This window comes from Oryctolagus cuniculus (genome assembly GCF_964237555.1).
Source record: "Oryctolagus cuniculus chromosome 16 unlocalized genomic scaffold, mOryCun1.1 SUPER_16_unloc_1, whole genome shotgun sequence".
NCBI classification, from domain to species: domain Eukaryota; kingdom Metazoa; phylum Chordata; class Mammalia; order Lagomorpha; family Leporidae; genus Oryctolagus; species Oryctolagus cuniculus.
Genome location: NW_027208201.1, coordinates 1127980 through 1200068, shown reverse-complemented (window position 1 = coordinate 1200068; position 72089 = coordinate 1127980). Strand labels below are relative to the sequence as shown.

The window sequence follows — 72089 nt, the reverse complement described above, 5'->3', positions numbered from 1 at the left end:
GTTAGAGAACTCTGCCTAATTTGGTTTCAGGCGCCGTGGTGGGTGGGGAGTTGAATCCCCAGTATTTATAAAAAAAAGCGGCTTCATCGTCATTACGAGCACTTTCGTTTTCAAGTATTTGCCTTCTAGTCTGTTTCTCCGGCCCAGACTCTAAAACTATGGGCCTCATCTCTCTGGAAGCATTGCCGGCAAAACAGCAACAGCGCATAGGATGATGGGGTGGTTCATAAGGAGGAGCGGAGGGCATTAAGGGCAACTCCGGGTATAGTGGAAGCGATCCCAGCATCTGCGGATGTTTCGCTTTTGGTCGGGCTCCTCCGCTTGCTTCCATACTTTGTTCCTCTATATTATCTCCTTTTTCGCTACTATCATGGGAGTGTTCGCTGAGCTCCTCCAGTAGTTCGGAGCCTTCATCTAAGAGTTCCCCAATCTGGTCATCCTCCGACCGTAAAGCAGTATCTATCAGATACCACAAGTGGATCACTCCCTCCTTGACTCCAGCGTTTCGCAATTCACGTCCCACCCGTCTCCACTGAACCTGTGATAAATCTCCTTCTTCAACAAACCAAGGACAAGTTTCATATAGTATCCTCGTAAAATTGCACACAGCTACACTCTTTACGTGCATCCCCGTTGCCTTTAAAAGGCGGCTAATCAATAGGTGCATTTTCGTGGTGGACTGTGTGTTCCCCATTGTACCGCGGTATTCCTAGGCTTTTTCCCCTAGACTCCCGTCTATAGACATTTTTTTTTTTTTCTTACCTTCTTTCCGCGTTACAGCAATCCGAGTCATGGCACCAGTTGCAGGCGTACACCTTCCGGATAGGTTAACGCTGGCGAGACCTCGGAGACACCAGACGCGTTTATCGGCTTTTCAGCTTCCACTTTATTTTTCAGCAGAATCGCGTTACATGTCGCGAACGCCCACCATCTTCGCCTCCTCCTACCCTCTTATATATCCCGCCCACCGTCCACCTGTTTATATATGATGCACGGAAAACATGTTACCAACTCAGCAAGAATAAGTGTGGGAAACATGCAATAACAGGATGCTTAAAGTCAAAACAGGATCTTGCAATTAGCAATGGGCAGGGTGGAAAAAAACCAGCACTAAACTTCTTGTGCTTGTACATGTCGGGAGGGGCACAGCTGGCCAGGCTGTCCCATTCCCCGACAAGTCAGGAGCTTCTTCTGGCTCACACTTGGTTGTAGGGTCCCAAACATTGGCCATCCCGCATTGCTTTCCCATGTGAAATAGCAGGGAGCTGAATTGGAAGTGGAGAAGCTGGACATGAATCAGCACTCATCTAGGATGTTGCACCACAGGTGCATTCTTAAGCTCCTGCACCACAGTACCTCTCCCAGAGCATGTTTTCAGGCAGCTCTGGGGTTGCCACCTCCCCACCATCACCGCGAGCTTGAGGAGGCCCTTGCCCAGACGGCCACTAGCCCCTAGCTTGAGATTTCAGCTGATTCAGGATCCTGTGCACCACTGGTTCAGTGAGGCTTTTCAGGAAACACAGAGGCAGGACCTTCACCTTGCATTGGAGCCCTCAGTGCTTTCTGTCAGGGAACGGGACAGCCTGGCCAGCTGTGCCCCTCCCGACATGTATAAGCACAAGAAGGTTAGTGCTGGTGTTTTTCCACCATGCCCGTTGCTAATTGCAAGATCCTGTTTTGACTTTAAGCATCCTGTTATTGCATGTTTCCCACACTTACTCTTGCTGAGTTGGTAACATGTTTTCCGTGAATCATATATAAACAGGTGGACGGTGGGCGGGATATATAAGAGGGTTGGAGGAGGCGAAGACGGCGGGCATTCGCGACATGTAATGCGATTCTGCTGAAAAATAAAGTGGAAGCTGAAAAGCCGATAAACACGTCTGGTGTCTCCGAGGTCTCGCCGGCATTAACCTATCCGGAAGGTGTACACCTGCACTGACTCCTGGCTCCTGGCTTCAGATCAGCCTAGCTCTGGTCTTATTGTCCATTTAGAGAGTGAAACTGTGGATGTAAGATCTCTCTCTCTCTCTCTCCCTCTCTCTCTCTCTCTTTCTGCCTCTCAAATAAGTAAATAAATATAATCTAATAAAAAAGAGGCCATAAGGTCTCCCTACATGGTATTTAGCACAGACCTGGGGAAAAATTCCAATCCATTGTCATATATGTGTGCACTCTTAGGGTCTGAGGGTGGCCCTGATCCCCTAAAGGAACCCAGACTTGTGCAGAAGAGCAAGAACAGACTCCCTAACCCCCACTATTGTTGGAAGGCAAAGACAACGTGAATGTGGTTCTGCAGCTCCAATGTTTGTCTAGTTTCAACGTAAGGGGTTCCAACTGACTCCAGAAGACCCAAGACAGAGATATTTGTGTAGAGCATACTCTGAAATAACAGTTAAATAATTATTGCCTCTGAGGAATGATTGTGCATGGCTATATATTTTTATTTCTAATTATTGATTTAATTTCTCATGTCTACATATTGTACAATAAAGGGATGAATGATGCTTCCACATGGAAAATAAATGCCTATGCATTTCTACATAAAATATGAGCAGTCCTAGTTTAAAACAAAATAAGGAATCAAGCCAAGGCAGAATAGAATACATTCTTCACAGAATGAATACACATATGTGTGACTCAATTATTACTTGCTCATTCTTCTACATTTCCCCTGATTCCTCTTTATTCCTCAACATATCTTCCTACTTTTCTTCTTCCTTTCTCTAAAGGTCTCCAAAGCTGTTGGAATTCAAGTGGAACTTGTAACAGGATCAACTTTATAATTCCAACTTTGACTCTAAAAGCAGTTGGTTATTCGTTATTTTAAATTTTGAAATTGTCAATTCTAATTGTTGAGAGCTATAAGTCAAAATAAATTGTTTTCACTTTAATATTGCTTTTTTTTTGAACAGTCATCAACTATATCATGATTCTCATGTGTTTGGACAGATTGGCTGTGAGCACCAGTGTATGATTTAAACCAGTGGAGAACTTGTACTCTTTATCTAGGATTGTCTCCTACAAAAAGAACTTCATGAGCTCTACTCCCCATGGTGTCAGGTTGGACCCAGTTGAGGAACTTCATTTTCTTTTCCATAACTCTGTTCATTTGTATTACCATATTCATTTACCTAAGGGAATCATTTTTTTCAGGGAGACTACTGGCTTCTGCCCAATGGTTTCCCCTCCATAATGTTCTAGTGCTTGCAATGTTACTACTTTGCTCTTGGGTTTTCTCTTCCTAAAAAGTAAGGAATTCAATCAAATTAACCAGCTGAGGATCTTCCTTAGTGGGGAAAATCCTTCAAGGACCTAGGTCACAGTTCCAACTCAGGACATCTCCCTTTTGGTTTCTGTCTTGGAATCTACATTTTTGAGTGTGAAGGAAATGGAATTTTAAATGCAATCAGCTTGTATTGACTTAAAGGAGAAAGAATAAGGGGAAGAAACTTCACACAGTGCCACAAGACCTGCACCACCTGAGAAATGCAGAAAGAGGAAGCAGCAGGGTTAGGCAGAGACACCTGTCACCACTACAAGGAGGTGCTGATCCTTGACCCCCACACATACCAACTGAGGCTGAAATCAGAGCATGTGCCCAGCAGTCCCAGGGTATTCAGAAGCCATACTGACTTTTCTAAAGCAGTATCAAATTGGAAGGCCTTGTTTAAGCAGAAGTCAGAGCATCAGTGAAACCAAAGCAAACACAAACACAGCCTCTGTCCAAACCATCTGTGCTCACATGGCCCTCAGAAAACATAAAATGCAAATGGCGGTAAAGCCACATCTCTAAATCTAATACCAGCAAGGTTCAAGTTGTATGATGAGACTCAGTATGAGCAAGATTCAAATTGCCAGATTATACCCAGGCAAACTGGCTTGGCAGAATAACAAGGGTAAAGTTAACTCTCATCTAATGTTGGGGTGCAGTGTGAAACAACGAGGCTGTATTCCCTAATGGAGGGTAGAGATGTGAGGTACTTTTCCAAGTCAGAGGAGACGAAAGAAAGAAGAAAGATTATTTTACATTCTAGGAAAACTGGGCTTTTCCACAGTGAGGTGCCGGCAGGCCTCACTGGGCCCAGGAACATCCCTGGAAGGTCCACATCTCACTACAGAACATGGCAGGGATTCTTGCATTCCCTGCGAGGAGGCACTGAGAGACAGCTATGAGGGGAATACAACGCCCTCCCTAAGGCTGGGACAACGCGACTCTTACCAAGGTCTCAGTGACCCAGCATAGGGACCAGAAGAGGCCACATTGGGCCATGAAGGGCACCTGTGTAGGATGCAGTTCTCACCTCTCTTCTCTCACGAAAAGCCTTAGGTGCCTCCCTTGGCTTCGGGCATCCACTTAAGACTCAAAGCAGGGGCTAGCGATGGCTGGTGTGTGGGTCTCTGCAAATTCCCAGAGTGGCAGGGAGGGGACAACCTGAGAGGCTAAATTTCAAAGAGCCCCTGGGGGGCAACTTCAGGTGCATTCAGGCAGTCTCTGGGCCAGGTTCCAACCCAGCACCATGGGTGCCCTCTGGGGGCAGCAGACGGCACTGACCCCGACAGAAAGGTAGAAAGGCAGGAACAGGCCTGACTTAGGTAGAGGTCAAAACTGCAGGAATGTCGCACTCCAACAGCACATTTGTCCCATTTCAATCAGATGACTCCACCACACCACTAAGGGTCCCTGACACAGACATGATTCTGAGCAGGACACGTCTGACAGAAGACTGTGGTGGGAGCTGCCTCAGCAGTAGGATTGTGGTGGTTTTCCTTTATAAATGCATCAAAACTGGATTTATTTGCCCTGTGCCTACTACTTGCACCTTAAAGGCGGGAATGTGACTTCCACATGGAAAATAAATTTCTGTGTTTCTTTTAAATATAGATACAGGCCTGTGGTAATAGAGAAAACGGATGGAAAGCAATGCATTCAAGAATATATTCTTCAGATAATGCACAAACACCATCAACCCAACTAATAATACTAAATAATATATCATACTAAATAATATATCATCAAGGAGATATCATTTTGACATATAAAGCCAGAACATTGTTTTTAAAGAGGTCGATGTGAAAGGTAAAGAATCTATTAGTGTGGCCGGCGCCACGGCTCACTAGGCTAATCCTCCGCCTAGCGGCGCCGGCACACCGGGTTCTAGTCCCGGTCGGGGCGCCGGATTCTGTCCCGGTTGCCCCTCTTCCAGGCCAGCCCTCTGCTGTGGCCAGGGAGTGCAGTGGAGGATGGCCCAGGTGCTTGGGCCCTGCACCCCATGGGAGACCAGGAAAAGCACCTGGCTCCTGGCTCCTGCCATCGGATCAGCGCGGTGCGCCGGCCGCAGCGCGCCGGCCGCGGCGGCCATTGGAGGGTGAACCAACGGCAAAAGGAAGACCTTTCTCTCTGTCTCTCTCTCTCACTGTCCACTCTGCCTGTCAAAAAAAAAAAATAAATAAATAAATAAAAATAAAAAAAAAAGAATCTATTAGTGTAATTCCAGACAATTCTTTGGACATTACAATTAAAAATCGTTGTCACATGCATTGCCGTATATGCACACATCATATTTCTCAGGATCTATCTCAGCTGCTCCACTTCTGATCCAGCTGTGCTAATGGCCTGGGAAAAGCAGTGAGGATGGCCCAAGGGTTTGAGTTCTGTACTCACATCTGAATGAGTCAGATGATGCTCATTCCTTCAGTCTGGTCCAGCTCTGGCCATTGCAGACAGGAGTCAACTAAAAGATAGTAGATCTCTCCTTCTTTGTCTCTCCCTCATTCTCCAAAACTCTTTCAAATAAATTCTACAAACTTGGATTAGCCAAGTGAGCCATGGTGCCAGGCCCATAGAACATCTTACTCCAACTGATTTAACTGTTGCCAGAATCTAACTATTACCAATCTGTTTCCAAGAAAACTGGAATGATACCAAGTATATGGTTAAAGTAACTACTCATCCATCACAAGCTAGAGCTGGAAAATCTTCCTGATATATGCGATGATCATATCTTACTGCTTAATGGAAAAATATGAGAAATTCTACATAGTTTTCAGGAGTAAAAATTCTCCATTATTCATTTCTGTTCATTTTTTACAACACATGTAATCCCACAGATCACTTGGTCAGAGTGCCAGTGACACTGAATCTTTCTTATGTTTTCTTGAGTACAAAATAATGTTTAGTGTAGTTGAAAATCTTTATCCTTCTGAAGATCATTATGTATTAAAATATGATAATTACTACCTGAAGGTAGGCAGAATTTTCTCATCAGTCACATTCCACTTCTTTTTTTCTGTCAAAGATGAAGACTTTTGAGACAGGTGTTAACTTCACCATGAAACAGGCACTGAATTACCTGTCTGATTGGAAATCTCATTTTCTGAACAAGGTGTGCAATCAAAACAACAGGTAGGCTTTCCCTCCAAAGCATTTTTACTGAGTCCAGGGCTACAACTCTCACTGCACTGAGCATGGCATCTGAGAAAACTCAGATGGATGTAGGTCATAGTTGGGACTGTTATCTAAACTTCAAGTAGGGTATTTAGTCCTGGAAAATCTATGCTCTTAAATTGTAAGTACCTGTTTCCAATACACTGATTGCATGCCATATTGACTCTGTGCCATGAAATAGACTCAAAACATATGGAAGAACAAGTGTCTTTGTTATCCTTCCTCAATGCCACAAACACAAGAAACATATATAGGTTGGAAGGGGAGTGGATTAATGTCTGTAAAGGTATTTTTATTAAGCCAAGTGACACAAAATACCATACCAACTGTGGGTAACAATGTGTAGTGTGAATCTTAAAATTAGGAACAGATTACGCCTTTAATTTCTGTGGCCCACTCTATTACATCCTCAAAGAGAGACAACTGTTGCTCATGGGGAAGAAACACTATTTTCACCTTACATCCAACAGCTTTTGGAAAATTACAGAAGTTCAGAATGTCATACTCAACATCCAATTTTCTCTTTTGATTCAAATTCACTAGGTCACCAGCAGGATTGGCAAATTGGAGGTGCTTGAGAAACAGGTGCAGCTAAAAAAATGTGCCATCCTCTCATGTGACTGCTCAAAAATTTGTACAACAAATTCAAGTTAGAGAAAGTATCTCTTGGTCTGTAATCACAGCTACACAAAGGAACAGTTTTGTAGCAACCCTATGAATTCAAAGAAACCAGATACAGAGCTATATCACAGTAAGTCAGATTTCAATCATTTTCATTAAGAAACATGAGGAAACAAAATCACTACGTGTGAGATTCAGACAAAAGCTACACATGCTCTATTGTTTTCTCCATGTATCTATGGCAACAAAGAGTAAAATGAAGTTACCCATATACAAATGTGTTCAAATTACATATCATCATTATCTCCAAATTGTAGATATTTCATATATATATATGCCACACAGACAACAGCGGGGAGACTTAGGACGCTCAGGGCTCCGAGTCCATACATCGGCGCTGGAAGGGGAGGTGAGCTCAATAACCCGAGACATTGGTGGAGAAACGGGGGTCAGAATCTAGAGGGGGGCCGGAAAGTGCAGCAAACTCACTACCGGAAAGAAGGAAAAAAAAAGCTTCTGCATTTCTCTTCCCCCTAACCTTGCAAAGGTTACAAGGCTGCAAGGCTTGAAGAATTCCCAAGAGACAAAGAGCAGGCCTCCTCTCTGGATTTACATATCAATGGGGGAGAGCTAAGGAACTGAGTCACTACAATTCAGTAGCCTAGGCAACCCAGTGGGAGTCCAGAGGAGCCAAAGACTGGAAGCTAAATACCATCCATTCTGCACAGCCATGCAGTGTTACTTACCCCCTGAATAAATAAAATACATAAATAAATAAAAAGAGAGAGATTTACCACGAATAACCTGAGGGTGTCACCTTTGCACACCCTTAACCAGGAAGAACCAGGCAGAGCTCTCAGGCCGCACCCATCTCAAGCCTCCAAGGCTCCTCCAACAGCAGGCAGTCCACTTAACACGGACACAGTATAAAAAAAAAAAAACGCACAGTGACACAAGAAGAATTAACTATGCCGAGTAACAAACACAGAAATAGAGGGAGCAAGATCAATGATGACACTATGATGCCTCCAAATAAGCGAAACACCCCAAGCCAAGAGTATGAAGATGATGAGATAGAAGAAATGCAAGATATGGATTTCAAAAAATTTATGATAAGAACATTTAGAAGTTTTCAAAAGCAAATCCTTGAACTACAGAAATCCTTAATGGACAAGATTGAAAATCTCTCTCGTGAAAATGAAATTTTAAGGAAGAGTCAAAATGAAACTCAGAAACTAGTAGAACAGGAAAGTGTTATAGTGAAGAGAAATCAAAATTAAATGAAGAGCTCAATAGATCAAATGACAAACACATTAGAAAGCCTTAAAAACAGAATGGGTGAAGCAGAAGAGAGAATATCAGACTTAGAAGATAGAGCACAGGAAAACATACAGTCAAACCAAAGAAAAGAAGAGGAAATTAGAAATCTAAAAAATATTGTTGGGAATCTATTAAAAAAACCAACATTCGAGTTCTAGGAGTTCCTGAAGGCATGGAGAGAGAGAAAGGATTAGAAGGCCTTTTTAGTGAGATACTAGCAGAGAACTTTCCAGGATTGGAGAAGGACAGAGATATCCTAGTACAGGAAGCTCATAGAACCCCCAATAAACATGACCAAAAGAGATCCTCACCATGACACGTGGTAATTAAACTTACCACAGTGAAACATAAAGAAAAGATCCTAAAATGTGCAAGAGAAAAACGTCAGATTACTCTCAGAGGATCTCCAATCAGATTCACAGCAGACTTCTCGTCAGAAACACTACAAGCTAGGAGGGAATGGCGAGACATAGCACAGGTGCTAAAAGAGAAAAATTGCCAGCCCAGAATAATATATCCTGCCAAGCTCTCATTTGTGAATGAAGGTGAAATAAAGACCTTTCATGGCAAACAGAAATTGAAAGACTTTGTGGCCACTCATCCGGCCCTGCAAAAGATACTTAAAGATGTGCTACACTCAGAAACACAGAAACACGGCCATCAATATGAAAGAAGGGAAAGGAAGAACACCTACCAGTAAAAGAGCATGGGAAGCTCAAAGCATATACTACAAAATATTTCCGGGAAAATGACAGGGCAAAGTCACTACGTATCAATAGTCACATTAAACATTAATGGTCTGAATTCTTCAGTTAAAAGACACCGTTTGGCTGACTGGCTCACAGAACACAACCCAACTATTTGTTGCCTATAAGAAACACATCTCTCTAACAAAGAGGCATGCAGACTGAAAGTGAAAGGTTGGAAAAAGATATTCCATGCCAACAGAAACCAAAAAAAAGCAGGTGTAGCCATATTAATATCAGACAAAATAAACTTTAATACAAAAACTGTTAAGAGAGACAAAGAGGGACACTATATAATGATTAAGGGTTCAATTCAACAGGAAGATGTAACTATTATAAATGTATATGCACCTAATTACAGGGCACCGGTCTATTTAAAAGATATGTTAAGGGACTTAAAGGGAGATTTAGATTCCAATACAATAGTACTGGGGGACTTCAATACTCCACTCTCAGAAATAGACAGATCATCTGGACAGAAGATCAACAAGGAAACAGCAGATTTAATTGACACGATTGCCCAAATGGATCTAACAGATATCTACAGAACTTTCAACCCTATATCTACAGACTTCACATTCTTCTCAGCAGTGCATGGAACCTTCTCTACGATTGATCGCATACTAGGCCATAAAGCAAGTCTCAGCAAATTTAAAAGAATTAGAATCATACCATGCAGCTTCTCAGACCACAGCAGAATGAAGCTGGAAATTAGCAACTCAGGAAACCCCAGAAAGTATGCAAACACATGGAGACTGAACAACATGCTCCTGAATGAACACTGGGTCATTCAAGAAATCAAAAGAGAAATCAAAAACTTTCTGGAAGTAAATGAAGACAACAACACAACATATCAAAACTTATGGGATACAGCAAAAGCAGTATTGAGAGGCAAATTTATAGCAATAGGTGCCTATATCAAGAAATTGGGAAGGTACCAAATAAATGAGCTTTCAGCACACCTCAAGGACCTAGAAAAACTGCAGCAAACCAAACCCAAATCTAGTAGGAGAAGAGAAATAATTAAAACCAGAGAAGAAATCAACAGGATTGAATCCAAAAAAAACATTACAAAAAATCAGCCAAACGAGAAGCTGGTTTTTTGAAAAAATAAACAAAATTGACACCCCATTGGCCCAACTAACTAAAAAAAGAAGAGAAAAGACCCAAATCAATAAAATCAAAGATGAAAAAGGAAACATAACAACAGACACCACAGAAATAAAAAGAATCATCAGAAATTACTACAAGGACCTGTATGCCAGCAAACAGGGAAACCTATCAGAAATGGATAGATTCCTGGACACATGCAATCTACCTAAATTGAACCATGAAGACATAGAAAACCTAAATAGACCCATAACTGAAACAGAAATTGAAACAGTAATAAAGGCCCTCCCAACAAAGAAAAGCCCAGGACCAGATGGATTCACTGCTGAATTCTACCACACATTTAAAAAAGAACTAATCCCATTTCTTCTCAAACTATTCAGAACAATCAAAAAAGAGGGAATCCTCCCAAATTCTTTCTATGAAGCCAGCATCACCTTAATCCCTAAGCCAGAGAAAGATGCAGCACTGAAAGAAAATTACAGACCAATATCCCTGATGAACATAGACGCAAAAATCCTCAATAAAATTCTGGCCAATAGAGTACAACAACACATCAGGAAAATCATCCACCCAGACCAAGTGGGATTCATCCCTGGTATGCAGGGATGGTTCAACATTCGCAAATCAATCAATGTGATTCACCACATTAACAGACTGCAGAAGAAAAACCATATGATTATCTCAATTGATGCAGAGAAAGCATTTGATAAAATTCAACACCCTTTCATGATGAAAACTCTAAGCAAATTGGGTATAGAAGGAACATTCCTCAATATAATCAAAGCAATTTATAAAAAACCCACAGCCAGCATCCTATTGAATGGGGAAAAGCTGGAAGCATTTCCACTGAAATCTGGCACCAGGCAGAGATGCCCACTCTCACCACTGCTATTTAACATAGTTCTGGAAGTTTTAGCCAGAGCCATCAGACAAGAAAAAGAAATCAAAGGAATACAAATCGAGAAGGAAGAAGTCAAACTATCCCTCTTTGCAGACGATATGATTCTGTACTTAGAGGATCCAAAGAACTCTACTAAGAGACTATTAGAACTCATAGAGGAGTTTGGCAAAGTGGCAGGATATAAAATCAATGCACAAAAATCAACAGCCTTTGTATACACAAGCAATGCCATGACTGAGAAAGAACTGCTAAGATCAATCGCATTCACAATAGCACAAAAACAATCAAATACCTTGGAATAAACTTAACCAAGGACGTTAAAGATCTCTACGATGAGAATTACAAAACCTTTTTTTTTTAATTTTTTATTTATTTTTTATTTATTTTTAACTTTTATATAATGAATATAAATTTCCAAAGTACGATTTATGGATTACAATGGCTTACCCCCCATACCGTCCCTCCCACCCACAACCCTCCCCTTTCCCACTCCCTCTCCCCTTCTTAAAGAAAGAAATAGAAGAGGATACCAAGAAATGGAAAAATCTTCCATGCTCATGGATTGGAAGAATCAATATCATCAAAATGTCCATTTGCCCAAAAGCAATTTATAGATTCAATGCAATACCAATCAAGATACCGAAGACCTTCTTCGCAGATCTAGAAAAAATGGTGCTTAAATTCATATGGAGGCAAAAGAGACCTCGAATAGCTAAAGCAATCTTGTACAACAAAAACAAAGCCGGAGGCATCACAATACCAGATTTCAGGACATACTACAGGGCAGTTGTAATCAAAACAGCATGGCACTGGTACAGAAACAGATGGATAGACCAATGGAACAGAATTGAAACACCAGAAATCAATCCAAACATCTACAGCCAACTTATATTTGATCAAGGATCCAAAACCAATCCCTGGAGCAAGGACAGTCTATTCAATAAATGGTGCTGGGAAAACTGGATTTCCACGTGCAGAAGCATGAAGCAAGACCCCTACCTTACACCTTACACAAAAATCCACTCAACGTGGATTAAAGACTTAAATCTACGTCCTGACACCATCAAGTTATTAGAGAACATTGGAGAAACCCTTCAAGATATTGGCACAGGCAAAGAATTTCTGGAAAAGACCCGGGAGGCACAGGCAGTCAAAGCCAAAATCAACTATTGGGATAGCATCAAACTGAGAAGTTTCTGTACTGCAAAAGAAACAGTCAGGAGAGTGAAGAGACAACCGACAGAATGGGAAAAAATATTTGCAAACTATGCAACAGATAAAGGGTTAATAACCAGAATCTACAAAGAAATCAAGAAACTCCACAAAAACAAAACCAACAACCCAATTAAGAGATGGGCCAAGGACCTCAATAGACATTTTTCAAAAGAGGAAATCCAAATGGCCAACAGGAACATGAAAAAATGTTCAAGGTCACCAGCAATCAGGGAAATGCAAATCAAAAGCACAATGAGGTTCCACCTCACCCCAGTTAGAATGGCTCACATACAGAAATCTACCAACAACAGATGCTGGCGAGGATGTGGGGAAAAAGGGACACTAACCCACTGTTGGTGGGGATGCAAACTGATCATGCCACTATTGAAGTCAGTCTGGAGATTCCTCAGAAACCTGAATATAACCCTACCGTTTGACCCAGCCATCCCACTCCTTGGAATTTACCCAAAGGAGTTTAAATTGACAAACAAAAAAGCGGTCTGCACCCTAATGTTTATTGCAGCACAATTCACAATAGCCAAGACCTGGAACCAACCTAAATGCCCATCAACGGTAGACTGGATAAAGAAATTATGGGATATGTACTCTTTAGAATACTATACCGCAGTAAGAAACAATGAAATCCAGTCATTTGCAACAAAATGGAGGAATCTGGAACACATCATGCTGAGTGAAGTAAGCCAGTCCCAAAGCGACAAATACCATATGTTCTCCCTGATCGGTGACAACTGACTGAACACCAAAAAGGAAACCTCCTGAATTGAAATGGACACTATGAGCAATGGTGACTTGATCAGCATAGCCCTGACTGTTAATGGACAACTTAATACATTATCCCTCTTAATATTTTTTTTCTCTGTTCTACTTAATATGACTGGTTTAATTATGTAATCATCACACAGTTATTCTTAAGTGTTGAAAATTAACTGAAATGTGATCCCTGTTAAACATAAGAGTGGGAATAAGAGAGGGAAGAGATGTATAATTTGGGGCATACTCAGGCTGACTTGCCCCAATTGGTAGAGTTGGAATCATACCAGGCGATTCCAATTAAATCCCATCAAGGTGGCATGTACCAATGCCATCTCACTAGTCCAAGTGATCAATTTCAGTTCACAATTGATCATAATGAAAGGACTAAAAGTCAAAGGGAGCACATAAACAAGTCTAGTACCTGCTAACACTAACCGATAGAATAAATAAAGGGGAGAGTGATCCAACATGGGAAGTGAGATACTCAGCAGACTCATAGAATGGCAGATGTCCTAAATAGCACTCTGGCCTCAGAATCAGCCCTAAAGGCACTCGGATCTGGCTGAAAAGCTCATGAGAGTATTTCAGGCATGGAAAGCCAAGACACTCTGGCAAAAAGATCTCTGTGAGTGAGATCCCAGTGGAAAGAACAGGTCTTCAAAGAAGGAGGTACCTTTCTCTGAAGGGAGGAGAGAACCTCCACTTTGACTATGACCTTGTCTAAACAAGATAAGAGTCGGAGAATTCAAGGGGCTCCCATAGCCTTGGAAACTCATGACTGGAGCATAGGGAGATTACTGATGCCATAAACAGGAGTGTCAATTTGTAAAGTCAACAACAGGAGTCACTGTGCACTTACTCCTCATGTAGGATCTTTGTCCTTAGTGTGCTGTACATTGAGATTTAATGCTATAACGAGTACTCAAACAGTATATTTCACTTTGTGTTTCTATGGGTGTGCAAACGATTGAAATCTTTACTTAATGTACACTAAACTGATCTTCTGTAAAAAAAAAAAAAGAAATTATCAATTCCCAACTTGACTCTCACTGGGATTAAACACGACAATAGGTCTGATCTGATTTCATCATCATTTAAAAAAAATCAAATCATCTATTATTTTTCATTTTATGTTTCTGTGTGGGAGCAAACTGTTGAAATCCTTCCTTAAGGTATACTAAGCTGATCTTCTGTATATTAAGATAATCGAAAATCAATCTTGATGTGAATGGAAGGGGAGAGGGAGTGGGAAGGGGGAGGGTTGTGGGTGGAAGGGACGGTATGGGGGGGGAGCCATTGTAACCCATGAGTCGTACTTTGGAAATTTATATTCATTAAATAAAACATTTAAAAAAATGCCCTGACACAATCTCCGTACTAAAAATGGTAGCTGCAAAAGTTGTTCCAGAGAACTAGGGAGCTTCTAAATAAAAGCTCCAGTATTGGGAATTGCTGATGACAGGATTCTATGGAACTTGGATTCCAGGATTGGATTCTGAACTTTTGTATGTAGCTTTAAAGAGGCCCTGATGCACTCTGTGCTGAAAAAGGTAACTACAAGAGTTATGGATTCCAAGATCTGGATTCTAAGCCTTGTGTTTGCTTAAAAACCTCTGAAACAGACACTGTGCTGGACAAGGGAGCAGCAAAGGTGTTCCAAGGAATCAAGGAGTTTTTAACAAACACTCCAACATTAGAAATTCCTGAGCAAGCCATTCATAAGAAGATCCTCTTCAGATCAGTTTCAGCTTAAATAAAAGGGAGCTGACCAGGTGCTAGTGAACATGGCTACTTCTGTGAAATTAGGACTAAAATTCTACCTCTTAAGCCTTCACAGGTGAATGCAAAAGACATTCCTGACTTTTCCTATAAGCCAGTCAGAAACCTTAGAACTCGACTTCTGGGAGTAACTGACTATGCAGGGACACAGACCTTGGGAATGATCAGGACTGCTCCAACCCACAAAGCAAATTTGTTAGACAGGATAGACAGAGACTTACAGACACTGCATATGCAGGACTTGCACTACACCCCTCATGAGCAGGAAGCAGTTACAGAAGAGATGATTCGATGGCCATCAACTCCCCTTAGGATTAAGGGGATGGAGTCTCTGAGGGGGGACTGAATTAGGCACGTGTGCTCTAGTAGGCCAGACCTATGAGATGAGACCCTGAAAAATCCAGATGCTGAATGGTTTACTGATGGCAGCAGCTATCTGAAGGAAGCAGTTAGAAAGGCAGATGATAGAAGCCCAAGCACTACCACACAATACTTTAGCCCAAAAGGCAGAGCTTATCGCATTGACTAGGGCTTTACAACTGAGAAAAGTTTAGCAAGTTAATATATATACAGATTACAGATATGCTTTCCTTGTGTTACATGCACACACAGCAATCTGGAAAGAGAGGGGCTTACTGACCAATGTTAAATATGAAAAAGAGATACTGGCTCTACTTCAGGCAGTACTGGAGCCTTTAGAAGTGGCCGTCATCCACTGCAAGGGATATCAGAAGGGAGATAATTATATTACCCAGGGAAATGCATTATCAGATAGAGCAGCTACACAAGAAAGTTTGGAAATGGCCCTTATACGTCAATCTGTGGAAGTAGCTAAGGAATCTCACTATACGGAGCCTGAGATTGAAGGGGCCCAACAGCGAGGTTATACTAAAAGCCGTGTAAGGCCACCTCCCCTGTTGACTCCTGTGCAGAGAAGGGGAACATAAACAGCTGAAGATTGGCAGGGTGATTTTACCAATATGCCCCCAACAAGCAATTATAGGTACCTTCTAGTCTATATTGTTACCTTTGCAGGATGGATAGAGGCCTTTTTGACCCAAACAGAGAAAGCACACGAGGTGCTTAGAGCCTTGTTGAAAGACATCGTGCCACGCTATGGACTCCCACGGTCACTACAGAGTGAAAATGGACCTTCATTTGTATCTAAAATAACCCATCAGAACCCAGAAGCTTCTGAGAATGGTGATGACCATGCAGGAGACACTGAGAATGCCAGTGACTGAAAGAGATCCAGCTCATGAAGTGAACTCATTAGAAGAGATAGGCAGAGACTTCCAGACTGAGAAAGGCAGGGTCTGCACCCCTAATCAGCAGGAAGTAGCTACAGAAGATGGTGACTGGACGCCCATCAATATCCCCTTAAGATTAAGGTCTGGAGTCTCTGAGGGGGGAATGAAGTAGGCAGGCATACAGGTTAAAATTTATCAGATTTGTGAACTGGAAGACCACGCCTTCACCACGCCCCTGTGTGGCCTCATTCCCCTACCTGGCCACACCTGGGTGCCCACCAGCCACTCAGGTTAATTAACCACTCCCCTTTGGAAGTGGGTTAAAAGCTGGGCCATGGTGTGGCCCAGCCTGCTCTTCTTCCCTGGCCTCTTGCCAGAACAGGGCTTGCTGTAGCCCTGCACCTCCAGGGCTCATGGCCTTTGGGCTGTGTGCTCTAGGCTTCCTAGCCTAGATGCTCATCCACATGGCTGGTTCCTGGTGCTTGGTATGAACCCCTATTCACTTCTCTCCCCTAAATAAAGCTCTCACTCTCCTATGCATCTTTCTCACTAAATAAAAACTTAAAATGTACCATGCTGCTTCATTTATCTGTGCCTGTATTTAGAATTCTTCTCCAAATATTAGGCAAGAACCCTTCTGGTCTTGTTAATATTGGGGATTTAGTAATAAGCCTGTGGTGAAATCGTAGGCACCCCAAATTCCAGTAGCACATGTGGCACCCCAAATAGCATTTCTAGGGAATTTTAAGGGGCCCCATTTCAGGGTAAAATTTAGGGGGTCTTGTCCAATTTCAACTGGCCATGCCCCGATCTACCAGGTGAGACATCAGAGTACACCCCAACAATCTCCCTGTTACAGTAAGTTTTCAAGATGATTCTGAGGCAAGATTTATTTGAAGACATTGATTTAGGAAAAACCCAGGATATTAACATACACAAAGAGTTCAGGCATTGTCTAAATAATTTCTCGTCAAGAGTCCTTCAAAAAATATAACATACAAACTACCTAAAAGGAAAACTAAATATCTCAATTTATTGGGATTAAGAAGATCATACCATACTTGATCAACTGGATTGTCAGAACAACGAGAGCAAACAAATTAACTTTCTCATCAAATGCTGGAGTCTCAGTGAGGTAAGACTTTCTATTCCAAAAAAAAAAAAAAAAAAAAAAAACAATTCTACAATGTATTGTTCAAGTAAGATACAAATTTCCAGCCCAAGGGAGAAAAGGTACATTAGAATTATTTTACATTTTGGGATTACTAGGTTTCACCAAAATGGTGGGGAAGAAGCCAGGAGGATGCTCCCTCCTTATGATTCTCCAGGGAACTGCCCCCACTACTGCCATATCATATGACTGCCAGATGTAGGTGCTCATCCTCTGACCTCCACAAACACTACTGAATGTGAAGGCAGAGAGTGCATCCACCAGCACTCCTACTGTTTCAATGTACCCTCCTGGCTAATTCTGATGCCAGGTAAGATCTGAAAGCAATGTTTAACAAAATATTAAGGTGATGAAGGCAATCAGTATAAAAACATCAGACAGTCATTGTCAAAATATTTTGTTTCTGTGCCACTCACAAAATGCAAAATAAAAACCACCATAGGCTGCAAATGAAATTTTAGTGCCAGCAAGATTAAAATGATCAAATTATACACAGATAAATTGGATAAGCAGAAAAAAGACAAAGGGAAAAGTGAATTAATTTCTCATCTAATGTTGGGGAGTGAATGAACAAGACTTGCTATTCTAAATTTTGTATATATACAAAATTAGAAATTCTCTAACATAGAGTACAAATAAGTGGAACTTTCCCAACTTAGTGGTTAAAAGTTAAGAAAAATTGTTAGGTAGGAAGTCAGATATGAGCTTATGTGTGTATGACATAAAGGCCTAAAGAGAAGATGTCTATGTCCAGCATACGCATCTGCATCTCAAAGTCATCCCAAAGCCCAGTGTTCATATCCTGCCCTGGCCCCTCCTACCAGACAACCTGCCAGGTGGAGGTCCCCCACTTCTGCCTGATAACCTTCCAGGTGCAGCCCAGTATCTGCACTTCAAATGCCCTTGCTGCCCTTCCTCTAGGGGGCCTGGCCCCAGCCAGACTTCCCCCTGTCTGATAACTTCAGGGAAAAAACTCAGAAGTTTTTCTATTTACACCCAAAAAGACCTTTGTTCCAAGAGGAGCAGAGGTGGGGAAGCAAGACCCATCTCCTTAACCGGGCCCCCCCCCCTCGCCCCGGCCTCAACTGGACTGCGCACTCAGCCCTCTGCCTCTCTGCTGAGCTGCCAGCCTGGCCTGGTCAGGAGTAATCTCTCTCTCCACTCAACCATGTAACCTCGCTCCTTCTCCCCTCCCCCATCAGAGTGACTGCTCTCTCAGGTCCTGTCTGGAGAGGTGCCCATCCATTCTTATGGATGTCCCTTCCCTAATAAACTTTGCTACTTTTTTTACTTTCCACTACTCTGTCTCACGCCTGAATTCTTTCTTGCATGAAGACATGAACCCTGCATTCTCTGGTAACAAAATGAGTTTACTTCATCTGTTTGCTCCCACACAGAAACATAATGTGAAAAATACTGTTTGAGTACTAGTTATAGCATTAAATCTTAATGTACAGCACACTAAGGACAGAGATCCTACATGAGGAGTAAGTGCACAGTGACTCCTGTTGTTGACTTAACAAATTGACACCCTTGTTTATGGCGTCAGTAATCACCCTAGGCTCTTGTCATGAGCTGCCAAGGCTATGGAAGCCTTTTGAGTTCACCAACTCTGATCATATTTAGACAAAGTCACAGTCAAAGTGGAAGTTCTCTCCTCCCTTCAGAGAAAGGTACCTCCTTCTTCGATGACCTGTTCTTTTCACTGGGATCTCACTCACAGAGATCTTTCATTTAGGTCATTTTTTTTTTGCCAGAGTGTTTTGGCTTTCCACGCCTGTAATACTCTCATGGGCTTTTCAGAATCTGCCATTCTATGGGTCTGCTGTGTATCTCGCTTCCCATGTTGGATCATTCTCTCCCTTTTTGATTCTATCAGCTAGTATTTGCAGACACCAGTCTTGTTTATGTGCTCCCTTTGTATTTTAGTCCTATCATCATGATCAATTGTGAACAGAAATTGATCACTGGGACTAGTGAGATGGCATTGGTACATGCCACCTTGATGGGATTGAATTGGAATCCCCTGGTATGTTTCTAACTCTACCGTTTCAGGTAAGTCAGCTTGAGTATGTCTCAAATTGCACATCTCTTCCCTCTCTTATTCCCACTCATAATTAACAGCAACCACTTTTCATTTAAGTTTCAACACTTGAGAATAATTGTATTGATTACAGTATTCAACCAAAAGTATTAAGTAGAACAAACAAAACAAAATACTAAGAGGGATAACATATTAAGTTGCTCATCAGCAGTCAGGGCAAGGGCTGTGTTTCTACTGGACTGGAGAGGGCATTTTTTATAGCTCATGATGAATGACTCAAATGTAGAACTTCAGTCTTATAGGGAAATATATAATTGCATAAAAGTATATAGAATCTGGGATCATATATTTCTGTCTAAATTGAATTTTACCAACACCCCCCTAAAAGTCGATAATATTTATCTGTTTAAGGATTTTTATAATTTCTATTGAAGTCCAATAACTTCTAGGTTACTCTAAAGTAATTTCCAAAAACAAAAACATGTGGTAGAGTTCGATGTGTACAGGTAACACACATAAGAACTTACACTCAGTCTGCATCAAGAACACTGTCTCCAACAGACTCTATCCTGGACTATTTTCTCATACTCAATACACTTCAAATCAAATGTAGAAATCACTCTAAGCACATTGTAAGATTAATGTCTTAGCAAGTAAAAAAAAATAGAAAATCTCCAACACAGAGGTGATCTAGCATGTCAGCACTCACTGTGTCAATTATCAGTAGCTCCAAATTAGTTATGCTGGTATGTAAAGTCTGCAATGGAACATTTCTCTTAACTGTTCTGCATTATGTCCCAACCAAGAAGCCCCACATCATCCAACTTCCAGCCATACTGAATCTTGTGTAGTGCCTCTGAATAGAACAGAGCATGAACTTTACTAGTTTTGCCACATATGGTAATCTACCAAAAATCTGTTTCTATCATTATCCATCAAACCCAGTAATGTTGATTACTGGGGAGAGTCCAAGATGACTGAATAGGAAAGGGCTTTCTGTTCTAGGCTAGGGGTAGACAGTCAAAGTAAAAGCGGAAGAAGTAAATTCTGATGGGACAGTTAGAAGGAAAACCACAGTGGGAATTCTATGGAAGAAAGAAGAATGCTGTGCATCAGTGTCAAAGGTGCGGATGTGCATTATGATCAATGACACAAGACACAATACCAACAGCCAAGATTCGAAGAAAGTAACAGCTTGGGGAGGGAGGAGAGATCAGAATATAGTGGCCTGGGCCACTGGTTGTGTAACTGGAAGGAGAGTTTTCAAGAGTCAAACAACTGATAGAAAATGGGACAATATGGTGTCATATTAAGTCTTTCTTAAATCTACGAAAGACTTAAATCTATGACCTGACACCATCAATTTACTAGAGAGCATTGGAAAAACCCTGCAAGATATAGGTACCGGCAATGACTTCTTGGAAAACACCCCAGAAGCACAGGCAGTCAAAGCCAAAACTAACATTTGGGATTGCATCAAATTGAGAAGTTTCTGTACTGCAAAAGAAACAGTCAGGAAAGTGAAGAGACAACCAACAGAATGGGAAAAAATATTTGCAAACTATGCAACTGATAAAGGGTTGATAACTAGAATCTACAAAGAAATCAAGAAACTCCACAAGATCAAAACAAACAACCCACTTAAGAGATGGGCCAAGGGCCTCAATAGACATTTTTCAAAAGAGGAAATCCAAATGTCCAACAGACACATGAAAAAATGTTCAAGATCACTAGCAATCAGGGAAATGCAAATCAAAACCACAATGAGGTTTCACCTCACCCCAGTTAGAATGGCTCACATACAGAAATCTACCAACAACAGATGCTGGCGAGGATGTGGGGAAAAAGGGACACGAACCCACTGTTGGTGGGAATGCAAACTGGTCAAGCCACTATGGAAGTCAGTCTGGAGATTCCTCAGAAACCTGAATATAACTCTACCATTCAACCCAGCCATCCCACTCCTTGGAATTTAACCAAAGGAAACAAAATTGGCAAAAAAATAAGCTGTCTGCACATTAATGTTTATTGCAGCTCAATTCACAATAGCCAAGACCTGGAACCAACCTAAATGCCCATCAACAGTAGACTGGATAAAGAAATTATGTGGCATGTACTCTATAGAATACTATACAGCAGTCAAAAAAAATGAAACCCGGTCATTTGCAACAAGATGGATGAATTTGGAAAACAACATGCTGAGTGAATTAAGCCAGTCCCAAAGGGACAAATATCATATGTTCTCCCTGATCGATGACAACTAACTGTGCACCAAAGGGGAAACATGTTGAAATGAAATGGACACTATGAGAAACAGTGACCTGATCAGCTCTTGTCCTGACGGTTGATGTACAATGTAATACTTCATCCACTATAGTATTTTTTTGTTCTAGTACCATTGGTTGAACTCTGTAATTAACACACAATTATTCTTAGGTGTTTAAATTTTAACTGAAAAGTGATCCCTGTTAGGAATTTGGAAAACATTATGTTGAGTGAAATAAGCCAATCCCAAAGGGACAAATACCACTTGTTCTCCTTGATAGGTGACAACTAACTGAGCACCAAAAATGAAACCTGTTAAAGTGAAATGAACATTATGAGAAATGCTGACTTGAACAGCCCTTGCCCTGACTGCTGATGAGCAACTTAATATGTTATCCCTCTTAGTATTTTTTTGTTTGTTCTATTTAATACTTTTGGTTGAATACTGTAATCAATACACAATTCTTCTTAAGTGCTGAAACTTAACTGAAAAGTGATCACTGTTAAATATAAGAGTGGGAATAAGAGAGGGAAGAGATGTGCAATTCGGGACATGCTCAAGCTGACTTACCTGAAACGGTAGAGTTAGAAACCTACCAGGGGATTCCAATTCAATCCCATCTAGGTGGCATGTACCAATGCCATCTCACTGTTCACAGTTGATCATAATGAAAGGACTAAGAACCAAAGGGATCACATAAACAAGACTAGTGTCTGCAAACACTAGCTGATAGAATCAAAAAGGGAGAGAATGATCCAACATGGGAAGTGAGATACACAGCAGAACCATAGAATGGCAGATGTCCTAAACAGCACTCTGGCCTCAGAATCAGACCTTAAGCCATGCGGATCTGGCTGAAGAGCCCATGAGAGTATTTCAGGCAAGGAAATCCAAGACACTCTGGGGGAAAAAAAAAAGTAAATGAAAGATCTCCCAAGTGAGATTCCAGTGGAAAGAACGGGTCATCAAAGAAGGAGTTAACTTTCTCTGAAGGGAGGAGAGAACTTCCACTTTGACTGTGACTTTGTCTAAATATGATCAGAGTCAGTGAACTCAGGGGGCTTCTATAGCCTTGGCAGCTCATGACAAGAGCCTAGGGTGATTACTGATGCCATAAACAAGGGTGTCAATTTGTTAAGTCAACAACAGGAGTCACTGTGCACTTACTCCTCATGTAGGATCTTTGTCCTTAGTGTGCTGTACATTGAGATTTAATGCTATAACTAGTACTCAAACAGTATTTTTCACTTTATGTTTCTTTGTGGGAGCAAACTGTTGAAATCTTTACTTAATGTATGCTAAATTGATCTTCTGTATATAAAGAGAATCAAAAATGAATCTTGATATGAATGGAAGGGGAGATGGAGTGGGAAAGGGAAGGGATCGGTTGGGAGGGACGTTATAGGGGGGAAGCCGTTGTAATCCATAAGCTGTACTTTGGAAATTTATATTCATTAAATTAAAGTTTAAAAAAAAAAAAACTTCAAGTGTACATATCATGCAATAGAAACAGTTACCAGCCAGACGGAAAATGCCACCTCTACCCCATTGCTCATAGTTGCATTTCTAAATTTATAGAAGCATCTCATGTATGCTGTGAGCCACAGCACACAGCATTGTCTAAACTGTAAACCCCATCCTTCTTGGTCACGTCAAAATCATGCCAAAGCACTCATTCCAAGGAGGCATCAGTGAACAAGATTGCAAAGTGTTACAGGATACCCTTAGAAACTGAACAATGAAAAACATCAACCAGAATCTAGTGAGGTATACGTCTTCTGGATATTTGGAAGGGTTAGCTATAAAGTTTTGAAAACTATAAAGTTTTCAAAACAAGGGAATGAGTGGAGAAGGACATGGAATGGAACCAGCAGGAAATGGAATGAGTGGAGAAGGAAATGTGTCTCACTATTATCAAAATCCCACAGGGAGAAGGGGACCCAGATTTTTCATGTCATTAAATGTTCTTATGTTTGAAAGTTCAAGGCTAACAGATATTTGCTGTCAAAGCAAAGAATTACTACATTTTCTGATGATGCCCTGATCAGTATATGATATGGCTAAGCTGTTGCATAATGTGTCTTCTCAGTCACTGGGATCAATCCCTCAAAGGCTACATGCATGCCATTCTTGTCTATCTCTAACTTTCATATCTGACATAAATCAAATACCTTTCAGGTGATCAGAGATGGCCAGTGCCACCCAGACTCGGAGAAAATGAAACATCTAGCAGACCATGCAAGGGTCAGAGGTGTTCTCTTCAATGTCGTCTGAAAGTGAGAATGAAAAGTGAATGGTCTTAGAGGACAGGCTCAAAATGCCCAAAGGTTAGTTACAAGGGGAGAAAAAATAGCATGAAATGTAAGATGATAGCCTTAATGTACAATCTCAACACTAAAAGGTATAAACCATGCTTGACTGGTGGAAGACTAGAATATTCCATTTTCCTAATAATCTACCAAGGTTTTATAGCTTTCTAAATAACAACACTTCTGAAACAGAGGTCCAGGAACTCCCTTTCTCCTTTTCCATTTCCTCCTCTCTATTTCAAACACCAAATATATGGCTACTCCAATCTCTGACTACTTCCTCTTTAGATTGTACCTTTGGAAAAAGAAAATCTACATTTTTCACCTATTTGTGCCCCTGAGAAAGTCACCCAAGTGAATGTGGGTTTTCTCTCCCCTTTCTTACCCAATCTCATCTGTGGGAATTTGGAGAGATCTAGGAGTGTCCTAATCTGAGCAGAAATCCTTGTCCTGGAGAGTAGTGCTAAAGTAGAGGCCTCACTCTCCTTAAGCTGTAATGTGGGATGTCTTGTCCATCCCTGAAGCCCATTGAAGGGACTCTTCCTTGTCCTTAGTTCACTGCACATGGCATGATACAGATCAAAGAGTCACCTTGGGCAAAAGACAGGGGTCCCAGCTGATATCCTCAATGGTAAATACAAGAGCCAGAACATACTGTTAATTCTAGGGTGCAAACCTCCACAAAGGGCACAGGGATACTTAGGGAAAAGACTTCAACCATGATTATTTTTTTATTAACTCCAATCCTATAACCGCTATAGAATGAATGTTTTGTGCAAATATGCAGAGGTTGAAATACTGCTCTGTATCATGATCATATTTGATGAGTTCTTTTGGGGGAATAATATTTTTTTATGAATTACCTACCCATTTTCTTGGATGTTTTGAACATGAGAATATGGAGAGAGGTCGTTACATCTCTCTAGCTGGTGAAGACAGTGAGAAGAGGAAAGGAAAAATGTCTTTTCTTGAGGCAGGAATGTGTTTTTAACAGACAACAACTTCATGCGTTTTGTTCCTGGTCTTCCCAGCCTCAGCAATTCAAAAAATAAATTTCTGTAGTTAAGTCACAAAGTCATGGTATGTTGTTATATGGAAACTCTAGGTGACTGACACAGCAATCAACTTTTGATGAACACTAGTTAATTTCATTTTTTTTCAACAGACAGCTTTCCTAATTCCTTAGATTTTGTATTTGTAGCAAATTCCACAACATGTTTTGGAATGTTCTATCTAAATTCCATGCACCACAAGGGAGAGAAACTGTTTTTAAAGGAAAGCATAATGAATTAAACACAAATCACTCTTCCTGAATTACTGTACATGTTCCATTCATGGCTGAAAAAATGGTTATCTATATTAGCACATCATTAAATGATTCCCTGAACAGCATCAACATGAATATGATTTTGCACAAGGTCATGGGATTGAAGAATAACTCACCTGAGGGCTATATGGCTAGCAGAAGCAGGATATTTAAGTGTGGAGAATGGGGGAGCACAAGGCTTGGCATTTATAACTGTTAACCTCTGCCTTATCAAACCTTTGGCATCAACTCCTATCCCAAATCAGGAAACTAACTCCAATTCAGAGCCTGAATGAAGGAGAATCATGAAAATGCAGAACATTTAGAAGTTGTAAGAATCACTTATTGGGGGACTTCAAGTACTTTAGATCAAAAGGCACACCACCTAGTAAAGTTGAATGGCTGCCATCTATTTTATATGGAAATTTGAAAAGTATTTTCATATAAATAATTACTATTGGTAGCAGTTCTAACTCCAAATTGGTCTTATTCTCTGAATCTTAACTCAAGACTTGCATGCAGATAGATGTGCAGGCCAAGAAAAAACCTCATGCATTTCTACAGGCAGTGACACAAAACTTCCTCAAGGTTAGAACACAGGTGCCCTTTGTATTTCAAGTGTCCTGCGTATTCAGTCACGATGAGCAAACTACCTCCAGTTGACAGCTAGTTCATGCTTGCTGTGTTTCTGACAGGAAGAGGCATCTATCAAGTTTTGGGCACAGGAATTTATGTGTTTCCAATGAATCAAATTGTAATCTTGACTTTTCAACTATCCCTATTTTAAGATTTATTTTATTTATTTGAAAGAGTTACAGAGAGAAAGGTAGAAAGAGAGAGAGAGAGGTCTTCCATCCACTAGTTCACTACGCACATGGCTGCAATAGCAGGAATACACCGATCCAAAGCCAGCAGCCAGGAGTTTCTTCCAGGTCTCCCAGATGGGTGCAGGAGCCCAAGGACTTGGGCCATCTTCTACTGCTTTCCCAGGCCATAGCAGAGAGCTGGATTGGAAAAGGAGCAGCCTGGCACTTCAGGCCAGGGATGCCAGCACTTCAAGCCAGGGCTTTAACCCACTGCTCCACAGTGCTGGCCCTCAAGTGCCTTTTTATTATCTATGCTGCTTTCTGGGTGAGGTATGTTGAAAATTCTCCTTCTAAGCAAAAATGTAATCTCTGATCTATGTTCTTTCTCTTCCCTTTGTCATACTTCCAGTTATCCTCTAATTCCACGTCCTCTTCATCATCACCTCCTCCTCTTTTCTAGAAGAAAGCTATATTTGATCTCTGCAAACAGGCTTTTGCTGACAGATTGCAAGTGGATATAATATATATATATATATAATATATATATATATTATATTCCATCCTTTAGTTCTTCAAACAGGCAACCAGTAATAAGAAGATAAGCTACACTGGGAAATCTAATAGTTGGGGGTTTAATGTCTAATGCAGTTATTTTAAATTTAATATTGTTTTATTCTGCTGTAATCAACAATGGTCCATTTTTCTTTCATGTTTCTAATGAGGCTGCTTTATAAGGTCCTTCTTGTGTGATTTTTTTTTTTTACCTTTGAAGTACCTGTATTCTTATCATGATATTTTCTTCCATTTAAGAATCATGTCAGTTTCTCCTGGTCATGAGATGGTTCCATGTTGAGTGATTTCATGTGCTTCTGCATACTCAGCATTTATCTTGGATTGCCACAGGAATTTGCCTCAGTTTGATGGAGAGCACCACACAAATATTTTCCTATTAGGATGGCTCTTGGCTTTGTCTGTTGTTGGTTCATGCAAAAATGTTCAAGTGTTTGCCATCCACTTCCTTTCTTCCTAGGGTTTTCTCCTCAAGCAAATTCAGCAAAGTAATGCAAATTATACTGTTTGAAAGATCTTGATGTTTTGTGGTAGAAACTTTCATGTTTTCTTTAGAAGAAAGAGAAGGGAATTTCAAATAAATGAACTTACTTCTGCATTAAAATAGGAAGAAGAGAAATCCAAAAACACAGGAAGCACAATTGGTCAGAGGCTTGGACTCACCACATGTGGAGTTGAATGCCACTGACCATCTCCAAATCTACCATAAGTCATCACAGAGTGCATCCCAACAGTCTCCCTGCTTCAGTAAGTTCTCAAGGTGATTCTGAGGGTTGCAGGAAGAAGGAAAGCAAACATAATTAACTTCCTTTTCAAATGCTAGAGTCTCCATGAGGTAAGACTTCCTATTCCAGAATAAAAAAAAAATCCATAATATACTGTTCAAGTAAGAAGCAAATTTCCAGCCCAAGAGGGACAAAGTGCATTAGAATCATTTTACATTACAGGATTGCTAGGATTCACAAAAATGGTGGGGAAGAAGCCAGACGGAATCTTCCTCCTCACAATTCCCAACGAGAATCCCCACAGTCACCTACCCAACTCTGCTCAAGTCTAACAACCTATGAGAGAACCTAAAAGGACCACCAATCTGCAGAGCAGTGAGGAGCCAACAGAATCACTGGCACGAACACATGTTGCTCCTTTGCATTTTGGCCCTTCTGGGCTGCACACAAAGCCCCTTATCTTCAGTGTATGGTGCTAAGAAGAAAAGTGGGGTGTGGCCTTTTCTCATTCCCCATGCCTCATGAACCATATTCCTGAACAGAACATGGTTCCTGACTCTGTTCTCTCTTGAGAAACCTGTGCTCACAGTATTGAGGCTCCTGACTTGGCCTGAAGATCATTGTGGAGGCATTCATTATGCTGATGTGTGGATCTCTGCGATGTCACTCCAGAGGAGCTGACCTCAGGTTCCACAAGAAAGATCCTTTTAACCACCTTGAACCCACTCACATGCATTCACTGCAGTACTGCAGGCAAGGCCAAATCCATCCTCTTCTTCTGACACCCTCTAGTGCCTGAGGGTGGTACTGACCCTGACTGCTAATACTGATAGAATTAAAAAGGAGAGAACAATCCAATATGGAAAGCAGGATACACAGCAGACTCATAGAATGACAGATGTCCTAAACAGAGCTCTGGCCTCACAATCAGCCCTTAAGTCATGAGGATCTGGCTAAAAAGCACATGAGAGTATTTCTGGCATGGAAAGCCAAGACACTGTGGCAAAAAAAATGACCTAAATGAAAAATTTCTGTGAGTGAGATCCCAGCAGAAAGAACACGCCATCATAGAAGGAGGTACCTTTCTCTGAAGAGAGGAGAGAACTTCCACTTTGACTATGGCCTTGTCTAAATAAGACAGGAGTTGACAAACTCAAGAGGCTTCCATAGCCTTGGCAGCTCATGACAAGAGTCTCAAGTGATTACTGACATCATTAATAAGAGTGTCAGTTGTTAAATCAACAACAGAAGTCGTTGTGCACTTACTCCCCATGCAGGATCTCTGTCATTATTGTGTTGAACTATGTGAATTAACAGTATAACTAGTACTCAAACAGTACTTTATACTTTGTGTTTCTGTGTGGGTTCAAAGAGTTGAAATCTTTACTTAGGGTATACTAAATTGATCTTCTATCTATAAAGATAATTGAAAATGAATCTTGATGAAGAATATGTTGGGTGAGGGAGTGGGAGATGGGATGGCTAGGGGGTGGGGGGGAGGTTATGGGGGAAAAGCCACTATAATCTAAAAGTTGTACTTTATATTTATTAAATAAAAGTTAAAAAAAGAAAAATGAAATAAAGGGAGACCTGGGCATTAAGAGCAGTCGACAGCTGCAACTCAAGACTGGGTGAACTGAAACATCAATGTATAATGGAAAGCATCTCCATGGGAACACCAGAGGCCTTGCAGAAATAAACATGAGTGTGTACAGGAAGCCTGAAAGACTGTTTTGGTAGGAGTTGCCTCTAAGCAATGATTGGCCGTTGGTTTTCCTTTATCCTTTATACACACATAGATTTATTTGTCTTAAGGATATTATTGAACTATAAATGAGAACAGGCAAATTTTGCATTCAATGTAAAAATCAATGACAATGCACTTCTTTTTAATTAAATAAAGAAGCCTATTATAGAACAGACAGCTTATGAAAGGCAAGTCAGCACAGAATATACTATTCAGATAATACATAAACATATGATCTAGCTATGAATGATAGAAATTTTAATCAGAGATAGCAATGACACATTAACTCAGGAGTTAGTTTTTGCATGCAAAAATATAGAATTTTAGTTCCAGTGATCATGCCTTTACACACACACGTACATACACAATTGTTTTAAAATACAAGGACTCAGATACCAACTGACTTGGATTTTAGAAGACACACCTGCTAATGGCTAATCCTATACAACTGAGTGTGACTCAGGAAATGTTGCTATGTTCTGAGACAACCATATATAGTTATGATATCTCCAACCCATGTGCTTCTCAGATTGTTGGAGCTGAAGACACTGCTGGAGGGTTTGGGGAGAAATAAGTAATTCTATAAAGAACCAACTACTGTGTTTGAGAGGATGGGGACATTTAATTTAAGATGCCTCAATTAGGGAAAAGGCTCTCAAAAGGATGTTGGAATCAGTCTGATCTGGTACTTCTTCACTTATCTTTTAAGAATAATGGAAACTGGAGCTGCGCTGTGGTGTAGTATGTTAAGTTTCCACTTGCAGTGCTGGTGTTCTACATGTTGGTGGCTGGAGTCCCAGCTGCTCCACATCTGATCCACATCCCTGTAAGAGTGAAAGAAACTCAACAACAACAAGCTAAACATCCAGGGAGAAATGGGAAATGACTTCAACATGATTTTTCAAAAAAACAGAAACTGAAGTGGCCAAAGGAACTTGAAATAATGCTCAGGATCACTAGCCATCAGGGAAATGAAATCAAAACCAGAATGAGGTTTCACCTTACCCATAAGAATGGCTCCCAGAGAGAAATCAACAAACAACCTATGCTGGGGAGGATTTTGGGGAAAAGGTACCCTAATCCACAGGTGATGGGAATGTAAATGGATGCAGTCATTGTGGAAGATATTATCGACCATAAGGGCTGAATATAGATCTTCCATATGATCCAGCAAACTGACTCCTAGGAATTTACACAAACCAAATGAAATCAGCATGAAAAAACATCATTGGTACCCCCATGTTCATTGCAGCTCAATTCAAAATAGTTAAGATATGGAATCAACCCAGATATCCACCAACTGATGACTGGACAAAAAAACCATGGTATGTTTACTCTAAGAATATTAATCAGCAGTAAAAAAAAAAAAAAAGAAATCCTGTCTTTTGCAACAACATTGATCAAACTGGAAAACATGATACTTAGAGAAAACAGCCAGTATCAAAAATGACACATACCATATGTGTTCTCTTCTCTTTCATAACAAGTGCCTAAAATGTAATGTATTGGAGTGAAATTGATAATTTGTGATCCCATGTTTTTTTATAGCCTTTGTATCCATTATTGTGGAATTGTGTTGGTTTATTCATAGCATTTATAGGACACTTTACATATGGTAGGTCTAATCAAATGAGTATAAAGTAAACTAGAAGTCGGCACTGCAGCTCAATAGGCTAATCCTCCACCTGTGGTTCCAGCACCCCAGGTTCTAGTACCGGTTGGGGCGCTGGATTCAGTCCCAGTTGCTCCTGTTCCAGTCCAGCTCTCTGCTGTGGCCAGGGAGTGCAGTGGAGGATGGCCTAAGTCCTTGGGTCCTGCATTCGCATGGGAGACCAGGAGAAGCACCTGGCTCCTGGCTTCGGATCAGCATGGTATGCCAGTCCCAGCACGCCGGCCCCAGTGCGCCAGCTGCAGAGGCCATTAATTGGTGAATCAACGGCAAAGGAAGAGCTTTCTCTCTGTCTCTCTCACTGTCCATTCTGTGGGAATAGGAGAGGGAGGAGGAAGAAGTGTGAGATTTCGGACAGGAGGGAGTGTTAGGTGGGAAACATCACTATGGTCCTACATTTGTATATATGTAATTCATGAGATATGTATACCTCAACTAAAATTTGAAATATAAACATATTGAGTAACTTGCAAACAATAAAATATATTTTTTAAAATGCAGAAGTAACAACAAAATATAAGTAATTCATGAACAATGGGAATAGGACATGATGGATATTTCTGCACAGATACATATATGACCAGAGGGCATTACAAAGGATGCTAATCTGAAATAAGCATGGACAAACCATTCTACACCAGTAGGAGCCTGCACCTCACATCCACCCCATGGCTACAAAAAATTTCAAAACTTTTCAAATGATGGAGATGACATAGGGAATTTGGAACCTTCAAACCATGATAGTGAGAAAGTTACAACACATTTGATATGTCACCTCCTTAGCAAATCCGACATAAAATTAATTATGGCCAAAACATTTCACACCTAATAGTACATTCAAAAATTAAAAAATACACAAAATGCTCTTGTACATCAGAGTTTGTCTCCACAACATGCAAGTCAGTGTATGGTTAACTGGAAAAAAAAATTCAATGACTAACTACAAGGAATTATCAGTTCGTCATGAAAAAATATAGATATCTGCAATAATGTAGATGGTCATTGAATACACCATGCAAAACTAAAGGTCACCTAAATCCAAGGAGTCTGATCATTATTTTGTAGAAAACAATCAGGACCATAAAATCCATGGAAACAGATACAGATTGGTGGTTGTGTGAATGGCAAGGGAAGGGACTGAGAGTAAAACCATTAGCTGATAAGAAATTTGATTTGTAGTGATTAAAATATTTTAAAATATGACCTAGAGGATGGTCACACAACAGAGCGAAATGTCCAAATGACATTACTTCAGTTTAAAGCTGTTACTTTGTTGAATTATTTTCTGCTCGGTATGTAAAAAATGCTTTTTCATGTTTGGTATTGGCAAAAGTATATCTAAAGCCAAAATAAATAATAAACAGGAATAAACAGATGGAAAAGAAGCTTGAAGAAACACATCCACATATGAAAACCTGGTGTGTGATGATCATATCCTTTCAAGTCTATATGAAAGGATATATAATTAAGGAGTTTCTGGACAATTCATTATACAGATTAAAATGATTTCACATGTATAATGGTTGCACTGAAAATATTCAAACTCTCTTATAAAGCTGACTTTAATGTAGACAGTAATAAACAAAAACAGCAAATGAACATGTAACTTATTTTATTAAATATGAATATTACAATGCCAACCAGCTGACAATAAAAAAACAGAAATGAAAAGTTTCAAGGAGAGCCTTTATCTGAGATGGGATTGTGTTTGTGATCATAAAACCCAGCCTAAGAAATTTGTACACAGTATTATTTTGAAGAAGAGAGGAGGACTGGCAGCAGTGAGGGGTGTAGTGGATATAACTACACCCGTAATCCCGACATCCCATGCGGGTACCTGTTCATATCCTGGCTGCTCCACTTGCAATTCAGCTCCCTGTTAATAATCCAGAAAAAGCAGTGGAAAATGTCATCCCTGACACTCACATGCACACCTGAATTAATCTTGCTTTGGCATGAACCAGTGTTGGGCCACTGCAGGTATCTTTACAGTCTATCACCAGATGGAAGGTTGTTAAAACTCTCCCTTTCTTTTCTGTGAATTGGTCCCTCAACAAAAACATTTTAAGGAAAATATGAATTGTTCATAAGGGGGTATATTCTGCAACTTATTTTTTAACAACAGAGTGCAAGATCAGTTTTATAAATTTTAGTTTCTAACCATTGAAAACTAAAAAAGCCTTAAGAGCTACTCTTCAGAATATCTGTTTCCTTGGGAACTATTCTATCCATTAATCCTTTCAAAGCATTCTTCTCAGGTCTTAGGAGAATAATGTAGCACTTGGGGACAAAGATGCAGCCCAGGAGCCCTGCACTGGAGCACAAGATGGAGAAGACCTCCACAGCCACCATGACCTTCCCCTTGGTGCTGTGGTAGACAGGCAGGAAGGTCACCCAGACACTGCAGAACACCAGCATGCTGAACGTCAAGAACTTGGCTTCATTGAACTTGTCAGGCAGATTCCTGCCTAGGAAAGCCACAGTAAAGCTCCCCAGAGCCAAGGAACACAGGTAGCCAAGGACACAGTAGAAGGCAGTGACTGAGCCCTTGTTGCACACCAGGATGATGTGGCCATGCTCAGAGTGAGCATCTGTGTCAATAAAGGGAGGAGAAGTCCCAAGCCAGATGGCACAGAGAGCCAGTTGGATCAGGGAGCAGATGGGAATAATGGATTTAGGTAGCCCTGATATCAGCCAGTGTCTCATCCTTCTCCCTGGGGCAGTGACCTTGAAGGCCAGAAGCACAGTGATAGTTTTGGCCAGAACGGTGGAAACAGCCACAGTGAACACCATTCCAAATGTGGTCTGCTGGAGGACACAGGTGGTTGTGTTGGGATGTCCAATAAACAGTAAGGAGCAGAGGAAGCAGAAGATGAGGGTGAAGAGCAGGATGTAGCTGAGACTATGATTGTTGGCCTTGACAATGGGAGTGTCTTGGTGCTTCAAAAAGACACCAAGAACCGCAGCGGTGAGGACAGAGAAGCACAGAGCTGTGCAGACGAGGGTCATCCCCAGGGGCTCTTCAAAAGACAGAAAAGTCACCTTTTTGTGGAAGCACTGGTCTCACTCTTTGTTGGCATACTGATGATCTGGACACTTCACACACTGGTCTATATCTGGTGAGAAATGTACAATAACATCATCCCAAGTTCAGTTATTTCTGATTCACAAGGACCTTCTAAATAGCTGAGTAGATTTAAGCAATATCTCCTTATTGTTTTTGAAGAGAGGAAACATAAATCACTTGCAATTAATTATGCCCATCTTTCCCATATTAGCCAGACTGCTATTACTTCATCTCCCTATTTTATCTTACATACTGTTGGGTACATTGCCTTTTTCTCCTAATGAAGCCTTAAGGTTTGTGCTCTGAACATATTCATGATGCTTTAAGCAATACCTTAATCTGTGTCATTTGTAACATCATGAATTCATTGTCCATGGTTTCTTTAGATTGGAAAGTGATGATCCAGAGGAATCCATGTGTCTTGAGGGCTAATCTGCCTTTCTACATGGCACATTCCTGATGCATTCTCGCTTTGAACAAGAGCAAGCACCCTCCCTCAACCATTACTTTAATGATGCAATTCATTTCCTATATTCATGGCCTAATAACAACCCACAGTTCACAAAATTTGTAATGAAAGATATGTTTATTGTTTGATTGATTTAATTTGTTTGGATTGCCATGTTACAGATTGAGGAAGAATGACATGGAGAAAGTGGGAACTCTTCCATCTGCTAGTTCACAGCCTACATGGCCACAATAGCCAGAGATGAGCTGATCTATGGCCAGGAGCCAGCGGCTTCTTCCTGATCTCCCAATTGGGTACAGGGGCTCAAGCTCTTGGCTTCTCCTCCACTGGTTTTCCAGGCCATCAGCAGAGAGGTAGATCAGAAATGGAGCAATGGCCAGAGTTGTGGCACAGTAGGTTAATCCACTTTCTGTGGCCTCAGCATAAACAATGGGTGCCAATTCTAGTAACTGCTGCTCCTCTTCCAATCTAGCTCTCAGCTATGGCCTGGGAAAACAGTGGAAAAGGACCCAAGCACTTGGGCCCTTGCACCTGCATGGGAGACCTGAAAGAGCTCTTGGCTCCTGGCTTTGGATTTCAGAGCTCCAGGCATTGTGGCCATCTGGGGAGTGAACCAGCATATGGAGACCCCACTCTCTCTTTCTCTGCTTCTCTTTAACCCTGGCTTTCAAATAAACTAAGAAATCTTTTAAGAAAATAATATGCACAGAGCAGTGCCTCCTGGGTAATTTCTAGCACAAGTTGTAGTAAACATTCTTACCTCAACTTTGTTTCCAACCTTCACTCAAAATTTTCATAATTCTTAAGCAATCTGAAAATAACCTTTAGGGTTTAAAAGTGTTCTTTTTTGCATTCCATGGGTTATTTTAGCTCCTTGTTTACAAATCACAGATCTCTGTTGATTTATTTTTATGCAGTAATGCTAATTACTATCACTAGTATTTCATGGACTAATAAACTGAATTATATTGTGTGCACCAATTTAAGCATAATGGAGCCTCTTTAAAAAACACTGACAAGAACCAAATCAGCAAGTCAGAGATGAAAAAGGCAATGTAACGAGAGACACCACTGAGAAAAAAAGTCATCAAGAATTACTACAAAGACTGTATGCCCACAAATCAGGAATCCTAGAAGAAATGGATAGATTCCTGGATGCATAAAACCTACCTAAATTGAATCATGAGGAAATAGAACACCTAAACAGACAAATAACCAAGACGGAGATGGAATCAGTAATAAAGACACTCCCAAAAAAGAAAATCCCATGTCCCGGTGGCTTCACTGATGAATTCTTCCAGGCATTTAAAGAAGAACAAATGCCAATTCTTTTCAAACTATTCAAAACAATCAAAAAGTAGGGAATCCTTCCAGAACCCTTTTATGAAGGCTACTTTACATTAAGTTCCAATTCATAAAAAGACATGACAGAGAAAGAGAACTATATACTTCTGGAAACTATTATGGATGAAAAGGATTAATTACTACCTAAAGGTAGGAAGAATTTTCTCATTAGTCACATACCACTTCTTTTTGTTATTTTGTCAAAGATGAAGATTTATGGGACAGGTGTTAACTTCACCATGAAACAGGCACTGACTTACCTGTTTGGTTGGAAATCTCATTCTCTGAACAAGGTGTGCACAACAACAGGTAGGCTTTACCTTCAAATGGGTTTTCCTGAATCCAGGGCTACAACTCTCACTGCAGACCGAGCGTGGCATCTGAGAAAAATCAGATGAATATGGGTCACAGTTGGGACTGTTACCTAAGCTCAAAGTAGGGTATTTAGTCCTGGAAAATTTATGCACTTAAATTGTAAGTACCTGTTTCTAATACACTGATTGCATGCCATATTGACTCTGTGCCATGAAATAGACTCAAACAAGTGGATGAACAAATGTGTTTATTATCCTTCCTCAGACACCATGAACAAAAGAAACATACATAGTTGGGAAGGGGAGTGGATTAATGTCTGTAAAGGTCTTTTTATGAAACCATGTGACACAAAACGCCAAACCAATTGTGGGTAACAATGTGTAGTGTGAACTTTAAGTTAGGAACAACTTACCTCTGTAATTCCTGTGGCCCACTCTATTACATCCTCAGAGAGAGACAACAGTTGCTCATGTGGAGAAAACTGTCCTATTTTCACCTTACATCCAATACCTTTTGGAAAGTTCCACAAGTTGAGAATATCATACTCAGCATCCAATTTTCTCTTTTGATTCAAGTTCACTATGTCACCAGCAGGATTGGCAAATTGGAGGTGCTTGAGAAACAGGTGCAGCTAAAAGAAATGTGTCATCCTCTCATGAGACTGCCTAAGAATTTGTACAACAAACTCAAGTTAGAGAAAGCATCTTTGTAATCACAACTACACATAGGAGCATTATTGTAGCAACCCAATGAAGCCAAAAAAGGAAACCTGATAGAGAACTATATCACAGTAACTTGGATTTCAGTCATTTTCATTGAAAAACAAGGACAACCAAAAATCACTAGGTGTGAGATTCAAACAAAAGCTACACACACTCTATTATTTTCTCCATGTACATATGGCAACAAACAGCAAAATGAAGTTACCCACATACAAATGTGTGAAAATTACATGAGATCATGATCTCCAGGATCCAGAAACTACTGAGCACTATCTGACACTGAAAGAGGAATTCTCCTACTGCTGAGTTTGAAAATAGAGACAACATCTACATATTTCACATATAAACATTAAATGGAGAGACTCTTGCATTCTTTTTAACACACATACTGATCCTTATTCACAATTACATCCCAGTAGTCAAGGGAATCTTGTTGCTGATGGCAAACTAAACGAAGGGGGAAGATTTATATCTTAGAAACTGACAACTGCATGATTTCTGGTGTTTTGGAGAAAGGATCACAAGCTACTTGGTTTGAACACCTACAGAAGTTCTTAAGGGGATCACTCCAGGAGTACATGTCATGCAATAGAAACCAAATTACCTGCCAGGAAGAAAATGCCACCTTTGCCCCATTGTTTCCTGGCTGCATTTCTAACTCTTGTAGAAGCATCTCATGTACGCTGAGGGCCACAGCATACACAGCATTGTATATGTTGTAACTCCCATCACTCATGGTCATATCAAAATGATTCGGAGGCAATGATTCCAAGGAGGCATTCAGCGGACACTTCTGCAAGGTGTTGCAGGATACCCCAGAAACTGAGCAATCAAAAGCCAATGACCAGAATGTAGAGAGGTAAAAATCTTCTGGGTATTTGGAAGGGTTAGCTGTCCGAAGAAATTTTTTGAAACCAAAAATCTCCCTATGGTGGTGTGAAAAAATGAGAGTCCCATGGAATGAGTTGAGCAGGAAATGTCCCTCAGAACTGGCAAAATCCCATTGTGAGGTGGTGACCCAGACTTTCCATGTCATTACATGTTCCCATGTTGGAAAGCTGATGCCTATGAGGGAATCAGTGTCACAGAAAAGAATCACCACATTTGCTGAAGATTTTATGATCTGATTGTGATACGGCCAGTGGACTGAAGAATGTGACTTCTCAGTGGCTGGGATCAGTTCCACAAAGTCTACACAGATGCCATTCTTCTGCATCTCGACTTTCAAATTGGACATAAACTGAATACCTTTTGGGAGGTCTGATATGGCCAAACCCACCCAGGTCCAGCTGAAATGAAGCATCAGGGAGACCATGCCATGGGCCAGGGAAGTGTCTTTGGGGGCCATCTGATAGAGGGAAGGAAACTGACCACTGTCACTCAGAGGAGGTTCAAAAGACCCAAGAGTCAGCTAAGGGAAAATGCAAGAAATCTGTGTAAGGTTATTGCTACAGTGTACAATCTTATTCCTGAAGAAATTAAGGAAACGATGGAAGTGTCAGAAGATTTTAGAATATTTCATTTTTCTTATCTCCCACTACATGAGATCTTCCTAGTTCATGAGTCATTAGCTTCACAAGTTGACATAACCACTTCTCATTTTAACTCATCCACACCTCTGCTTCAGAATAAATGTCACTAATCCACCAATCCTTTGCATGCCTTCTCTTTAGATCACCCCCTGTGGCAAATATATAAGGTCACTGTTGCTTAAATTTTTGGGTCGAATAAGGGACCTAAATTGATGTTCTTTTTCCTTCTCTTTCCCTTGCACACTCACCTGTGGAATTTTGTAGAGTTCTAGCAGTGTCCCCATTTGGATAGCAATGCTTCTTCCTGATATTACAGCTACAGACTTGCTCTGTTTCCTACACGTGTAATTAGGAATGTCCTTTTCCAGTCCCGCAATCCAGATGAAAAGATTCTACATCACCATCATGTCACTGTGCATGATATTATAGAGATCAAATCCCAATGTCATATTGGGTAAAAGATGTGGATTCTTGTTGATCTCCTCAGTAGTGAAAACCAAGGCCAGAACATACTGGTAGTTTTTAGACTGAAATCTGTATGAAATGCACAAGGATCTTTAAGGGAAAAGCCTCCAATCCAGATTATCATCAATTCTACTGTAATTACTGTAATGGATGGCCATGGCCAAAAATTCATATGTTCTAATCCTTCTCTGTACATTTGCTAAGGAGAGAGTGTGAAGACTGCCATATTTGCAGGACACATGTCCACCTCAGAACCAAACTGCTACTCCCTAGATCTTGGTCTCCCAGATTAAATGATTCTGAAATATAAGATCTGCTGTTACACCATAATCTTGGGCATGTTTTCACATGGCTGACCATGCATTTGGATTTAAATCATCTCTGGCAACACCTACCTCTTTTACATTTTTTATTTGATATCTAACCTAAATAATAAATAGGCTCTGGAATGATTTCTCTAAAGTTCATTGACACCTAGGAAGAACATTGCAGTTGTCAAAGAAAGCATGATAAGGAAAAGCACATCATCATGAGTATTGCTACTATAAATGTTTCCTATAATCACAAACTGCAATGATTCTTCATCTTATCAAATCATTAAACACTTCTTAAAACAGGAGTCATATGACCGTAAGGCTGCAGGTTGTAATGGGCAAAGAGAGTAACTCAACTGAAGGCTATGTGATCAGCAATAGGGATGCTGTCAGAGCACTGAATCGCAGATGGAAATCTGGAATTAATCCTGAAAAATCACTTCCCCATCAAATTTAGCCATCAACCACCATCTCAAGCCAGGAAAATGAAATCAGATTCAGAGCTTGAAAGATGGAAAGCAGTGAAAAAGTAGGGGCACTTTAGAGAAGCCTGAAACACTCAGTAGGTGGACTTGAAACACTGGGCTGTGAGACCTGTGACACTTTACAACTAAGCCAGTTATGGATTTATTTAGAACACTAAGCATATGTTAAAGTAAATCATGACCAGTGGTATCAGCGTTTACTTCAAACAGACCTTCTTCACTCAGTTTTTCCTACAGAATTCAACATAAATAGCCTTCCATTCAATGAGCATGATGCATTTCTCCTTTCTGGGATCTGACATGTCACAAAAAATATAAATGTGGAGCCCTTTGTATTTATTTCAGATGTCCTTTGTGTTGAGTCTTGATGAATAGACTAGGTCACATACAATGCTTGCTAAGGGTCATTCTGTGCTCCAGAGGAAGTGACAGTTTTTTATTTCTTGGTTCATGGTGAAACATAATATGTATGTATGCATATTATACACCTATTCTCTCTCTCTATTTATATACAGGTGTTCTATAATCATGTATACAGTTGCTTTATATATATATTGTTTGATATATACAGTTCCTACAAATATGTGTTATCAAATATTTCATTCGTACTTTGTATGTAGAATGAGGAAAAATGAAAGACCTTGCTAAATGAATCAAATAATGTTCAGTTTTGTATTTCATGTATCTCTGCTCCTCTCCTCATTCTTCTACACTTCCATCAATTCCCCATCCTCTCATTTTGTTCACCAGCTCCTGCCAGCACCAAAATATCTAGAACACTCTTTGACACACTGGGCTTTTTGAGAGTTTCCCTTTTGGTCTGTTTAGTGCTCTGTTTCTTGTCTCTAAGAACAGTTTATCAGTAGTTATTTTATGTTGTAAATTTTATGAATCTAACATTGCAGGGTATAGTGTCTAATGATAATTAAGTGTTGATTTTTTTCCCAAGTATCACCAATACAGGTACTTTCTACTGGGTTTGCTAAGATTTAATTTTGATCTCCCATTTGCATGGCATACATCTTGGAGGAACCTGGGCTCTATTCATAGCATCTTTTCCTGGTACTGGAAATTCACTACCTCCTGGTCTCTATCATTTCAGAGAACATTTAAATGGTGTGCTGTATGCAAAAACATGGAGAATACTGCTGCTAATAATGGATAAATATTTATGAATGAGATACCATGTGCACATATAATATTAGGTGAATTTATAAATATCAATGTGAAGTGAATAATATCATTATAACAAGCTAGTATCCATTAGATATTTTCAGGAGAGATCTTTGGACAAATGCCTAAAATACTTAATTAGTTGTATCACGCTGTCCTAAAAGACAGTATATTGTGTTGGAATGAAATTTGAATATATATATATGTATATGTATAATGACATATTTATATTTAGCTACAAAAAGAAAGTATCTGAAAGAGGAGCAGGAGCAGATAAAACCCCATCTGAAAGGTATTTTGCTGAGAAAATGATAGAATCATGGACACATCATCAATGTTGTCAATTACAACCATTAAAATTTTTATGGGTATATTCATTGTTAAAATTTAATTATTATTTTATTTGTGCAAAGGTGTTGCCCTGATATTTCTTTTATCTAATAAAAAACTTACTTTCTTGAATTTCTTTTCTCCTTTATGACTGTGGAAGAAATGAGGTGTTCTTATGATCCCAAATCTAGCACATATTAGAAAACATTGTGAGCACATGTGGAAGAGCTCATCTAACTCAGATTTGTTCATTTCAATGCATGGGTTCTCTAACAATCTGCTACTGAGGCACAATAGGCCCCTGAGCTGATGAACATGGATAGGGAATGACAAAAAGATAGCAACCAGACTCTCCCTCCTCCTATGAGGTAACATTTCCTGAACCATTAAAGATGCCAGGCAAGAAGAAATGTCTTTCTCTTGACCCCACACTAACTATCAGCAATTTTTAGGACGGACAGAGGATGCACAGGGCAGGAACACAGAATGCATTTATCAATCATTAGCAGACCAAATAACAAGGAGCTATTATGCAAATCAAGGGAAATGATTATGACAAAGAGAACTTACCCTCTGAATGTTACATTATTTTTTGAATTATTCATGATTCTATCAATGAAGTATCTGTAAATGGGGAAAAAGGCAGCAATCTCAACATCTCCATCCTTGTAAAAACTCTGTTTCATGTGGTAAAAGCAGTAGCGATCATCACGACATGTCAAAAGGCAATACAGCTGCAGAAAGAACAACAGAAAAATCAAAGGAAACATCTTTGAAGTCTGTGAAAAACCCTAGGACACAATTGCAGTGGAACATGCAGGGTTATGCAGGTGCATATATATAGCATGCATGTGTGTGTGTGTGTGTCTGGGTGTGTGTGATTGCTTGAAACAAGCCACTTTAATACTGCTCCATCTGACCTCTTTCCACCAGCTGTCCACTGGTGGACATGGGGGAACCAGAAACCCTTCCTGCCCTGAGGCTCTGAAGCTCAGGCCTTCTGTCCTGGTGAAAAACACAAGAAGAAAAACATGTTTGTGAATCATCCTCTTCACCCAGGTTCCAGGAGTTCCTCCAAGTCCATGGATACAAAGACTCAAGGGCATAACACCTGTTAGTTATATTTGGTCCAAGGGCTTTGTCAATAAACCACTCCATGAACTTTTGGCAATTATGTACTGGGACTGCATCAGAGGGCATGAAGGGAGGCATCAAGTGAGGTTCTCAGTTGGGTTTCAGACCAGAAATCTCTAGTGTCAAAGAATTCAAAGACCTAAATAGCAACAGGCAACCATACATTTTCTCGATGCCACACAGACCCCAAACCAATCCTGTTTATAGAGATACCCACTAGGACATGTGATTTTCAATCACTGTGGGACCAGTAATCACCCTGAATTCAGAAGTTCCCATTCAGGATGTCAAATCACTTCATCTTTATTTGTAAAGCATGAAACCCTTCCACGGTGCTGTTAACCATGGTAATCCCATGCTGATCTGTTTTTGCACTTACAACCTTGGTTGATGCACTCATGAGAACTCAGGACTTTTTGAGTACTTCTCACTTTTTGCTATAAATCTGAAAATACCAGCCAGAATGTAGACTTCAGAATATTCATGGACAATGTGTGTTATGAACCAAACATGCACGAATTTCATCAATATATATCCATTATTTTTTTGCTTAACTATTTCCCTCATATTCATCACTTTTTATCTTCTGCATTCATTTTTTTTGAATGGCAGAGTAAGACAGTGAAAGAAAGTGACAGAGAGAAAGGACTTCCTTCCATTGGTTCACTCCACAAATGGCCGTTATGGTCAGTGTGCTGTGTGGATCCAAAGCTAGGAGCCAGGTGTTTCCTCCTGGTCTCCCATGTGGGTGCAGGCACCCAAGCACATGGGCCATCCTCCACTGCCTTCCCAGGCCACAGCAGAGAGTTGGACTGGAAGAGGAGCAACCCTGACAGAACCGGTGCCCCAACCGGGACTAGAGCCCGGAGTGCCAGGGCCTCAGGTGGAGGCTTAGCCTAGTGACTCACAGCACAGGCCTATCTTCTGCATTCTTAATGCTGAATTTGATATTTTTATAGCTTGGGATGAATGCCTCAAATGCAGAATTTCAGTCTTACACAGAAATATATACGCTAATTGCATAAAAGTATAAAAATCTGAGATTATACATTTCTGTCTAACTTTAACTTTAGCAACACTACCTTAAAAGTTAATAATATTTTTCTATTTGAGACTTTTTGTAATTTCTTTTGAAGTCTAATAACATTTAGCTCACTATACAACAATTTCCAAAAATGAAAGCAAGTGGACATTTGAGTTGGTAAGTACAGAGTTCTCTGTGTGTATAGGGAACACCCATATGAACTTACACTCAGTCTGCATCAGGAACACTGTCTCCAATGGACTTTATCCTGAACTATCTTCTCAGGCTCAACACACTTCAAATCAAAAGTAGAAATCACTATAAGCCCACTGCAAGAATAATGTCATAGCAAGCAGAAATAAAGCAAATCCACAACACAGAAGTGCTCTAGCACATAGCACTCACTGTGTCAATTCTCAGTAGCTCCAAATTAGTTATGCTGGTATGTAAAGCCTACAATGGTGCATTTTTGTTAACTGTTCTTCATTATGTCCCACCCAAGAATCCCCACATCATGCATTTTCCAGCCATACTTCATCTGATGCAACTCCTCTGAATAAAACAATACATAGTACCTTGCTAATTTTGCCACATATGGTAATCTACCAAGAATCTGTTTCTACCATTTTGTAGGGAAATTAGATAAGTGGTTCAATTCAAAGATGACACCCAAAGGAAGTAAGGTGGGTGGAACCCAAAGTTGTTTACCACCAAAGCTAATTGGCCACACAACATCAGGAGAAGTGACAACAATTGATGATGAGTGTACAGACATATGGCTAGTCCTGTAAAAATCACCCCATAAAATGACCTTTAAGTGATTGGTTAGTTCTTATGCCCTGCCCCAATGACTCATCAGTTTTGTGCTTTAAAAGGGTTTGTTATGTGCACAATAAAGGAGTTCTTGCTTGACTTGGCTCCCCGCTGCATCTGATTGTCTCTGGGATCATAAGGCTGGGAAACGGGCAAGTGGTGCACTTACCTTTCCTTGTTCCCAGTTCATCCTTGTTTGGGTGGACTAAGACCCTGCACCATTATTCATCTTACCTAGGATTAACGCTGTTGATTACTGGGGGAGTCCAAGATGGCTGAGAGGGAAGGGCATACTCTTCTAGTTTAGGAGAAGAAAAAGTAAAAGTGGAAGAAATACATTCTCAGGGGAGAGTTAGAGAGAAAAGTGCAGTTGGAATTCTATGGAAGGAAGAAGAATGTTGTGGATCAGTGTGGAAGGTGCAGATGTGCAGTACAATCAAGGACACACATAATCCCAGGAGCCCAGAGCCAGAGAAAGCAACAGCTTGGGGAAGGTGGGGAGATCAGACTGCATTCAGTGGCCTGGGCCATGTTTGCATAACTGGAGGGAGAGCTTTCAAGAGTCAAACACCTGATAGAAATTGGGAGAATAGAGCCACACATTCTTTCAGAAACATGTTTACAACTTATATTTTAAAAAGCAGAAGGAACAACAACAATATCATCAACAATGGGTATAGCAATTGAACAGATATTCTGCAGAGATAAATGAGCAAAAGGCCTTATCAAAGGTGCTAATCATCAGTAAACTTAGAGTGACCACCTCACATCTGTTCCATTGGCTATAACAGTTTTTGTTCTCAAGGATTTCATTTTGAAAGGCAAAGGGAGAGGGTGAATGTATGTGAGTGAGACAGAGAGAAAAACAGAGAGAAAATGAGAGAGAGAGAGAGAGAGAGAGTTTTCCATCCCCCAGGTCACTCTCCAAATGGCCACAATGGCTGGAGCTGAGCCAATTCAAAGTGGGGAGCCAGAACTTCTTCTGGATTTCCCAGCCAGTTACAGGGGACCAAGCACTTCAGCCAGGTTCCACTGCTTTCTAAGATCATGGTAGAGCTGGATCAGAAATGGAGCAGCCAGTACTGGAACTGGTACATATGGGAGGCTGGCACTAGAGGCAGTGGCTTTACCAGTTATGCCACAGCGTCAGCCACAATAATAGTTTTTGCAAGAAATTTGTATGCCTCAAACAAAAAAGATAAATAACAGAAAAAAGAAAAAAAGTAAAAAAGTAAAATTTTTTTAAAGTTCAAGGATACCTCTCATGAAATGGAAACCTGCCAGGCTGAAAATGCCACCTTTGCCCCAGTGCTCATTGGCTGCAGGTCTAACTCTTATAGAAGCATCTCAGGTATGGTGTGGGCAGAAACATACACAGCATTGTCTATTCTGTAGACCCCATCACTCATGGTCATGTCAAAATCATGCTGAAGCATCCATTCCAAGGAGGCATTCAGTGGACAGTAATGCAAGATACTGCAGGTTGCCCCCAAAAACTGAGCAATGAAAAGACATCAGCCAGAATCTAGTGAGGTAAGCATATGCAGGATATCTGGAAGGGTTAGCTATCAAGTTTTCAAAACCAGTGAATGAGTGGAGCGGGAAATGTATCTCACTGGTTGTAAAATCCTACTGGGAGATGGGGACCCAGATTTTCCATGTCATTAAGTGTTCTTATGTTTGAAAGCTCATATCTATTAGAGATTTGTTGTCAAAGAAAAGAATAACCATGTTTGCTGATGATGATCTGAGCAGTATTTGATATGGCCAGGCCATTGCTTAATGAGTCTTCTCAGTGACTGAGATCAATCCCACACCACTTCACAGATGCTATTCCTGTTTATCTATAACTCTCAAACCTGACATAAATTGAATACCTTTCAGGTGATCAGAAATGTTCAGTCCCACATGGGCTGGGCTGAAATGAAGCATCTAGGTGACAGTGCAAGGATCTGAGATATGTTCTTCAATGCCATCTGCAAGAGAATGAAACATGACCATGGTCACACAGGCTCAAAAGAGCAAAAGGTCAGCTACAGGGGGAGAAAAAATAGCACTCAACATAAGAGGACAGCCATAAAATACAATCTCAACCCTGAAATTTGTCAACAATGATTGAAAGTGGTGGAAGACTAGAATATTCTAATTTTCCTGACAATCTCCCATGGTTTGAAAGCTTTGTAGATCCCAACTCTTCTGACACAGTCATCCAGGAAAGTCCCTTTCTCCTTTTCCATTTCCTCTTCTCTACTTCAAACACCACAAATACGGCTACTCCAATCTCTGAGTACTTCCTCTTTAATCATACCTATGAACAAAGAAAATCTCCATTTTTCAGCTTTCGTGCACCTGAGAAGTTCACCCAAGTGAATGTGGGTTTTCGCAGTTTTCCTCTCTTGGAAGCCCCCCTCCATGCCACTCTGGCTGGAGGTCCTTGTTTCTAATAAATACTTTTAAATTTCTTTGCTGTCCACTTGGAAATTCTTCTTCCACGTGAGGCAAAGAACCAAGGTAACAATAATTTTTGTGCCACCATTTCCCATAATATTTTTGGTGCCATTACTTGGAGAGGAACTCCAATGTGACTCAGATTGCAACTCCTATGTGATGTGCATCCAACGTTGGATAATCTCACTGGACTGGTGAGCATGCAGAATACAGTCACTTTTTTCATAGCGTCTCTTTCATAGTCACTCTCACTTTCTCTAAAACACTGGGTCCCTGTCAGCCATTTAAAAGTGATTAGTGTGGCTGCAGTTAAGACTCAGGGGTGAGTGCTGGCTGACTAAGGCCAGATCAATCCCCTGGAACTGGAATTCTATCCTTTCAGCCTCCCTCTCTCTTGTGTGGATCAGCCCTTTGTGTGGGACTGGAAGAAGGCCTAGAGATGACTGATGGATTCTGGCTGGGGCTACACGCCAGTGTTTTCAGAAGGTCTCCTGGCTGGGTACCAGGCTCTGAATGCCAGAATAGTGTTGGGCCAAGAAATGCTGTTTCCAGTGGGGAGCCAATCTCCTGCCATTTTGGACTCCTCACAAGCTAGAAAACCAGACACTCCACTCTTCTTGCTTCTTGTCTCAGCTCTGGGAATGTTGGTCTGGCCCAACACATTTTCTTTTCATGGGGATTTGCCCAACACATCACACTGGGAGAAAAGTTTGAAGTAACCTTGAAATTCAGGCCAGGGACACTCTCTGGTGTTTTTCAAGGACTCCCTGACTGGACACCAGATCACAATGGCCCATTCAGATGTTGGCTGAAAATTGCATTCTGTTCTTCCTTCCTGGAGATTATCTGTCGGTGAGACTGGGCACATCCTGAAGTGAGGCCATGGGCTCCCAGCTCCATGCCTCTATGAGTCTTTCTTTTACCCCAGATCTCAACAGATTTCTGTCTCTCTCTCTCTCTCTCTCTCTCTCTCTCTCTCCTTCTCTAAATGCTTTCTATACCTCTTCAAGTCTCCACAATTTCTAGAAACTCGATTTCTTAGTCTCATTAATAGCTAATTCCTAAATAATTAGTTTGTTAGATCTGGGTTAAGGTCCATCTCATTTGCAGTCAGTCTGTCTCTCAATCTAGACTCCCATTAGATACAGTCCTCACATGGCATAGACAAGTCACAGCATGTCTCTAGTATCCCCCATCTTCCTTTTGCATTCTCTCTTTAGAGTCCCCACTTTCAAATACCTCAGAGTTTTACTGGAGAGAATTATATTCCCACACCTTGCTTCTTTGTGACTTAACCCATGTAGTCACCAATGTAGGTGGTAGCACTCTAGTATACAAACACCTCTGCTAAGGCTTTCACCATGAAAGCTCATTGACAAAATCAGGGCTAATAGATTAGACTCAAGGAGAGGCATAGAACTATTATTGTTCCTTATGTATAAGAATAAAGCTGCAGTATATATTTGACAAGGCAGAGGCCCAGTCTAGCACACATGCCAGGAAGGGAATTGATCACTCCATGTGTGTGTGTTTGACAAATATATATCCTAGGCTACAGGTGTGGAAGGCTGAGTGAGAATGGGTGACACATGCTAATCCCACCCTCACCTTTCTCCCTTCCCTGTGGGCTTCAGTGCACATCTAGATGCCACAGGCAGTGGGTGTTTTGAGATAGCTCAAACTCAGGAGACCTAGGACCTGAAGTACACTTCTATTTCTATGCCTGTTACAGCCAGGAGGCAAACTATGTACTTTTATTTCTTTGGCCTGTGAGATAATCGAAAAATACCTCATCATTTCTATACCACTACTGGGTTTGTTTAACAAATATGTTTTCATAAACTGCTCATGAAAAATAGTTAAATACTACTTAAAGTGACTTAGGCTGAAATTTGATATCTTACCTTATTTAAAAATGTTATCTTAATTTAGATTCTTAACAGGTTATTTTTAAAATGTAAATCCAGGAAATTGGAGATGGAAACATCACAAGTATAGAAATGTGTGCTGGTAAGAAAGGTTAAGAAGAAACGAGCTTTGTTATGAGAAAAAGAGAATGTATCCATCAGTATGTAAGGTACTTAGGGAGGTGTAGTAATAACTGTGGCTAACATGAGGAAGTTGGGCATGAATAACGGCCAATAATTTCCTAGATGTCATTTATATGCTGTCTTCAACATCAAATCAGAATATTCCTAAAATAGCACAGTTGGGTATTCCAGAAGAACCTTGTGAATCAGAAATAACTGAACTTGGGATGATGTTATTGTACTTTTCTCACTACATATGGACCAGTGTATGAAGTGTCCAGATCATCAGATGCCACCACGGAGTGAGACCAGTGCTTCTACAAATGAAATGACTTTTTTGTTTTTTGAAGACACTCTTGAGATGACCCTCATATGCACAGCTCTGTGCTTCTCTGTCCTCACTGCTGCAGTTTTTGGGGTCTTTGTGAAGCACTGAGACACTCCCATAATCAAGGTCAACAATCATTGTCTCAGCTACAACCTGCTCATCGCCCTCATCTTCTGCTTCCTCTGCTCCTTAGTGTTTATTGGTCATCCCAAAACAACCACCTGTGTCCTCCTGCAGACCACATTTGGAGTAATGTTTACCATAGCTGTTTCCACCATCGTGGCCAAAACTATCACTGTGGTTCTGGCCTTCAAGGTCACTGCCCCAGGGAGAAGGATGAGATACTGGCTGCTATCAGGGGTACCTAACTCCATTATTCCCATCTGCTCCCTGATCTAACTGACTCTCTGTGCCATCTGGCTTGGGACTTCTCCTCCCTTTATTGACACAGATGCTCACTCAGAGCATGGCCACATCATCCTGGTGTGCAACAAGGGCTCAGTCACTGCCTACTACTGTGTCCTGGGCTACCTGGGTTCCTTGGCTCTGGCCAGCTTCACTGTGGCTTTCCTAGGCAGGAATCTGCCTGACAAGTTCAGTGAAGCCAAGTTCCTGATGTTCAGCATGCTGGTGTCTGCAGTGTCTGGGTGACCTTCCTGCCTGTCTACCACAGCACCAAGGGGAAGGTCATGGTGGCTGTGGAGGTCTTCTCCATCTTGGCCTCTGGTGCAGGGCTCCTGGGCTGCATCTTTGCACCCAAGTGCTACATTATTCTCCTAAGGCCTGAGAAGAATGCTTTGAAAGGATAAGGGATAGGATAGTTTCCAAGGAAACAGATTTTCTCATTTGTAGGTCTTAAGGCAATCACAGTTTTCAATGGTTAGAAACTAAGATTGAAAAACTGATTTTGCACAACCACCAATCTGTTTATGTTTCTATGGTTTTCATTGTCCTGAGTGTTTTGTATAAATTAAATATTGGACTCTGTGGATTTAGATGACCTTTCATTTTTGCATGGTGTTTTCAAGGGCCATCCACATTATTGCAAGTATCTACATTTTTCATGACAAACTGATAAATCCTTGCTGTAATTTTTTGAGTTTTGTGTCTCCAATTAACTATAGACTGATTTGTGTGCTATTTCCAACTTTGGCTGTTTGGATACAAACACTGATATGGAAGAGATTTTTGCATAAATTCTAATTTTTGAGTGTACTCTCAGGTGTGGAATGTTTTGGTCATAAATTAATTTTGTGTTGAAGTTGCTAAGGAGATGACAGCTGCCTTCCATACCATATGTGCTGTTACTTTCTATCACATTTGAAGGTTCCAAATTCCCTATGTTATCTACATCACTTGAAAAATTTCTCAATTTATTGTACCCATGTAGTGGATGTGAGGTGGAGGCTCCTTCTGGTGTAGAATGGTTTCTCCATACTTATTGCTGATGAGGATCCTTTGTAATGCCCTCTGGTCATATATTTAACTGTGCAGAAATGTCCATCATATTCTATTCCCATTGGTCATGAATTACTTGTATTTTGTTGTAACTTCTGCCTTTTTTAATTTTTTTATTGTTTGTAAGTTACTCAATATGCTTATATTTCAAATTTTAGTTCAGGTATACAAATATCATGAATTTCATATATACAGATTAGGAATGTAGTGATACTTCCCACCTAATCCTCTCTCCTGTCAACAATCTTATGCTTCTTCAACTCCCTCTCCTATTCCCATTCTTTATTTTAGCAAAGAACCCTTTTCTAGTTTACTTTGTACCCATGAGATTAACCCTACCATATGTAAAGTGTTCTACAATGCTAGGAAGAAACCAACAGTATTTCTCAAAAATAGAGACAAAGGCTATAAACAAACATGGAATCTCCAATTGTCAATTTCACTCCAATACATTACTTTTTCGGTACTTGTTATGACAGATAGGAGAACACATACAGTACATGTCTTTTCTGATACTGGCTTATTTCTCTAAGTATCATGGTTTCCAGTTGTATCAATTTTATTGCAAAAGACAGTATTCCTTTTTTTTTTTTTACTGCTGATCAATATTCTTAGAGTATAAACCATGGTTTCTTTATCCAGTAATCAGTTGATGGGTATCTGGGTTGATTCCATACTTAGCTATTTTGAATTGATCTTCAATGAACATGGGGGTACAGATGACCCCTTTTCATGCTGATTTCATTTTGTTTGGGTAAATTCCTAGGAGTCAGTTGACTGGGTCATATGGCAGATCTGTTTTCTTTCACAGACATTTCCATACTGTATCCCACAGTCCTGCATCATTTGACATTCCCACCAACTGTGGATTAGGGTACCTTTCTCCCTAGTGCTCTCCAGCAGAGGTTATAAAGTGTGTGCACTCAAGGTGGAAACTTAACATACTGCACCACTGCCCAGCTCCAGTTTCCATTATTCTCAAAGATAAGTGGTGAAGCACCAGATCATGCAGATTCCAACTACCTTTTGAGAGCCTTTTCCCTAACTGAGGCATCTTAAATTAAATGTCCCCATCATCTCCAGCAGAGTCATCAGTTCCTCATACAATTACCTCTTTCTCTCCAAACCCTCCAACAGTGTCTTCAGCAGCTATAGCCTGAGAAGCACTTGGGTGGGAGGTATCATAACTTTATGTGGCTGTCTCAGAACATAGCAACACTTCCTGAGTCATACTCAGTTGTGTATGAATAGCCATTAACATGTGTGTCTTCTAATATCCAAGTCAATTGGTATCTGAGTCCTTGAGTTTCAAAACAATTTTGTTGTGTATGTATGTGTGTTTGTAAAGGCAAGATTACTGGAACTGAAATTCTATATTTTTGCATGCAAAAACTAAGTCCTGAGTTAATGTGCCAATAATATATCTGATTATAATTTCTATCATTCAAAGTTACATCATATGTTTATGTATTATCTGAATAGTATATTCTGTGCTGACTTACTTTTCATGAGTTGTCTGTTTTATGATAGGCTTGTTTATTTCATTAAAAAGGAAACACATTGGCATTCATTTTTAAATTCAATGTGAAATTGGCCAGTTATCCTTTATTATTCAATAGTATCCTTAAGGCAAATGAATCTAAGTATTTATAAAGAGAAAAGGAAACCTACTGCAATCCCATTGCTCCTATCTAAATAGTCTTTTTTGCATTTTTTTAAACTTTTATTTAATGAATATAGATTTCCAAAGTATAGCTTATGAATTACATTGGCTCCCCCCAACATGACTTCCCTCCCACCCGCAACCCTCCCCTTTCCTGCTCTCTCTCCCCTTCCATTCATATCAAGATTCATTTTCAATTTTCTATATATAAAGATCAGTTTAGTATACATTAAGTAAAGATTTCAACAGTTTGCACCCACATAGAAACACAAAGTGAAAAATACTGTTTGAGTACTCGTTATAGCATTAAATCTCAATGTAGAGCACATTAAGGACAGAGACCCTACATGAGGAGTAGGTGCACAGTGACTCTTGTTGTTGACTTTACAAATTGACACTCCTATTTATGGCATCAATAATCTCCCTATGCTCCAGTCATGAGTTTCCAAGGCTATGAAAGCCTTTCGAGTTCACTGACTCTTATCTTATCTAAATAGTCTTTCAGACTTCCTGTACACATACATGTGTTTATTTCTGCATGGCCATTTGATGTTCCCATGGAGATCCTTTCCATTATATTTGGATGTTTCAGTTGACCCAGTCTTGATTTGGAGCTGTCTGCTGCTCTTATGCCCATGTCTCCCTTCCTTTCAGTCAGGGTCAATACCGCCCTCAGGCACTAGAGGGTGCCTGAGGCAGACCATGGATTTGACCTTGCCTGCAAGACTGCAGTAAATGCACCTGAAGTGTTAGGGGATGGTTCCAAGGGCTCTTTCTTGTGGAACCTCTCAGGTCAGCTCTTCAAGAGCGACACCTGAAGTTTGCAGAGATCCACACATCTGCCATAATGAATGACCCAAATTGATCTTCAGCCAAAGTCTGGCGCCTCAGCACTGTGCACACAATTTTCTCATCGGAAGACAGAGGCAGGAATCCTGTGGTGAGTGGGAGCCTCTGCCCAATTCTACTTCCTTGTGTTTTTAGATTTCCCTTCTTGATTTAACACAAATCAAGGTCTTTCAAAGAGTATGATTTGGATTATTTCCCTAAATTTGCTAGATGAGAAAACCCCAGGAAAAAAGAAATGGATTGCAAACAGTTGAATGCTTTTGCAGACAAAACAACAGACAAAGGCTAAGAGCCATCCTAAAAGGAAAAGATTTATGTGTATTTCACTATGCATCTGGGGCAACTTAATGTGGGAATCCCAGATAAACTCTGAGACATGAGATGGAAATGAAATCACTCAACATGGGATTATCCCATGACCAGGAGAAACTCTCATGGTTCTTAAGTGGAGGAAAAGATTGTGATAAGGACACAGGCAACTCACAAGTGAAAAATCATGCAAGAAGCACCTTATAAAGCAACCTCATTAGACACGTGAAGGAAAAATAAACATTGTTGATGACAGCAGAATAAAAGAATATTAAATTTAAAATAACTGCTTTAGCCACTAAACCCACAACTGTTAGATTTCCCAGTGTCAGAATCTCTTCTTACCACTGATGACCTGTTCAAAGAGATAAAGGATGGAATGATATATCGTATCCACTTGCAAACTCTCAGCAAAAGCCTGTTTGGCAGAGATCATATACAGCTTTCTAGAGAAGAGGAGGAGAAGATGAAGAGAACAGAGCAATTAGAGGAAAACTGGAAGAATGACAAAGAAGAGAAAGACTAAATACAGATCACAAAATATATTTTTGCTTAGAATGGCAATTTTCCACTTATCTCACCCAGAAAGCAACATAGATAATAAAGAGATACTTGAAAAGTCAAGTTTACAAGTTGTCATGTTGGAAACATATAAAATCCTGTGCCCAACAATTGAAAGATACCCCTTCTGGTCAGAACATACGAGCATGTATAAGCCGTCAACATGAAACAGACTGTTCATCATGACTGAATACTCAGGACACTTGAAACACAAAGGGCACCTCTGTTCTAACCCTGGGGAAGTTTTGTGTCAGTGCCTGTAGAAATACACGATGTTTTTCTTTACCTGCAAGTCAATCTGCATGCAAGTCTTGAGTTAAGATTCAGAGAATAAGACTTATTTGGAGTTAGATGTGCTATAAATAGCCATATTTATATGAAAATACTTTTCAGATTTCCATAGAAAACTAGATGGCAGCCATTCAGCTTCACTAGGTGCAGTGCCTTTTGATCTACAGTACTTGAAGTACCTCAGTAAATGATTCTGACATCTTCTAAATGTTCTGCATTTAAGAATCTCCTTCATTCAGGCTTTGAATTTGAATTAGTTTGCTGATTTGGGGTGGGAGCTAATGCCCAGTTTTGAAAAGGAGGAGGCTTAACAGTTATAAATGCCAAGCCTTGTACTCCACCATGCTCCACACTTAGATATCCTGTCTCTGCTAGCCACATAGCCCTCAGATAAGTTATTCTTTCCCAAGACCTTGCACAATGCCATGTTCATGATGATGCTGTTCGAGGAGTCATTTAATGATGTGCTAATATAAATAACCATTTTTGGTCCATGATGGAACATGTGCAAAATTCATCAAGATTGATTTGTATTTAATTCATTTTGCTTTCCTTTGAAAATCATTTTCTCTTCCTTGTGGTACATGTAATTTAGACAGAACATTCCAGAGCCTGTTCTGGCATTTGCTACAAATACAAAATCCAAGGACTTGGGAGAGCCGTCTGTTGACATAAATGAGAGTAACTAGTGTTCATCCCAATTGACTCGTTGTGTTAGTCATCTAGTTTCCATTTAACAACATACCATGACTTTGTGACTTAACAAAAGGAATTTAATTTTCAGAATTTCTGAGGCTGGTAAGACCAGGATCAATATACATGAGGTTGGTGTTGTTGTTTATTCAAGACACGTTTCCTGCCTCCAGTAAAGATACTTTTCCTTTCCTCTTCTCACTGTCTTCACCTGTTACAGAGATGTAACAAACTCTCTCTGCGGTCTCATATTGAAAATTGCAAGAAAGAACTAGGTAAGCCATAAAAAATTGCTATTTCCACCCAAAGACCTCATCAACTATGATCATGCTACAGAGCAGTCTTTCAACCTCCACATATTTGCACAAAACATTCAGTCTCTAGTAGTTCTAGGTTTGGAGTTTATAATAATCATGGTTGGAGACATTTACCAAAGATCCCTAAGGATCCATGTGCCCTTCATGGCCAGGGAAAACAGTGGAAGATGGCCCAGGTCTTTGGTCCTTTGCAGCTATTTGGGAGACCTAGAAGAAGCCCCTGGCTCCTGTCTTTGCATCAGCTCAGCTCCAGCTGTTGTGATCATTTGGAGAGTGAACCATGGGATGGAAGATACTCTCTCTCTCTCTCTCTTTCTGACTGTATCACTCACATTCACTCTCTCAATCTTCCATTCAAACAAAATCTTCAAAAACAAAAATTATTGTAGCCAATCGAGCAGATGTGAGGTGATATCTCAGTGTGATTTTGACTAGTATTCCGAGTTTACTAATGTTTAGCACCCTTGGTAAGGCCTTTGGCTCATCTATTTGTGCAGCAATGTCTGTTCAATTCCTCTATGCAGTTTGGATGATATTTGTATTGTCCCTTCTGTTTTTTAATTTGTATGTTGGAAACATGTATCTGGGAGGATATGTAGCCATATTCTCCAATTTTCTCTCAGGTGGTTGACTCTTGAAATCTCTCCTTCCAATTACATAACCAGTGGCTCAGGCACTGCAGTCTGATCTCCCCTCCCTCTCCAACACTGTTGCTTTCTCTGGCTCTTGGCTGCTGGGATTTTCTGTTGTGTCCTTGAACATATTGCATGTCTGCAACTTCCACACTGATCCACAGCATTCTTCTTCCTTCCATAGAATTCCCACTATGGTTTTCTCTCTAACTCTCCCATGAGAATGTGTTTCTTCCACTTTTACTTTTATATCTCCTCCTAGATTATAACAGTATGTCCTTCTCATTCAGCCATCTTGGTCTCTCTTCAGTAATCAGCAGTATTATTCCTAGGTTAGATGGATAATGGTGGAAACAGATTCTGGATAGATTACAATAAATGGCAACACTAGCAAAGTGTCATGTTCTGTTGTATTCAGAGGAGCTGCATCAGATTAAGCATGGCTAGAAGATGGATGATGTGGGGATTTTTGTCTGGGACATAATTCAAAATGGTTAAAAAATGCCGTATTGTAGACTTTGCATACCAGCACAGCTAATTTGGAGTTACTGAGAATTGATACAGTGAGTTCTGACATGCCAGCTCATCTCTGCATTGTGGATTTTGTTAGTTTCCCTTACTGCTTGCTATGACATTAATGCTACAATGTACTTATAGCAATTTCTACTTTTGATTTGAAGTGTATTGAGCCTGAGAAGATAGTCCAGGATAGTCCATTGGAGACAGTGTTCTCCATGTGGAATGAGTGTAAGTTCATGTGTGTGTGTTCCCTGTACACACAGAAAACTCTGTACCTACCCACTCAAATGTCCACATATTTTTGGTTTTGGAAATTGATTTCAGTAACCTACGTGATATTGGACTTCAATATAAATTATCAGAAGTCTCAAATAGAAAAATATTATCAACCTTTATGATGTTGTTGCTAAAGTTCAATTTGACATAAATGTATGATCTCAGATTCCATATAAGTTTATGCAATTAGAATATATATTTCCCTGAAATAAGTCTGGAGTTCTAAAATTGAAGCATTCATCACAAGCTATAAAAATGTCAAATGCGGCATTAAGGATATAGAAGATGAAAATGTTAAATATGAAGGAAACACTTAAGCAAAAATATTGAATATATCTGGATGCCAATTTTTTAAAATTCATCCATAACTGTTTCATAACACACATTTTCCATGGATTTCCTGAAGCCTCCTCATTGCATGGAGTTCATCCTCTCCATTCCCAATCTCTTTTCAGTGAATCAAGTGCATTCAGATTGACTCTATTTTTAGTTCCTACACATTAGAGAGAACAGTGGATGCTTGTTCTCTGATTTAGATTTATTTTTCTTGTATAACTGAATAGAAAACAAGCTTCATCAATGTATCAGTAATAAGTTTAACTCATCAAGAAATTATATTTTCATTTTTAGGCAAGTCACTGAATTCTGTTCGGTATTTTGTTCCTATACTGCATCTCACTTTGCATGTACCCCTAATCAAAATCTCCCTAATGGCATCAGAGCAGTGGCTAAGCAATGAAAAATGTGTTTGCCTTAAAATATTAGGCACCACATTTACAGTAATTTGAGTTATTAAACTTTTGAGTAGAAAAACAGAGTTCTCATATATGCCCTCTCTACCCTCCTTATTAGATTTACTCCATTGGCAATACCTCACACAGGTATACAAGCACAAATGATTAGTCAGTGTTGATCCTCATTATTGCCTATAGGACATGGTATCCATTTTGTTCACTCTTGTGTTGTGCAGTCTGTGGTTTGGCAAAGGATTAATAGTACCTAGCTGCACTGATGGTGTCCTACATAAGCATCCTGAAAGTCACTTGCATTCAAGAAGTACAGGTGTCTACAGGCATGATCCTGACCTTGGTGTTTGTGGTGGTGGGAATAAAGAGGTGACTTCCAGCTGGTATTCTCTGCCTAGAGTAAAAAGCTATAAATAAGTACTCAATCCCAGGTTCTCATGAGAGTATCAACCAAGGTTGTAGGTGCAAAAACAGATCATCATGGGATTACCTTGGTTAACAGCAACATGGAAGTTTTTTATGTTTTACAACTAAAGATGAAGTGATTAGAAATGCAGAATGGACATATCTGAATTCAGGCTGATTACTGGTTGCACAGTGATTGAAAACCACATGTCCTAGTGGGTATCTCTGTAAACAGGATTGGTTTGGGGTCCATGTGCTATCAAAGTAATTTGTGGCTGCCCAGAACACTGGTTGAGGGAGGCTGCCCTGTTGCACTTTGAGTCATTGTAGTGTGTGACACTGGAGATTTCTGGTCTGAAAGCTTACTGAAAGCCTCACCTGATGCCTCCCTTCATGCCCTCTGATGCAATCCCGGTACATAATTGCCAAAAGTTCATGGAGTGGTTTATTGACAAAGCCCTTGGACCAAATATAACTAACAGGTGTTATGCCCTTGAGTCTTTGTATCCATGGACTTGGAGGAACTCCTGGCACCTGGGTGAAGAGGATGATTCACAAACATGTTTTTCTTCTTGTGTTTTCCACCAGGACAGAAGACCTGAACTGCAGAGCCTCAGGGCAGAAAAGTATCAGATTCCCCCATGGATGAGTGGACAGCTGGTGGAAAGAGGTCAGATGGAGCAGTATTAAAGTGGCTTGTTTCAAGCAATCACACACACACACACACACACACACACACACACTGTGTATCAACCTGCATGACCCTGCATGTTCCACTGCTCTTGTATCATAGGGTTTTTCACAGATGTTTCCTTTGATTTTTCTGTTGCTCTTTCTGCAGCTGTTTCCCCTTGTGACTTGTCAGGATAGTACCGACTGCTATTTCCAGATGGAACAGAGTTTTTACAAGGATGGAGATGTTGAGATTGCTGCTTTTTTGCACATTTACACATATGAGGTTCCCATAATCATGAAGAGCTTCAGCAAATATCGCAAATTCAGATGGTAAGTTCTCCTTGCCATAATCACTTTCTATTTATTTACATATTAGCTACTTGTTATTGGGTCTGCAATTCTATAGGCAAATATGTTCTGTATCCCTGCCATGTCCATCTTCTGTCCTTCCTAAAAACTGCTGGTAATTGATTTGGGGCATGAAGCAGACATATCTTTCTGCATCGCACCATGGATGGTTCAGGAAATGTTTTCTCATCAGAGGGGGAACCAGAATCTGGTCGGTATCCTCCTATCCTTCCCTGTCTGCTTTCATCAGCTCAGGGGCCTATTGTGCCTCAGTAGCAGATTCTTACAGAACCCATGCACTGTAATGAATGAACTGAGTTACATGAACTCTTCCACATGTGCTCACACACTTTTCTGCTATGTACTAGATTTGGGGCCATGAGAACACTTCATTTCTTCTACAGTTGTAAAGGAGAAAAGATTCAAAAAGTTTTTTTCTATATAAAAGCAATCTCAGGGCAACAGCTTTGCACAAATATAGTAATTATATTTTAATGATGAATATACCCATAATAATTTCAATGGTTGTAATCTAATACATTTACAGTGTTTCTCTGATTCTGCCTTTTCTGGGCAAAATAGATTTCTTAAGGGGGATTATTCTGTTTCTGCCCCTCTTAAAGATACTTTTTGTAGCTAAATATAAATGTTTCATATACATATATAGCATATATAAATTTCATGCCTACAGAATATAGTATCTTGTAGACAGCAGAATTGTTTTCTTCAAACCTGTTTATGAAGGTGCCAATTTTCTAATTGGTTTCTACTGTAAGGCTACAGGAAGTAGGTTGCAGCTGCATAGAACTTTGATAGAAGGTAGGTATTAGGACATAGATCATTTCAGTATCATTAAAGCCAATGGATTTGAGAAGTATAGTTGGTGCCACCAAGGTGATGCAACTGATGAAGTATTTTAGGCATTTATCCAAAGATCTCTGCAGAAAAAATCTAATGGATACTAGCTTGGTAGAACAATATTACTCACTTCACATTGATTTTTATAAATTCACCTAATTTGATATGTGCACATGGCATCCAATTCATGAAATATTTATTCATTAGTAGTAGTATTCTCCATGGTTATGCATGCAGCACATCATTTAAGTGTACCCTTAATGACGGAGACCAGGACATAGTGAATTTCCAGTAGTAGGAAAAGAGGCTATGAATAGAGACCAAGTTCCTCCAAGATGTATGCCATGCAAACTGCAGATCATAATCAAATCTTAATAAACCCAGGGAAAATATCTGTGTTGATGATTCTTGGAAAAATAAGAAATACTGAACTGTCAATAGATTTAGGCGCTATACCTTCCAATGTTAGATTCACCAACTTTAGAATATACAACAGTTACTGAAAAACTGTTTTTAGAGATAAAGAACACAGCATAAAAGAGATAAACTCTTACAAATTCCAGTGTGTCCAAGAGCCGTCTAGGCATTTTGGTACAAGGCATCAGCTGGAGAAAGAAATGAGAGGATGCGGAACAATGGAAGTGTCATAGTAATGAGGAGAGAAACAGATATATGAAATACAAAACTGAATTTTATTTGATTCATAGCAATGATTTTCAAATTTCCTCATTCTACAAAGTATGAATGACGTATTTGGATAACAAATATGTATAGAAACTATATATACATAAAACAGTATATATATATATATAGCTACTGTATGCATGGTTATAGTATACCTATACATAAATATATAGAGAGAATACGTATATAATATGCATACATATATACATACTATGTTACAGCAAGAACCAAGAACTGAAAAACTGTCACTTCCTCTGGAGCACACAGTGACCCTTAACAAGCAGTGTGCATGACCTAGTCTATTCATGAGGAATTAACACAGAGGACATCAGAAATAAATACAAGGAAGGGGCTCCTCATTTGCATTCTTAGTGAAATGTCAGATCCTAGAAAGTAGAAATGCATCATTTTCTTTGCATGGAAGACTATATTCAAAATTGTAGGAAAATTTGAGTGAAGAAGGCCTGTTTGCAGTAAATACTGATATCACTCATAATGAAAAGTAGAAATTCATCATTTCCTTCACATGGAAGGCTATTTATATTCAATATTGTAAGAAAACTTGAGTGAAGAAGGCCTGTTTGGAGTAAATACTGATAACACTCATAGTGATTTACTTTAACATATGTTTAGTGTTCTAAATGCATGACTGGCTTAATTGAAAACCATCAGGTGCCTTGTAGCCCAGTGATTCATGTTCACCCAGGGAGTGTTTCCAGCTTCTCTAAAGTGCTCCTCCCTTTTCACTATTTCCCTTCTTTCATGCTCTGAATATTATTTCATTTTTCATGGCTTGTGATGCAGGTTGATGGATAAGTTTAATGGGGAAGAGATTTTTCAGAATCAATTACAGACTCCCATCTACCATTATCAGTGCTCTGACATCATCCTTCTTTTCAATCACATAGCCTTCAAGTGAGTTATTCTCTTCCTATTACAACCTGCAGCCTTATGATTGTATGACTGCTATTTCAAGAAGCACTTAATGATGTGGTAAGATGAAGAATCATTGTAGTTTGTGGATGTAGGAAACATTTAGAGGCAGTATTGAAGATGATGTTACTTTCCTTGTCATGCTTACTTTGAGAACTGGAGTGTACTTCTAGCTGTGCATGAACTTTAGAGAGGGCATTCCAGAACCTGTTGTAGTGTTTACTTTAGATATCAAATACAAACACTTAGAAGAGGTAGCTGTTGCCAGCAATGATTAAAATTGATGAGGTATGCATCCAAAAATAAGATCATGTTCTTTGGCTGCATGGACAACCATGTGATAACATACCCAAGACATTATGATGTAAAAGCAGATCTTATTTTTCAGAATCATTTAGGCTTGGAAACCAGTAAAAGTTGGTAGCAGCTTTGGTTCTGGTGAGGACATGTGTCCTACAATTACAACAGTTCACACTCTGTACTCAGCAAATCTACACATACGGATTAGAACATATGAATTTTTAGCCATGACCAATCCATCTGTCACAGTAATCACAGAATTGATGATAATCTGGATTGGAGGCTTTTCCCTTAAAGATCCTTGTGCATTTCATGCAGGTTTCAGTCCAAAAACTACCAGTATGCTCTGGCCTTGGTTTTTGCTATTGAGGAGATCAACAAAAACCCCCATCTTTTACCCAACATGACCTTGGGATTTGGTCTCTATAATGTCATGCACAGTCATATGACTGTGATGGAGAACTCCTTCATCTGGCTTGTGGGACTGGAAAAGCACGTTCCTAATTACACATGTAGGAAACAGAGGAAGTCTGTTGCTGTAATTTCAGAAAGCAGCACTGCTGTCCAAATGAGGACACTGCTGGAACTCTACAAAATTCCGCAGGTGAGTGTGTAAATGAAATATCCTAAAATCTGACACTTCCAATATCTGCTTAATTTTTTCAGGAATAATGTTTTCCACTATGACAATAACCTTACACAGATTTCTTGCCTTTTCCCTTAGCTGACGCTTGGGCCTTTTGATCCTCTTCTGAGTGACAGTGGTCAGTTCCCTTCCCTCTATCAGATGGCACCCAAAGACACTTCTCTGGCCCATGGCATGGTCTCCTTGATGCTCCATTTTGGGTGGACCTGGGTGGTTTGGCCATCTCAGACCTCCCAAAAGGTATTAAGTTTATGACTGATTTGAAAGTAGAGTTGCAGAAGAATGGCATCTGTGTAGCCTTTGTGGAATTGATCCCAGCCACTGTAGAGTCACAAATTTCATACCAAAATAGTGCTCAAATTCAGATCCTAAAATCATCAGCAAATGTGGTGATTCTTTTCTGTGTCACTGAGTCACTCATAGGCACCAGCTTTCATTCATGGGGGGAGTTAATGATGTGGAAAGTCTGGGTCACCACTTCACAATGGGATTTTGCCAGTTCTGAGAAACCTTTCCTGCTCAACTCATTCCATGGGACCCTCATTTTTTCAAACCACCATACTGAGATCTCTGGTTTCAAAAACTTTCTTCGGACAGCTAACCCTTCCAAGTACCCAGAAGACTCTTACCTCTCCAAATTCTGGTCTCTGGCTTTTAATTGCTCAGTTACTGAGACATCCTGTAAAACTTTGCAGAACTGTCCACTGAATGCCTCCTTGGAATCATTGCCTCTGCATCGTTTTGATATGAGCATGAGTGATGGGAGTTACAACATATACAATGCTGTGTACGCTGTGGCCCATAGTGTACATGAGATGCTTCTACAAGAGGTAGAAATGCAGCCAGTGAACAATGGGGCAAAGGTGACATTTTCTCCCTGGCAGGTAACTTGGTTTCCATTGTTGACATGTACTCCTGAAGTGATCCCCTTAAGAGCTTCTGCAGCTGTTCAATCCAAGTAGCTTGGGAACCTTTCTGCAAAACACAAGATAAAATGAGCCTCTGCCTGTAATTTGTCATTAGCAAAAGGGCTCCAAGGAAAAGTGGGAAGGTAATTTGGATAAGCATCAATGCTGTGACTTAAAAATATTGTCCAATTCTATTAATTTAATTTTGACATTTGAAATACTTAGACTGTGTTATTCCATTTTCAACTTCAGAGGTACGGTAATTATTTTCACTTCCAAATGTTGCTGAGGATGTTCTTCTACAATGAACATAAGGGATCTCATATAATTTGCATGGTTCTTTATTCTAGTAACTTTATTACAGATAGTTGTCCTAGGTACACTGAGAAAATGCGTGTTGGTAGCTTGGACTGCACAGGTGGAAATGGTCTGAATCTCACAGCTAGATATTTTTGACTCCCCTTGTTTTTGTAGAAAAATGAGTGAAATCATACTTACCTTGATGTAGTTCTCATAAGGTTTTTTTTTTTTTTTACTTCAATTCATTGAGTGGCCCTAAACAGGTTTTATTGTTTATTTGTGATTATAGACAAAGACTGGCTTTCTCTAAGCTGAGTTTGGTGTGTTATCACTTGGGCAGTCTTCATGAGAATATGATGCTTTTTTTCAGTTGCACACATTTCTGAAGAACCTCCAGTTTACCAATCCAGCTGGTGACCTAGTGAATTTGAATCACAAGAGAAATTTGGAAGCTGAATATGACATTCTCAACTTTTGGAATTTTCCATATGGTTTTGGACGTAAGGTTAAAGTAAGACGGTTTTCCCCATATGTTTCACAGAGTGAACAGTTGTCTCTCTCTGAGAATTTGATAGAGTGGGCCACAGGATTTACACAGGTAAGTTGGACTGATCATAAGGATCACATGACTCATTGTTACACCCCAACTGCTAAGGGAGTACGTGCAGGATGGCTTATTCAAAAGACACTTAGAGACATTAAACCACTCCACTTCCAAACCGAATACTTTCTTATGTTTTTAGTGTCTGAGGATGGACAGTATACACACATTTCCTCCACATCTTTTGAATCTATTTAAGAAAATCAAATTGAATGTTGCCATTGTGTCAGAAACAGATGTTTGCAGTTTAAGTGAATAAGTTTGCAGGACTTGAAAACCCTCTACTTGGAACTTCAGTTATAGTCTGATCTATGACCAACACTCATCTGATTTTGCTCAGACTCCACGCTCGGTATGCAGTGTGAGTTGCAGCCCTGGATTCAGGAAAACCCCTCTGGAGGGAAAGCCTGCCTGTTGTTTTGATTGCATACCTTGTCCTGAGAATGAGATTCCCAATCAGACAGGTAAGTCAGTCCCTGCCTCTTGGAGAAGTTACCACCTATTTCTTAAATTATCAACTTATCCATGCAAATAAAATATGTGGAATATGACTTCTGAGAATACTCTTCCCACCTTCAGGTAGAAATTAATCCCTGTAATCAATAATAATCCACAAAAGGGTAAAACTTTCCACAATACACTCTCTGTATTATTTATGAAAGCATATAAAAGACTGAATGTCTCTGAAATTCTGACCATGTTGGAGTTCAGGATGATATATATATGGTAAAAAATGAATAGAAACCAAGTTTGGAGAATATTCACCCCATAAAACAGTGTGGCCTTTCTAAAATTTTTCCATGAATCAGAGTTATGCTATCACATGTTTCATAAAGATTTTCCAGTTTTTGTTTGTGTTGTATGAGTAGTTATTTGTACCATATATTTAGTATCATTCTAATTTTTGAAACATTATTGATAATGAAGGGTTCTGGCAACAGAGTACTGTCCATGGAAGTAGTGTGATGCATGTGCTAATTCAGTATAGGAAAACTCATGTCTGAGTTCTTCGTGCTTGTATAAGTAAAAATGCTTTCACCAAATTCAAGTGTAGCATGCTTGGAGTGAGAAAGCACAACTCTAAACAAACTGTGTGTTATATGAAAAACTATCTTAGAAATCATACAGTATATCATCCTGAGGATAATACTCATCAAATATAAATGGGGCTAAATTTAGCCTTTGACAAAAGTCATTGCTGCTCAAAATATAAATCTTCAAGAACCTTCTTATGCTTACATATGTACACACATTTATAAACTTTATATCAAAAGAACACAAGCTGACATACACGGTAATAAGTATGCCTAGTGGACCTGGCACTGTGACGCAGTGGGCTTAAGCCCTGGCTTGAAGCACCAGCATCCCATATGGACGCCTTTTCTAGTCCCAGCTGCTCTTCTGACCCAGTTCTCTGCTGTGGCCTGGGATAGCAGTAGAAGATGTCCCAAGTCCTTGGGGCCCTGCACACACATGAGAGACTCTGAAGAATCTCCTGTCTTCAGGTCAGCACAGCTCTGGCTGCTGCAACCATCTGGGGAGTGAACCAGCAGATGGAAGACCTCACTCTGTCTCTACATATCTCTGTAACTCTGTCTTTAAAAAAAATAAGTATGCATACCAAGGTAGGTCAATGACTGCAAATTCAGCACAAGCCCTTGAAGGTAAAATGTGGACATTATAAGGAAACTGAAGTAAGTAAACATTGGAAGAATATAAAGTTGGTGATCATAAACAAGAAAGATTTATGAACCTCAGCAAGATGGAAGAGTGCGAACAATAAGATTACTGGGTGTGTCTGTGTGTGTGTGTGTGTCTATGCACAAAGAGAGCTGAAGAGGTCTATTTAGATATAAAAATACTAATATTAGAGCTTATTAATCATTTAATTCTGATACATTGAAAAATATAGAAGAAATTAAGATATTCTCAGATAGAAATACTATGAAATATGTTGAGCAATATTTGAAAAATCCAAATATCCTCACAGTTATTAAAATAATTCCCAATACTTGAATTGTGATAAATAATTTTCATATGAACTCCTTTCTCAAGTCCTATAGTGAACAGGAAAAATGTAAAATTTCTGTTTCTTCTATGGGAACGTCTCAAGTTGATGTATCAAATACTGCTATATATTTCAGCAAAATGAAATTGTAAGACGCTGTAGTTGAAATAAATTCATACATTTGAAATCTCAAACAATGTAAATCCAACTGTATTTTTTAAATAGGCTACATCTTGCCCAAAGATTTTCATAAAGTCTAATTAAGTTTATAGTACATGAAGAATGTAATAATAATTAGCATAACTGAAGAAAAATAGTTAATAAAATCTAAGTGATCTATGAATTGTAAACAAAGAACAAAACCACTCAAACATGACAAAAAGAAGGATTAGCTTTCAATCCTAAAGTGAATTTTAGAATGCTACAAAACATGGAAATTATGGCTGGAGATTGGATACAAAGTTGACGAAAGAATGCAACTTCTACAGAAAATTACCCAGGAGGTTCGGCTCCATGCATATTGTCAAAAAAGAATGACATTCAACTTACTAAAAAGGAAGATTTAAAAGTGGCATCATTTAAAGTGATATTGGGATGGTGTATTGAAATCAGTGTATCGGTAATTGAATTAAGTAGTGCTGGTATACCAAATTGTACAAAGCAGTTACTTTTCCTTACCAATTCTGGAAAACAAACCTATGAAAGATGGCACTTGTAATGTCTCAAAAGTATGAAATATCCAAAGGTAAGACTAACTAAATATTGAAAGAAATATGCAAGTTGAGACATCAGTCTTCAATGGAACAATATATTGAACATAAGAGGATACAGACAGGGTTGGAGAAAAAATTCATGTTCAAGGACAAAAAGACAGGAAAGTGGAAATATGCCAGTAAGTTTCAAGGTGATCTACAGACTGACTTTGATTACAGGCAGCATCCTAGTGTGTTCTTTGATGAAAACGTTCAAGGGTGGCAAGTAATCCAGCTGGTATCAAGTGTACAACTCTTCTGTGTTTCTCTGGAACCTGACCATTTTCCTTATAATGGTGGTTTGTCAATCAGTGCTTTCCCCAATCATGACATAATCCAGATTCTACCTTAAAGAGATATGTTTTAGTGAGATTGCTAGGTGATTTCTGTGCAACCCAAATTCACAAAGTGTATCTCCCAGTCCGTGATATTAAGAGTGGGAACCTGGGGCTGGTGCTGTGGTATAGTAGGTTAAGCCTCTGGTTGGGATGCTAGCATCCCAGTTGGTCAGCAGTTTCAGTCCCAGCTGTTTCACTTCCAATGCAGCTCTCTTCTGATGCTTGGAAAAGCAGCAGAAGAATGCCCAAAGTTTCGAGCTCACACCTATACAGGAAGCCCAGAAGAAGCTCCCAGTTACTGGCTTCAAAACAGATGAGGTCCAGCTATTAATGTCTTTTGGGTGTAAGATCTCTCCCCTCCTCATTTTCCCTCTTTCCCTTTCTCCCTGTCTCTTTATCCCTGTCCTCCTCCCCTTTCTCTCTCTCTCTCTCCATTCTGCTTCTCCTCCTCCTTCTGAAACTGTGACTTTCATGTAAATTATAAATAAATGAATACTCATTAAAACAAAGACTGCAACCATTGGGTGGTTGAATAGGCCATGAGAGTACAGAGGAAATAGCATCATTAAAAGAAGGGCTCATTTCAGGCATGGAAAGCCATGACTCTGCAGCAAAAAATAGACTACATGGAGGATCTCTGTGAAACGTCTGTTGAAAGAAAGGGTCATCAAAAAGGGATGTACTCTTGTCTGAAGAGAGGAGAGAGCAACTACTTTGCATATGACCCTGTCCAAATACCGATGGAGCCTCTGGTCACAAAAGGCTTCCATAGCCTTAGAAGACCATGGCAAGAGCCTCGGGTGAACACTGACATCATTCATACATAAACATGTTAATTGTTAAAGTAATAACAGAGTTCACTGTTTACTTAGTCCCCATGTAGGACCTCTGTCCCTAATGAGTTGTACTATGAGAATCGACTGCAAATTTTGTTCCCAAACTGTGCTCTATATGTGGTCTGTGTGTGTGGATACAAACTGTTGAAATCTATGTTTAACACAGAGTTGGTCCTATGTATTTAAAATCAAACTAAAAATGAACCATAATGAAGAAGGAGATGGTAGAGGAAGAGGAAGAAGGAGGTGTGATGGGAGTTGGAGTGGGAAGGTTGGTATAGGGAAAAGAACCCCTATATTCCTAAAGGTGAATGTATGAAAAATGCAATCATTAAATAAAAACTTAAAAACTGAGGGCTGCTGCTTGCTCTTGTCAAAGTGAGCATGCAGAAGAATGTGCCCTGTATAAGGGCTGAGTAGCCCTCACCACACATGCAAACCTCTGGCACCTTGATCATCAGTTCCCAATCCAAAGTAATAATGAAGAAGGAATTTGTGTTGTTAAAATAACACAGGCTAAGGTAAGTTTTGAAAGCACCATGAATAGGTTCAGAGAGTAGCCCTTAGGGCTTGGTTAGGAGAAAAAGAGAATGTACTCATCATTATGTAAGGTACTTAGGAAGACGAAGTATTAACTCTGGCTAAGATGAGGAAGATGGACGTAAATAATTGCCAATAATTTTATATGTCATTTTTATATGCTGTTTTTCACATTAAATAAGGACTATTTGCCTAAACTATCTACGTTGGGTATTCTAGAATGTACTTTTGAAATATGAATAACTGAACTTGGGGTGACGTTATTGTACTTTTCTCACCAGATATGGACCAATGTATTAACTCTCCAGATCTTCAGTATGCCAACAGAGAGCGAGACCAGTGCTTCTACAAAAAACTGACCTTTCTGTCTTTTGAAGAGCCTCTGGGGATGACCCTGGTCTGCATATCTGTGTGCTTCTCTGTCCTCACTGCTGTGATTCTTGGAGTCTTTGTGAAGCACTGAGATACTCCCATAGTCAAGGCCAGCAATCGTTGTCTCAGCTACATCCTGCTCATCGCCCTCATCTTCTGCTTCCTCTGCTCCTTAGTGTTCATTGGTCGTCCCAACACAACAACCTGTGTCCTCCAGCAGACCACGTTTGGAATGGTGTTCACTCTGGCTGTTTCCACCGTTCTGGCCAAAACTATCACTGTGCTTCTGGCCTTCAAGGTCACTGCCCCAGGGAGAAGGATGAGACAGTGGCTGATATCAGGGGTACCTAACTCCATTATTCCCATCTGCTCCCTGATCCAACTGGCTCTCTGTGGCCTCTGGCTTGGGACTTCTCCTCCCTTTATTGACACAGATGCTCACTCTGAGCATGGCCACATCATCCTGGTGTGCAACAAGGGCTCAATCACTGCCTTCTACTGTGTCCTGGGCTACCTGGGTTCCTTGGCTCTGGCCAGCTTCACTGTGGCTTTCCTAGCCAGGAATCTGCCTGACACCTTCAATGAAGCCAAGTTCCTGACGTTCAGCATGCTGGTGTTCTGCAGTGTCTGGGTGACCTTCCTGCCTGTCTACCACAGCACCAAGGGGAAGGTCATGATGGCTGTGGAGGTCTTCTCCATCTTGGCCTCTGGTGCAGGGCTCCTAGGCTGCATCTTTGTCCCCAAGTGCTACATTATTCTCTTCAGACCGGAGAAGAATGCTTTGAAAGGATTAAGAGACAGAAAAGTTTCCAAGGAAACAGATGTTCTCAGGTGTAGCTCTTAATGCTCTCACAGTTTTCAGTTGTTAGAGACTAAGATTTATAAAACTGATTTTGCATTGTGATGTTATAAAATAACTTGCCAAATGTAACCTTCTTATGAACAGTTTATGCTTCCCTTAAAATGTTTTTGTTCTGAAGCACCAATTCACAGAAAAGAAAGGGAGAGTGGGAGAAACCTTCCATCTGGTGATAGACGCTGAAGATATCTGCTGTGGCCCAGTGCTGGTTCATCCAAAGCAAGATCATTTCCGTTGTCCATTTGAGTGTCAGCATCTTAGGCCATCTTCTACTGCTTTTTCTGGATCATTAACAGGGAGCTGGATTCCAAGTGGAACAACCAGGATATGAACTGGCACCCACATGGGATGTCATAGTTACAAGTGGTGGTTATATCCACTACACACTCACACTGATCCCAATCCTCCTCTCTTCAAAAATAATACTGTGTATAAATTTCTTAGCCTGGGTTTCATGTTCACAAACACAAACTGATCTCAAATAAAGGCTCTCCTTGAAACTTTTCGTTGCTTTTCATTTCTGTGTTTTCATTGTCACCTTGTGGACATTGTAATATTCATATTTTAATAAAATGAGTTACATGCTTGCTGTTTTCTTAGATTTATTCATTTATTTGAAAGAGTTTACACAGACAGAGGAGAGGCAGAAGGAGAGAGGTCTCCCATCTGTTCAGTTCACTTCCCTATTAGCCACATTGGACAGAGCTGCACTGATCTGAAGCCAGGAGCCAGGGGTTCCTGGTGTAGGGTCCTAGAGACTTGGGCCATTTTCTGCTGCTTTGCCAGGCCATAGCAGAGAGCTGGATGAGAAATGGAGCACCAGGTCTTGAACCGGCCCCCATATGGCATGCCGGAGCTTCAGGCCAGGGTGCTAACCTGCTGTGTCACAGCGTCTGCCCCTGTTTGCTGTTTTTATTCATTCATTAGTGTATTTATTCATTCATTATTCATTTACTATTAAAGTTGGCTTTATAATATATTCGGAGTATTTCAGTGGAAATATTAGACATGTTAAATCATTTTAATGTGTATAATGCATTATCCTGGAACTCCTTAATTTTATACCATTTTGTATGGATTTGAAATGATGTGATAATCATACACCAAGTTTTCATTATACATAGAAATGTTTATGCAGGCTTCTTTTCCATCTGCTCATTTCTGTTTATTATCGATTTTGCTTTAGATTTACTTTTGCCAATGCCAGACAAAAGAAAGGGATTTTACATCTAGACCTGAAAATAATTAAAAAGAAAGTAACAATTTTAAACTGATCTAATGACATTTAGACCTTTCACTCTATCGTGCAACTATTACCTCTATCCAATTTTAAAATATTTTCAACACTCTAAATCAGGTTCCTTATCCATTAATTGTCACTCTCAGTTCCTTGTCTTGCCAGTTGCACAACCAGCAATCTGTTCCTGTTTCTTTGGATTTAATTTTCCTGAGAATTTCATATAAATGAAATATTTGACTCAGTGGATTTAGGTAACCCTTCATTTTGCATGGTGTTTTCAAGGGGCCTCCACATTGTTGTAGGTATTTACATTTTTTATGACAAAATGATAATTCCTTGTAGTAATTCATTGTTACAAAAGACATGATTTCTTTTTTTTACTGCTAATTAATATTCTTATGGTATACATACCATGGTTTCTTTATCCACTCATCACTTGATGGATATCTGGGTTGATTCCATACTTAGCTATATTGAATTGAGGTGCAATGAACATGGGGTACAGATGACCCCTTTTCATGCTGATTTCATTTTGTTTGGGTTAATTCCTAGGAGACAGTTTTCTGGGTCATATGGCAGATCTCTTTTCAGCTCTCAGAGATTTCCATACTGTCTTCCACAATGAATGCATCAGTTGACATTCCCACCACCTGTGGATTAGGGTACCTTTTCACACAAATCTTCTCCAGCATAGGTTGGTTGTTGATTTCTGTATGAAAGCCATTCTGACGGGTGAGGTGAAACCTGATTGTGGTTTTGATTTCATTTCCTGTGGGGAACTGCAGGTTGGCCACCAGTGGGAAGTTCCTCACTTTGCTGTTTGCATGGCCTGTTGTAACAGCTTGTGCAAAACGAATTATGGAAGTGCTGGCCGCTGAGCAAAACAACTCAAGCAAGTGCTAACCACAGGATGTGCCTGAAGACACACAAACAACCCCAATGGAGCAACATGAACTTTCAACCTGAGGCACTATGTGCCCTTCTACTTGATTGGACTGTGCCTGCATGGACTGCATGTGAACAGACTTGCCATTGGCTGAGGGTGGCATGCTAAGGGAACCTTGGGTATATAATGGGGATAGTATTGTGCAGTGGGGGCTTGTTTGGCTTCTTTTCTTTCACCTTGCATCTGGATGACTAAAGTTCCATGAGAACCGAGCAAGCAGCGATTGTGTCTTTACTACGCTGGACTCTTGCTGGCGAGTGTCCGGCAATTTCCCTGATAGCTAGTGGTTCTGAACATTTTTTTTCAAGTGCTTTTGGCCATTTCAGTTTCTTCCTTTTGAAAAATGAGTGTTGAAGTAGTTTTCCATTTCTTAAGTGGATGTTTAGTTTGTTGCTGTTTTGTTCCTATTGCTTTTACAGGGAACTGGATCAGATGTGGAGCAGCCAGGATTCA

General features: G+C 40.0%; 1 protein-coding gene and 2 pseudogenes across 1 annotated transcript in view; 1 reads left to right on the top strand and 2 right to left on the bottom strand.

The window, feature by feature from the left end:
* LOC138847782 (endogenous retrovirus group K member 6 Gag polyprotein-like) overlaps nt 1–628 on the bottom strand; it is a 1564-nt gene extending 936 nt beyond the window's left edge. The window contains exon 1 of the mRNA XM_070067582.1: nt 97–628. Coding sequence (XP_069923683.1) covers nt 97–628 — 532 coding nt within the window. The remainder of the gene's footprint in view (nt 1–96) is intronic.
* A 32333-nt stretch (nt 629–32961) lies between these two features.
* On the bottom strand, nt 32962–49147 carry LOC100347366 (vomeronasal type-2 receptor 116-like; annotated as a pseudogene).
* Nucleotides 49148–57352: 8205 nt separating this feature from the next.
* LOC127485483 (vomeronasal type-2 receptor 116-like) lies at nt 57353–69435 on the top strand (annotated as a pseudogene).
* The last annotated feature ends 2654 nt before the right edge of the window (nt 69436–72089 follow it).